At 38.0% G+C, this 72089-nt stretch overlaps 1 long non-coding RNA gene across 1 annotated transcript; it reads right to left on the reverse strand.

Annotated features, from left to right (window-relative positions):
- Positions 1-34460: 34460 nt before the first annotated feature.
- On the reverse strand, positions 34461-37338 carry LOC125617790. Its single transcript, XR_007348906.1, has 2 exons — positions 36054-37338; positions 34461-35550 (listed from the first exon to the last, which is right to left on the reverse strand). It is a non-coding gene; the product is annotated as an uncharacterized LOC125617790 (long non-coding RNA).
- Between the last annotated feature and the right edge of the window lie 34751 nt (positions 37339-72089).

The following is a 72089-nucleotide window of genomic DNA, read 5'->3' on the forward strand; positions in this document are numbered from 1 at the left end:
TTTGGCACTGTGTTTATGAGAACAAGTTACTGACCACACCCTCCCCACCAATTGTCTTATCAAGTTCTTCTCCTAAACACTTATTGACCAGCAAAGTAATGAATAGAAATGCTTCCATCACAAGTGCCTCCTTTGTGTATAATATTTGCAATTTTTCAAATCAATTCAAAACTTGCTTCCAGGACAGATGAGGGACTGAGAATCCATAGAACTCAGAAATGTGGCTATGCTCTTCCTGAATAGATCAGCCACGTGATGATGAAATAAATATATTTTCTTACACTGCTTTATCACCCAGGCAGAAACAGGCATGTAATCATTTCCTTTTTGTTTGCTTGTTTGTTTGTTTTTCTTTTGTTTGCAGCCTGGTAAAATATGAAACCAAATATTTGAGCCCAACAAGTTCACTTTTTCAGGAAAGAAGGGAGATAAGATCTCCTACATTTTACTCTGATTTTAGGCTGGGTCCTTTCATGACAGAATCTCCATGGCACAATTCGGTTATGTACCTCATGTTCATCAGTCCAAATCCAGAAGCCCTGCATGCATGGGTGTCTCCTGTTCTCTGCAATGTCCCTTGTGACCATGGCCTCCTGTCATATGCACAAACTATCTGCAGTTTTCCAACACGGCATCTCCCCCCAGCCAGTTAATCAGCACCTCGTCCCTCTGCTAGAGCCTGGATAGACTAAGTAGACAGTGTCACTATTAAGCCTCTGAGAATAAGATGCCATGTCACACATGCAGTTTCACAAGAGTGGCTATAAGAGGGACAGCAACCTCCCCGCCTGGTGACACTGTGATGGCTGGCCCAGTGGACAAGCAGACCAGAATCTCATTAGCCTCTTTCCTGATGGCAGTATTGCATGTTAAGCATCCGTCTGTTTTGATTTCAGTTCTCAGCCTGGGGCCTTCAGGGAGTATCCCTCCAATCTAAGAGCCTTGTCACCACCCTAGTTTTTAATGTGGCTGAATCTTTTCAAAATCTTCTTGCCTCTCTGGCCCAGCTCTAATATCACCGATCCTCATCTCCCCACATACATTCAAGCTTTATCATCGCCTAATGTAATTTCTTTTGTGTTTCTGTTACCTTTCCATCTCAGAACCCTCAAGGTATTTTATTTATCTTGGACAAGCCTGGGTGCCAGTCTTTTCACAGGTTTATTTCATAATGCTTAACCAAACTGCTGCCTGACCCAGGGGTCTCATTTATACTGAGTTTCCATGAAATATCTGACGTTGCTTCTAAATGTCTTGTGTGTATCAACTGACCAACAGTCCATGCTTGGTCAGTTGTTAAAATTACATGCTGTCTCTGGACCTACCTGTATCTGATTAATAATCCTTAGGAGAATCTAAGGTATCCACTTTTTTTCTACCTATAAACTCTTACCACATCAACATGAACATTGAAGTAAAGAGCACAACCTCCCCTATTCCTCAACGACTCCACATTTTTATAGATGTTTTGCAGAGCATCGACAATGTTTCTGTATCGCATTCAAATATGCTCTTGGTGGTGATTGCAGTTGGCCGTACCCCTGTTCCTCAAAGTTTATTCCTTTCCATTAAGTCATGGCAGCATTTATTCTATTTCAAGCATTGGAGTTTAAAAGGGCAGGACACAGATCTCAGCCCTCAAGAACTTTTAGTCTGTGAGGAAAAGGTCCATCTTGACTTTGGCAATTTGCACAAGCTTATAGTTGCAAAGCACAGGGATTAGTGGTTCAACAAAGGCAGTTGGTGAACCTTACTTAAGACTGCTTTATGTGCCAGAAATGGTAGAGTGGGACTTAATGGGCATAGAAAGTACAGAAGGAAGGCCTTTGGTCTGGAAGAGTTTAATAGGCAACTGAGATGACATGTCAAATGCTTTAATTTTATGTTTGGAAGAAGAGAAACTAGCGAAAGAAATTGAAATGATTTTGAATGTCAGAATCTGGTAGGTGACGAATAATCAATGTGTCAAGTACAGTGACTCACCTCTAATGTTCAATTCATTAAAATGTATACATTTTTGGGTTGATTGTTCTATGAATGATTTAGTTCGAAAACAGCAAGGTAACAGGGAAGGAGTCCACCCTTTAATTTCTGGAAGATTACAGTGGTCTGTTTGTTGTAAGTGCTCCACTAAATGTATTTCTTTTGAAGACAAAAAAAGAAAAAAAATATTTAGACTAAGAATGATAACATCTTCTTTATCATCTACCATGCGAGGCACCATACTGGGCTTTCTGCTTTCATGATCTGAATCGCAGCAGCCCTATGAATCATTCATTTCCATTGTCCTTTACTAAGTCAGGTTCTGAGGCCCAGAGGCGTCAAGCAGCTTGTACTTGTGAAACAACTAGTAGAAGATGCAGCTGGGATTCAAACCCTGCATCTTCTGGTTTTGAGGGGTAGGTTTTACATGATCTGCTCTAGAAACTTACCTAGGCTGGACTCTGTTCTTGGCCTTTGATCTAATGCAAGAGGGGAATGGATTCTAGATATTAGAAGGAGTCCTCTTGAACTTCTTAGTATCCTTTAAAGGAGCTTATGAATCAGTCTGGGACTCAGCTCCTTCTCTGGACTCCCTTGCAGGTGGAACAGGCTGCATTACTGTCAGGTTAAAGCATACTGTTCTCACCTTTTGCAGACAGGCGTCCACAATTGTAGGACCACGCCTCATCCACCTTATGGTACTCAGCTCCTGGCTTTGTAGGGGTCCAGTGCTGTTTGTTGAGTTATATTGAATCTTACTAGGATTTGTGCTGGGTATAAGTATCATACAGTATCTAGGTCACAGACCTGGAACTAGGCTCCAGGCCTCAGGATGTCTGATATTGGTGGTGTAACTGCGGGATCCTTACTCTCTTTGCATCTCAGTTTCTTCTTCCGTTACTCCCTTCCTCAGGATTATTGTGAAGATGAGATGAAGGTAAGAAGATGAAAGAAGCACCCAGCATAGTGTCCAACTCACAATTACAGAATCGGATCAGGATTCCTTTCCCTCCCCTCTTCGCCTTTGATGCTAATTTTGAAGGTGACTTTGGTAGATGAGCATCCTTTGAAACCTAGACATTCCAGAATTCAGAGTATTCTTGTGTTTCAACTGTTCTTAGATGTATGCTAAGTGGCCTGAAGCCATTAATGATTCACTCATTGGTCTTAACAAGCTAATATGCCCCCAAAGGTGCCTTCGTAACACAAGCAAAGGGAAGCAAAGGGTTGAACCATTTATTCTGTGAATTTGATTGATGTCGACAGGCAATCTGGACAGCTGAGGCCCAAATGCACATTTTTTTCCCCTTCTCCTTCATGGCAGGATTGATTTGGGCCTGAATCATCTAAATAATTGCCTTCACTCCCCTAAGACATGTCTTTTACTTTGTGGGTGTAGATAGATATAGAAAACAAGTATTATTTTAACCTCCTCAAAACATGGAAACTCTCAAACACAGAGAGGTTAATTGATTTGACAAATGTCACACAGCTCCTCAGTCACGAAGCTGAGAGACAGCCTCCAGGTCTCCAAGCTACCCCCTCATCTCAACACATTAAAGAAACTGTTACAGCTGCTTAAATGCATCTGTGCTTTAAATAGAAATAATAACCTTTATAAGCACACATTTCTTCCCTTTTGGGCACAGAAAAACTTAGTTTGAAGCTGGTATAATAATGAAGTAATCACAGATGAAGAATTTTTATTATTCCCATTATTTAAATGTCTTCTGTTTTAAACTCATACTTTGTACTCAGGTAAAGCTGACAGTAGATATTTGTGGGAAAAACAGATTAAAGCCCTTTATCAAATTGTAAATAATGCAATTGAGAGACATAAATTCATTGAATCAAGTGATTTTAAAGATCCTTCTGAACAAGGTGCTTTGTGTTAGAAAGTCAGACTCCAGATAGGGATGAATGAGATACTGCCCAGGGAGACATCCGTGCTCATGGTGGGAAGGAGTAGGGCTCTCTCTAGGATCTGCACTAACTGTCCACAACACTGCCGAGTGGAGGCTATAGGTTCTAGCTAGACTAACACTAATGAGTTTTATTTACAACCCCGTGAGATAATCTAGAAGAACAAATGTAAAAAAAAATAGCAGAGGACTATATGAATAAATTACAATAAAGGAGGAAGTTTAAATGATGATCAGTACCAGGCTGTACACAAGTGCTGAATCCATAAAGCAAATACTATGCACCCAGAGAATTTCTAGAAGAAAGAGTCCCTATCTGCGTTGACAGTTGGGAAATGTCCCCTATTGAAGCTGAGTGGCAGGGAGGAGCATTCACTTACATAGTGCTTTAACTGTGTTCATGGGTATTATGCAGAGATTCTCATTATCACTCCCATTATTCCCTGAGATGTCCATGCGAAGTCCATGTAGGTAAATTCATTGTCTTGCTCAAAATCACACAGCACGCTTCTCTGTAAGGATAGGATTTGTAACTCAGGGCAGTTGGATTGGAGTTTTGCTCAGGAGGCATAAATGTAAGATCAGAGAGAAGAGAAAGGAAAACATCATATAGAGTCACTCACCTCTGTTTTGCAGATGAGGTGCTAAACCTAGTGGAAGTCTTAGAAATACCTACCTGCTCCAATCCCAGTCTCTCCCTCTCTCCCCCTCCCAATTAATCACTACTTTGTGTGCTAGCTCAAGTGCTCACTGTACTTGCTCTAAGATGCTTTCATAATACTTAAACCTAAAGAAGGTGAAGGGACTAAGCATAAGATAAGGCCCAGGAAACTGCACGTTTACTCTTAGTTTGGGGACTGACTTGCTCTGTAACTTTGAGCCAATTCCTGAATTTCCTTTAGCTCTCTTATGTTTAATTCTTGCTTCCCTTTAAAATGAAGAAATTATACTAACAATGGGCTATGATAATTTATGTTACTATAAAGGTTAAAATGCTATGCAAATACAAGATGTTTTATTAAGACAGTTGCTATTATAGAAAATGATAGTATATATGATAATCAGTCAATCAAAATATCCTGAATACTGCATAGGTACTGTAGAGAGAACAAAAAAAAACTTTTTTTGGCAAGATCATAAGAATTTAAGGGGGATCATCAAGCTAAATAGATGTGATTAGTATGCCCAGGTAGCTTCACACTCAAAGGAAGCATTGCTTGCTAAAGACTAAACAGGTGGTTCACATCTTAGAAAATTTGAAATTTCAGAAGAAAAATAAAATTATATTTCACAGAGAATGTGGAACTTTATCACGTTCTGATAATTGATTGATAGGACAGGGAGGAGCAGAAAGGAAGAGATATAACTGTGGAGGAGAATATAATCTTCATCAGGACAGGGCTTTCAATCTTAATTGGTTGATGCACCTCAGAGCCATCTACCTGGTTAAGGTACCATAAAGTACATAGGATTTATCAATGAATGACAGCATGAGCGAGATAGGCAAATGAAAATGAGCCAGCGTTCTGGAGCAACTGTGGTTGTCTTTGAGACAGGAGAAGGTTCCTGATGGAGGTCAGTGGAAGTTATGTTTGAAGAGTGAGATGCAGTCAAAGCTGAGAATGATAATAAAAGAATCAAATTTCCTAGCAGTAGTAGGTGCCACAAAGAACCTTAGCAGAGTGATATTTCTAGTTGGACAGACTCCCAGGAAGAAGAAGCTTCTACATATGTCCTGAGGAATCCTTAACACCCTCCTCCAACATGGTTCACACATGAGTGCACTTTTCATGGCTGAGCTTAGCTTTCTGTCTCACCCCTAAAGTAGTATACACCATACAGCAGAGTCAGAGTGTCTGACTGAGGTCCTAATAGACCTTTATTTGTAATGGTTTTGTTATAAGAGGAATTTTTTTAACCACTCATTATTGCATCTGAAGAATTTTCATCATTGAATAATTGCACCTAACTCAGTATCCTATGTTGCCTATATTCCCAGCGTATGTGTTTATCACCTTGTAGGAAAGTGGGATGTGTCTCTGCCTTCAATACATGGCCCAGCCCCAATCAGATTGTAGGGGCTCAAGAGTGCCTTTGTGAATAAGAACGTGTCTTAATCCACAAAGTAATATAGCTCAGTGTTATAATTTATTTCGTATTATGAAAATACAACACTTATTATTTCAAAGAGATGGTCTTTTCTGCTATGTGTCTGAGCATCTTTGGTATTCAAATACATCTTCAAGTGGTTTTGAGACATTGTCTATACCGGATTCAATTTCAATAAGCTCTTCTTGAGGACATTTCCAAATAGTCAAAGCTTCTAAGATCGCATCTTAGAAAATATCTCTACACCTGCTTTTATGACTAGGCAGAACTATAAGAATCATGCCTTGAATATTGGAATCGGGCATTCCTTCACTGAAATCAGAAATTGTAAAAATAAAATGTTCAATATGAATTTTTCAGGTAAGAAGACATACATTTCCTTTAAAATTAAATGAAGTAGTGAGAATATAGTGTGGCAGTGTCCTCTGAGAGCTTTAGGTAGTAGTCTCCCAGTGAGGAAGAAATGAAAGTCCATCAAGCATAACAAAATCATGGTCACAAACACCTCTGCCTATGAAAATTAACTCAGAAATAAAGGCTAGAAACTTGTTTGGAAATGTAGTAGGTTCTAATTCTAGTAATTACAAAAATGCCTTCAGATAAATACTTCTCAGCAAGCTGCGACCAGCAATCTTAGAGATGTCTGATGAACTTTTAACTCAGTCTGAGAGTTGAGGCACATCCCTTCCCCAACAATTTTACCTGCAGAGTTTACTAACAGGTGTCCCAATGAGTGAAAATACAAAAGAGTCTTCTTTTCACAACAGGAAGTTTGGTCTTCCTAGAACCCTGGCTGTGGTCAACATGTTTTGCTGTAGAATGCAGCTCTCTATAGCATAAGAATCACATAAGTACTGCCAATTACAGTGGTGGGAACACACACACACACACACACACAAAGTGTGAGTTGGGAGATATTCCATTTGGTGTCCACTTGCAGACCCTTGCATTACTTCTGGGTATGATTTAAAAAATATTAATAAAAGCATAAAAACACCCGAAGGAAAGGCAATCATCAGTATGATAATATATTAGAACTCACCCAGACATCAAATTTTACAATACTCACACTATCTCTTTAAAGTAGACAAAATTAGGCTTAAATTATCCTTGCTTTAGAAGAGACACTCAACTCAACATCCCTGGCCCTGGCCTTGGGACTCTCTGAACACTGAGTGTTTTCCTTTGGGATGTCTTTCCTAGTCTTCTGAATGGTCCTCTAACAACTGACCCCTCCTTGATTGGTCTTAGAGTACCTGGTCAAATCATTCACTCCCTTTTACATTCTAAATCCTTCCAGAACACATCTGGTGCACTCCAACTCCTCATCTCATTCCCTTGAACCATTATAGCTTTCTCCTAGTCACACTCTCTCCATATTAACCCTCCACCCCTAGTCCTGGCAATAAATCAGATTCTAGGCTGAAAGAGTGTCACTACAGAGACCCATTCTCAGGGTGAGAGAAAGGGGGAAAGAAGACCAAAAGAGCAGAATGGAGGACCCCAAGAAGCAACAGCAGGAAGCCACCACTGCCCCTGAATAATAGCTGGAGCCAGACAAAAAGGGCTGCATGAGACATGCTCTGGCCATGGATGGACAGCCACCAATAAAATCATGGACAGACAGTGAACCTGAGGAATAATCTTCCATAGCTGTCACCCTGAGGAAATGGTGCCTGTGTGTGACAGCAGAGCCAAAATGAGTCACCCCATATGCTGTAGTTGATCTGAGCACCCCAGTAATTAGAACTTTCCCTCACCCCCCCTTTGCTCTACAGAATAAAGCCCAACCCTAGCATGCAAGGCCCTCCTTATTTTTGTCTTACTGACATCTCTGTATCATTCCACTTACTCTTTGCCTCTTGGAATTATTTTACACAATTGTAGTGGGATTTTTTTGGTAGTTTTCCTCAAACACCATGTAGCTTCTTAAGAGTTTATGACTCTTCTTCTGGAACACCCTTCCGTCTGCCCTTACCAGTGGAACCCAAATGCCATCTCATTTAGGAAGCCTGGGATGACAATCTGTATAATCCTATGAATATTTCTTATCTAGAACTTTCTGCCAAATTAGTTTGGATTGTATGATGCTTCTCTGGTACTCTGCCTTTTTGACTGACAAAAAAGGAATTTCTTGTGTATAATCCTGTCTGTCTTGCCTACAAGGGAGGTCTTCTGAATGTAGGACAATGTCTTATTTTGTTTTATTCCTCAACAGGCTGCACAGTAGACAAAAATATGGCTTACATATACCGGCTTATGGATCTGACTTGCACTAAGGTACCAATTTTTATTTGTCTAGACCATGAGAAGCAATAAACATATCAATCATGATTTCTCTGTAAATATTTGTTGTTTGGAATATAAAACATAATTCAAACCCTTGTTTGTCAGTTCTCATCAACAAGGGAAATGGATGAAAATTATCTTTTTTTTTTTTCATTCTTGGTCTGGACTTGACCAAGAATGTACCTCAACTTGCAGAACAATCAGTTTGTAAACATACTTTTAAGAATGATAAAAGTTAACTTAATAAAACAGGCTAATCAATACAATTAATCAAATGCACTCATTAGGAAAACACCAGGGGTAAAACAGTAGGTTTTATAAAATACATATTAATACATATGAATGAACCAGGTAGAGGTTGAGGTACCTTGTCATTTGCTAAAAATCCCTTCTGGCCACAAACTGCATCTGATTATGTTTGATGTCACTCAAAGTACAAGGGCCTCGGATTCTGAGACCTAAATGGGGCTGACAATCAGAAGCAGCATTTGAGCCTTCTAGATTTATAGTCTATTTCCAAGTCACTTTTCCTTCTTTACTCATAAAAAATAAAGGAAAGAGAAATGCCACCTGACCAACAATGACCAATGAGTATTCATAAATCTCTCTCAAGTCCTATCCAAACTAAGGTTTCCCTGGTAATTCTCCTATAAAAGGAAATGTCAAATTTATTCCAAAACACGGGGGAGGGAGGGGACATGGCTGAGTGCATTCAGGAAGCCGGGGCTTTTGAGCAAAATTAGCTCCTGCTTCTTCTGACAGGAGTCACATTTTGGGTTCTCATTTCATGAGAAAACCATTTGTTGTGAAATGTAAGGATTCAGCCTGCGTGTGCGTGTGTGCGCGCATGCGCGCGCAGATCCCCACCCCTCATCCCGAGTGGCACAGTGCACAGGGACGTGGGTCCCCATCCCTTCACGCCTCGTTAGGGCCAGGCTGGGCCAGCTGGCCAGGCTGTCCCTGTCCTGAGGCCTGGGCACCATTGTCCCGGAGCTCAACCGCATCCCTTTGAAGCTTTTCCAAAGAAACTTTATCCCTCTGTTCCAGCTGGCGTTTCATTAAGCCCCAGCTTCACAGGATTTTCCACTCCCATTGACACATCAGAGCAAAGATGTAGCCATTAAAATAATGAAGAAAAAGGAAGCAGCAGAGGAAAAGCGGTCCTGAGGGGAAATTGAAAAGGAATACAAGGTTATTTAAAAAATAAAGGCCAACTGCAGAAATAAAATAAAATGTACCCACTTTCTCGTCGCCCTCTATCTTTCTTTTCCTCTTTTTTTTTTTTTCTCTATCCTACATGTGTGTGTCCTAAGCTATCCAAATGTTTCACAAAGCCTCACGAGGAGCCGCTTCAGAGAGTCACCAGGTCTGTGAAAAAGCCGACAGTCACAGGTCTAAATTAAAGCAGTTGATAAGATTTCCAAAGTCATTCTGAACATACATGAGGGCTCGGCAACTCTGCACTAAAGATGCAGTGAATATTAAATTTAACCTTCTTTCTTGCTCTGAAAAGAAATCATGGCATCTCCTGCTGTTTCAACATTAAGCCCACCTAAGTTATTAGCCTCCCTGGGTGTGACCTGCTTCCCCTCTGCCCAGTCTTGCCCCTCCAATGCCCAGCCTCTAAGGCCTATTCCACACTGTTCCTTCCACTTCTTTAAGGGAACATTGGCTCCATGCTTATCTGGCCATAAAATGTTTTTGATGTTTACTTATCCATGGGCCATGCATCTCTGATGTGTGTTTTTTTTTTTTTTCTCCAAAACTAGACTTTGAATTAAAGAATCAAAAGAATGGCACTGTTTTGTTGGTCTTTCTAAACAAAGACTTTACTCAAGATTCTAGACAGAAGTTTTACTTCCTATATTATCTGCCCATAGTATCAGCAGACTTCAGTCACCTCCACCAAAGACACAGACAAGGAGGATGTTGATAAAGGCCTCTAGTCTCCCAAACCAGCTATGACAAAGTCTGAGCACTAAAACTACATATTTTACTCCCCTGAGCTCTAATTCAGGCATTGTGATTTCATTAACATGCTTGTCTATTGTCTCTTCCCACAGAATTAGAAGCAATAACCTAGAATTGGGTTCTTAGATATATGCCTGATGACACAAGGTAAGTGACAGCTGACATGTAGTTGAAGGAAAAAACAAATAACAACAAAATCAATGAACAAACAAATTGCTTCACAAAGACAATTTGTTATCTGTGAAAATGAATTTTGAAATTTATTCCAAAACTGCTGTCAAAATAAAAAGGCACATATTCTTAAAAGATGTGATACAAAAATGGCTAAAATTTGTAGTAAGAGGCCCAAAGTATCAGGTGTTTAAAACATTTGCTTCCCTCTTATTTCAAGTATTTTAGATAGAACTTGGGGTCATCCACACATGTTATGAAATCAGTTCTTATTTATGTTCTTATATTAAAGGGCATGGAAAGAAACACTTGTTTATGAAACTAAACAACTTTCATAGTTAAGAAAGAATCATGAGCCTCAATATAAACCCAGGGAATAGTGAGCCAAAGGAAATATATCCTGTACATATATAGAGTAATACAGGAAGAGAATTGGAGTCCAGAGAATGATAATCACATGTTCCAATCTTAACATTTCCTTTTCTGCATCGTCATTGAGTGATTCTGATCATGTCCTTTAGTATCTCTGATTGACACTACACAATATGTTGTGGGAATTAAGTGAGATATATGCTTTCCAGGATTTTGTGTTGGTGAAAGGCATTCAGTAAGACATTTGACATGCCCATGGGATAGTACAGTCCTGAATGTCATCTTCAGAAAAAAAATAATTAACCAATAAATTATTATTTGTGAGATAAGTTCTTGTGAGAAAAATAGAAAAGAAAAGTATTTCTTTCACTAAAGAAATAGAAGTTTCCTTAGGAAAAAAAATGATTTAATTCATTCAGGATACCATAACAAAATACCATAGACTGGGTGTCTGGATAAATAGACATTTATTCCTGGAAGTTCTGCAGGCTGAGAAGTTCAAAATCAATGTGCCAGCAGATTCTCTGTATGTTGAGGACCCATTTGCTGATTCATAGAAGACTTTCTTCTTAACTTGTGCTCATGAAAAGAGGAACAAGTGGGTTTTCTGAGGTCTCTTTTATAAGGACATTAATCCCCCTCAGGAGGACTCTACTCAATCACCTCCCACAGGTTCCCTTCCAAATGTTATCACATTGGGGAACAGGTTTCCACTTAGGAATATAGGGTGGAGCAGGCACCTCACACATTCAGTTCACTTCATAAGATCAGATGCATGAATTAACCAGTAATTTCCCAGTAATGCAGGGAGTTGGCCAGGTACTGATTGGAAGATTGCAATTGCTATAATCAGAAGAACTGAGTCACTGAGGATTGGACATGTCATGGGAGATACTATGGTGATAATAGGACTGGATAATTGGGGAAGGGCAAAGAAGAACACCACAGATGTAAGTAATGAAAGACAATTCATGATGAGGGGAGGGGCCGAGTTAGCATGGTGTGCTAGCTGGCCAATCAGAAGCCTTGGTCAGGTCCCATGTGGCACTCCACAGTTGCACAGAATCCACACATCACAGTCACAGGGGGTTTGGAATCTCACCTCTGCCTCTTGCCAGTCCTGGCACACTGGGGAAACTGGTATAACAGCAGTGCCTAGATTTCCTCAAGTGTAAAATCAGCTTAACCTCTGTCTTAAAAAGCTGTGGGGAAGATTACAATGGCAATGTCCTCAGTGCTGAGACTAAGCAGGCTTATGCAATCTTTTCTAGCAGCCCATGATTATCTGTTGACATCAGGCCTTCTGTCCTCTCTCCCTACTTTTGCATTGTGTCCCTTGTTTTGTTTATATTCCTTGCACTGCCTTGATTCTGATCTTTACCTAACCAAACCATTGAAATTACTCCATGTCTTCAATTCTCCCTTTCTCTTCCCTAGATTGTATCTATTAACTTGTTATCTTCCATCTCATCCTCCAAGGTCTCCATCAAATCACACCTCTTTTATAAACCCTTCCAAGTTGCCAGGGTCATTTTTATTATGCATTTTAACCTTTGTTACAGCCATGACCATAAACTGCATTATTTTATCATAATATCTAATGCAAATGACAACCTCTTGCTGAGTCCTTATTAGGCAAAAATACTTTTTGTTAAGTTTAATTTTCTCCAGGGTAACTTTATAAAAGTTTGAAGAGATAGGCCCAAATCACCTGATCTCTTTTTCTTCTTCCCAAGGATAGATTCTAAGTTACTACTTGTGTTTTTTTTTTTCTTTTAATATTATTTTATATTTTTTAAAATATATTTTTCATTGCATGAGAAGTATTCAAGGAAAATGAAGAATCAACATAAATGATCTGACAATTAATTTTGAGTCCACAGATCATCTTGACCAATACATTTTTTTCTTATGACCTAACCCCAACGGGAAGAGAATTCTGATTATAATAATCATAATAATTTCTGATTATAATAATTTTTGGATTGTAGATGCCATGGTTGTCTGTGTGTGTGTGTGTGTGTGTGTGTGTGTGTTTAAATGCAATGGGACTCTGTATTGTCTGGCTCCATGCATGTTTTTCAAGGTTTCAAAATCCATTAACTAGAGCTTATTTAGCCTCAGCTGATATGATAGCTTTTATTGTGTGAGTATGTGTGGGGATTTTTTTTTTTTAACAGAAGCCAAGTGTGCCCTTTGGATGAATTGATTTCCTCAATCTCATGGTGAAATATTGCATTTCAGTTGTCACTTTTGATTTATTGTTTCTTTAAACATTAAATCTTCCTTTGCATTTTTATTGGTTTCATTAAAAATGTTCTGCTCATCTTTTTCATGGCCACCTCCATAAAGGCAAGGAAGGTCTCGGACAGGAGCCTTGGGGGATCTGCAGACTCCCCTCCTCTCCAGAGTCCTCCCGGATGCTGCCCTGCTATTGGCTATATGTTCCAAAGGATTGGCAAACAAACCAACAAAAAACCCTGCCTGCTTTTGTTATGGAGTTTGTAAAAAACATGTATTAAATCTAATAACTTTGGTGTGTAATGAGGCACAGAGCATATGTCAGAAGTATGGTGTCCAAACAGCAGTGGGCTTGAATGGCTTATCTTGCTGGCAAATGTGTTACATGAGATTTGACCCTTAAATTGAGCACTGGGAGAGATAAATAGGGTAATCAAAAGGACTCCCGTACAGTCACAGGAACCTGGAGCCATCTGGTCAAGACAAAAATAAATCAGTAATGCAACTGGAAATGGTCTCCAGAGACCTTTGGGGATTGGTTTAGAATCACTGTCTCTCAAATTGTGGAGCAGAAGACAGTGACAGCAGAGATCATGAAACCAACTCTAATTAACACACACACACAAACACACATTCACACACACACACACACAGCAAAAGACTCAGAAGTCCTTTCAGACTGAAATGCCTAGTACCTGAGGGACTAAAACCCTGACGATAATTTGAAAGTCCCCCCGGCTTGGTAAAGTCAAAAATAAAAGCATGTATTGATTGTGAGATAAGCTTGTGAAGGTCTGATACAGAAAAACAAACACAACAAAACAAGAACAGAAGTCCCATTTAATCAGAATTTAACAAACTAGGGCTTTCAGCTTTACAGCACTGTTTTTCTACCTTCAGTTAAGAAAGCCAGGATCTGACCTATCTCTCTAAGAGATCTCTTTACTCATCTCTTTGTATCTGTGACAATTTGGGTGATTAAAATTACTTGAAACATCACAGTAAATTATTCTTTTTTCAATATTTTTTCTGTCTTAAAATTTTAATCAAGCCATCTTACCTACCATACTGTTTTTTTTTTAATACATGACAATGGTGGAATGCATTACACTCATTATTTCCCATATACAGCACAATTTTTCGTAACTCTGTATATAAAGTATGTTCACGCCAAATTATGCCATTATACTTGTACTCTTTTTATAAAAAGCCATCCTGAGTTACAGGGATTCAAATTCTGCAAAGTTAAACTATCAGTTATGTAAATTAACACAAAAAACATCTGTAATATTGTAGAGTTTTAATTTGTGAAAATATTTTAATTTGAAAAAATGTCAAATAGCACTTGCATGCTTTGATGGTTACTCAAGATCATTAAGTGGTAACTATAGTGGAGCTGTGATGATCCCCAACTCCCACAAACCCCTCAGTCTATGACATTGGAGCTTGCACAGCAGGCTTTCACATGCATCACAGAAAGCCCAGCTCAAACACAAATGTTGAGTGTTCTCTCTGTGTAAGGTACTCTGCTTAGGAATGCGTGAGTCCCGCTTGCCTGCTTGGAATGCATGAGACATTTGCCTGTCCTCAATGAATATATCCTAAAAGAGGATCAGACATTGACATTAAGAGCATTCTGGAAGGTGTCACCAGTGAAGTTCAAGACATGAAGTTTTCAGTGACAAGCAGAAGTCTCACTAGACTCTTTCCCATGGAGCCTAAATGTACCTCACCTGTATCCTTACCTGCAAAATGGGAATTCTGACAGTATACAAATATTCATTTTCATTAAAGTTTAAATGCATGAAGGCATACAAAGCACTTAGAGTAGAACATGACATATTTTTAGTACTCTAAAAACAATACATTTTAATATAGCACATTATTTTTGCAACTATCTTGTTTGTAGTGATTATTATTTGGTTATTTTTTATATTGACTCTAGTCTGACTGTGACTTCTTTCTTGTCCCTCTTACCTAAGTGTTAGTAATTTCAAGGTTTGCTCACTACCTTGCAATTTTCCTGAGATTTTGACCCACTTCTGAGCCCAAGCAAAAGAGAATGCATTTTCCCCAAGGAACCTCTGGAATAGGTGGAAAAGCAAGAGATATACATGTATGCGTGCACACACACAAACACACACACAAACATACACACACATACACACACACTTGTAGCATTTAATGACAGAGCACAGTACACACAAAGTGATTGGATAGAGTGTTTTCTATCCTACCTGGCACAAATATAGAAATCCTAACAAACACCATGTCTGCTTCCCATCTACAGAAAGCATGGGTAACTTTAGGACTCTTCATGACCTTTCTTAAATCGTCTAACATGTGTCCAGTATGCAAATGAAATGTCTGACCAGGTTAATAATATTGGGAAAAGAGTATGAGACAAGGAAGTAAAACAAACAACAATAAAGTGTATTTCTTATCCCTGCTTGGCCACTACTTTAAGAAAAACATCTGAGCATATGGGGTTTCTATTGTCTACAAAAAGCAGATTGTACTGCCGTAGTCTGGCTGGGCACAATATCACGAGCCACTTAAGCAGGAACAAACTTTATTTTTGAAACTGCCGCCAATGCCCCCTACGCTCCCGAGAAGATTGCTGACCTATGCACACAGTGTTCTCCCGGATCCCAAGAGGAAGTTCCTCCTCCGGAATTCCCTCCTACCTCACTTGCACTTCCCCAACCAATGGGAACTCTCCAGGAGTCCTGTAGCAGGAAGAGGTGAACAGCAGGAGTCCAATATCCATATGAATGCAAATCTTAACATAATCATATCATCTCAATGGCTTGCTGGCATCACCTTTCAACCAAAAATGCCATGCATCATATTACTTGGCTGTGGCTCTTAGCATTGTACAAAAGGGTATATAAGTTCTCTTTTCCTTATAAAAAGACTATGGTTCCATCCAGGGCCATGATCCTCCATTGTGTCTGTTGTAAGTTATGTTGCACACACACCTACATATGTGCAAACACAGCTTCTCCCATCACACCCTTAACACACTTCCCTTTCCACTTTTTGGCCAATTTGGGGGTTAAGTTAAAATTTACTGTTGACATAATAATGGAGTATTTAAATATCAATTACAGTTGATTTCTCTTTACTATCGTTCTGAAAATCCCATTGTTATTTTCTTTTGTTGGATCCCATGTCTCCATCTTTCCAGTTTAAATAGAAACATTTAGTAGCAATCAGAGAAAAATATGGAATGTGGATAGTTTTAGGTCATGGACATAAGTGACCATGTCCTTATTTTCCTCTCATAGCTAATTGAGTGTCACGTGGATATTAAATTCCAAGTCAAATATTATCTTCCCTATGAATTTGAAGTCTTTTCTTCATTCATTTTATCATGCATTATCTCCATTTCAGAAATTAAATGTGATTGTAATTAGATGCCTTCTGCCCTGCTCTTCTTTCTCTTTATGAAAACTTAGGATCCTCTCTTTTGACCCATAATTCTGGTATTTCAAAATGGAAGTTTTTTTGTGTGTGGGGGGTCCATTCTCACACATTGTACATGGTATTTATTTTGAAAATTTTTGCAAGCTTGACATTTAGATCTGAGATGTTTTCTTGCATTATTTATTTTATAATAACTTAAGTCCTGTTTCAAGTGCTCTCCTTTTCTCTCTGTGTTCTGTCACTTTCATGCTATAACCCTAACAGATGTTCTCGTTTCTTTTCTCTCTTTTTTTTAATATTTCTTTATCTTTCTTTTCTGCTTTCTAGATTTATTTATCTTCTAACCATTGGGTTGCACTTTTACATTTTGGCTTTATTTTTTTTTTCTATTTCCAGTAGCACTTTCTTTTTCTCTGGATGCTCCATTTGCAAGGCATCTGATTTTCATTTTATAAATGTTGTATCTTCACTTCATTATATGTATGATTTCTCAAATCATAATACATGTGATTGAGCCCAGGGTTTTTAGATAAATATCCATTGTTGCAATTAAATATTCATTTGCCTGGGGATTGTAAAACTCAATATTTATTAACATATTTCAAGAGTCATTGCAAAGACAATAGTAGCTATGATGTTTGCTTCCTAGTCTCTGGAGTGGAATTTTCATAGCAAAGGGATTTATTTACTAGCTTCCTGTGATACTTCATTTTTCTGAATAAGATTACAACCTTAGGATTAATTATACCAAGTACAACTGGAAACTCTGATGAAAAACATGGTCATCAGAGACATCTTGAAATTATTTACACTGACAGATCCAGTACACTGTAAATACCTATCATGTTAACATCAGCTATTTTTAAAAGAGTAGTATGAATGTGTGTGCTTGGGAATATGTGTGTTCAGAGAAGGCATAGATTTCTTGGAGGCTGCAGAGCTGGTTCTGTGTGTAAGAGCCTTTTATTAAGATATGTCCCTTACATCGGATGGTAGAAGAATAGAATCATGAAGTGAAAAAGAGGCCCAGGAAATCCGTGCTTCTCTTATCTAACTGTAGATATTCAAAAGGATCCCTATCTATAGCATCCTTGCTGTCACCAATGTGAGAGGTACAACTCCCCTTATTGAATAGCTGAAATAATTTAAAAAGTCCTCCTTGCTTTCAACCAGAGATCTATATTATTGATAAATGTTGGATTTTTAAAATTCTTTCTTTTTCCCTTTTATTTCTTTTAATGTTAACATTTAAAAAGTCTCTGATGTGGCTATAAACAAACAATCACAACAAATAGAGCCACAATGGCATTTTCACTAAAAATCTGGAGAATTAGCAAGTAAGGTTCTACAGACTTAGTATCTAAATTCAAGGATACTCCTAATTCATTGAAGTTTCCTTCCACTGTTGCAGTGGAGACCATAAAGTTTGGTGTATGTGCTCAGATGTATGGGCACTATGTGTGTGCAGGTGTGTATAATTGTGTATGTACATGTATGCATGTATTAATCTTACTTTGTTACAGGAGCAACTCAGATAAACCAAGGTATAAGTAGGACCCCTGGATACAGATATTAGAAAAATATGCAAAAGCAGTTCTAATATTGTTTCCAGATTTGTAAAGAAATCTATTTACTTCTTCAATGTCATCTATAAAAAGGCCCATGCCTCTTTTCTAATTTAGGTTTTCTTGACTTCCTCAAATTTTCATTATTCTAAAATCCTCATACACCTTCCAAATGGAAACCTTATATTGTGTCTTCATTTGAGGATGTCAGGCTTTTAAGGTGTCACTTCTTTCAGAGGATTTCACTTTAAAAGAGAAGATTTATAAGGATCAGTCCCAGCCTAAAGGATCAATCATGATTAACTCTCACACATCAATGATGGATACATCCCTTAACAGTATACTTCTTGGAACCCATCAAATGATACCTCCACACTGTGGTGATTGTTAGTCTTTCTTGATCGGCATACATTGGTCCACCTTCATGAGTTACTTGAGTCTCTATCCTTTTTGTAAAATTAAAGTGATAATAATGATAATGATGAAGATGAGGATGCATAGAGTTGAGGGTGACTGTATGGCAAACTTGCCCAACTTAGAAATACTTGGAGCCAACTATCAAGACACCAGAACTTTATTACTCTGGAGGAAAGGATATAAAGTGGTTAGAAATCTCAGTCCACAACTCAGATATGCAAGACAGATTTTGGATTTCAAATTCTCAATCTTCAGAACATTGCTCTTAATCAAATCAGTTTCCCTTGCTGTTTCTTACAAGAGTTTGGGAGGGCATAAATAGTGTCAAGGTGTTAGAATGAAGGGAACATCTGGACCTTGACCATTAGTCCAGATAGGTTACCACTGAAATGACCTTTACCTCCATTGGCCTCTCTCTCTCTTTTGTTCAGTGATTGACTCTGTTGCATACATGCTATAAATAGGCAATATTCGTATCATAATTTTGGGTCAGGAAAAATTGTCCTTGGTCTCTATGTCTCAGTAATACTGCTATGGCTATTCTTATCCAGTTTTTTCTTCCTTTGCACTTTCTGAAAGTCTACCAGAGACATGAGGCATGCATCTTTTCTTATATTCTAAAAATTTATCTGGCATTTTCTAACTCTCCATGTTTTTCCCTAGAGTGCAGATTCCATGTTCCTTTCCTTGTAGCTATGATATCTCTTCTTTCACCATTCCCCTCTGTTTCTAGAAGGTCACAATTATTGCTGTATTTTAGAGTATTGTTCCACCAAATTCTATCTATGCCCAGTGTTTTTTTCTTTATCCCTAAAGACTGACTAGTGGCGCCAGGACACACAAATAAATATTGTGTTGAGGTTTGGGATTGGAAGACATCAAAGGTGACACTAGTGTACTTTGCCCCCCAAAATTATATAACGTTTTAAAGCTACTCCTCTGTTGACTTGGTATAAACATTTGTGAAGCTTTGGAGATTACTCACATCAAATCTTTTCCCCTACTTATACTGTTATATCATCTTAATTTTCCTCATTATTTTTCTAACATATAATTTTCACTGTCAGTTTATGATTCAGTTATTTACTCCTCTATCTAACTATCCTCTTAAATATCTAGTCTAAAAATATTTTTAAAAGTTTTATGCATTACCTTGCTACATTCATGCTATGCCTCTATATGTTTATATATTCACATAAAGACAGGAGGCCACCTATGACTGTATGTGTTATTGACCAGAGGCAAGTGGTAAAGTGGCCAGGAGACAGGACTGCGTGTCTATATAATTTTTCCCTATTTGTGTACTTATCAGGTAGAGCACTGGTGTAGAAGTGAAAGATGATCCCAAGGACAAATATTGGAGTTGATGTTTGGGATAGCACCTTCTAAGTGAGAGTTTGAATGTTGGTTTCATCATTTGAGCTAAATGCTTTTCAAACTTCAGAGTATCCGGGACAATATTTCAAACAAACACATGAATTTTACAAGCCCACAAAGAACTAGTACCACTGGGGAGGAGAGCAAAGGAATCACTTATTTTAGAATATGAATAAGGAGTGATTGATGCAATTAAAACTAGTGAAATCAGTTATTTCAGTGCATCTTCACTTCACTGAGAATTGCATTTATCTGCCAACAATCGACAATAGAAAAAAACAATGGCTTAAATAAGATAGAGTTGTATTTCTCATTTGAATATATATATATATATATATATATATATATATATATACACATAAGTAGAGAAATCAAGTCTAGCATGGCAGCTGCCTGGAAGTTTCAATACTCAAGACCTTCTCAATATTTTTACTTTCTGCAATATTGCTAATAAGCTTGAGCCAACACAAATTAGGATGGAGTGGGTGGAATGAAAGGAGGTGCCCCATTTAATGAACTTGGAATGCCCATTGCTGAAAAATGAGAATCAAGGAAGACAGATGAGGTGATGGCAGGTGATATGAAGCCATAAAATAAGCCATCGGCATCAGGGAGACTGAAGCCTCTTGACAACTGGAAGACAATGTAGTAATGCAACTGGTGTTTTAAGATGATGGGTACAACACTGAAGTGAAGAGTGCTCTAAAAAAAGATGAAACAGCAGTGAGAAAAGTTCAAGGAAGTAGTCACAAGGGAGGAGTGGCATTTGGAATAGAAAAGCAACTAGAACAACTCAGAGACATTGTGATTTTATTTCATCTTAAATACAATAATGATCCAAGAGCTACAGGAAGGATAAATAGGAAAACTAACCAGGGAAGTAAGCATGATGATTTATCTACTTTTCTTACCATTCCAGCCACTGAATTTAGTTCATTTCTGCCCACATCTGGAGACAGGCTCACACTGAGCTCAGGCAGGACAAATCAGCCATCCCCCACCATAGAGAGCCATCTGCCATCCTCACCAGAAAACAGGGCTTGCTTCTTGCCTAATACATTATTATGGCTCTCTTGTGTGTGTGACCTACAGGATTTTCTATCTTAAGGGTTTATTCTTGAATTCAAATCCACCTGTGAGGAAAAGTGCTATGAGCAATAGTTTTTTCCATTTTATCTGATAATTTTCAGACAATTTCAAAGCTCAGCTGATTCCTGGGACCCAAACCAATAGTCTGGGTCTTCTGAGGAGAAAGCTAGGAAGGTGCGCTAAGAACAGACCAATGTGCTACCTGCAAACATCTCCTAAGACAAGGAAGAAGGAATTGAATGTGTTAATTCATCACAGCCAACCTCACCTCCATGTCTCTTTCAGAGCCAAGTGGAAAGTGGGATTGGGACTACAGTTCACTGTTTTGCTATCCCTACATTTGTATCTTGTGTGCAGCTATGGGCCCAACAAGAAACTCTCTGTACTAGCTTGCCCTTAGGAAGAACAAGAGACATGGGCTAAATGGGCTGTGGAAGAATAAAGAGTGAGTGATTACAGCAGCTTGAGATTTCCGTGAGATTTAGGGTCTTAGCTATTGACAGAATGGCATCTGAATTGGAGATCAGTGATAATCTTGAATTCTATTGTCAGAGAAGCTGTCCATATTCCTCGGCATCCACAGGATGTTTCTGTCACTCTGGATTCTCATTCCTAAGGAATGAGGCTTTAGGAGCCACTGAGAGTCTGTTGCATGTGGCAGATGATACAGAACAGCAAACATGTAATGGGGAGTGTCACTCCTCTGTAGCATGTGTGGAAAATACCCTGTACAGGTGTGGCTTTGCTCCCTCCCAGAGAGAAGCATTCTACTTCTCACAATAGCTTGCTGTTCATTTGTAGATAGAGCTTTGTGACAGCCTGATGTCAAAGGTGGGGGGAAATGTTAGCTTAATTGTTTACATCCACAGCCATCTCATTGGCTAGAATCTGAGACTAGAGCCCTTGGAGTAGGCACATCCCTATGGGTGGAGACCCTGGGTGAAGGGAAGCCAGGAGGGAGAGGGGCACGTTATGAATAGGAAGGACGTTCTGGGGAGCGATATTTCTTGGCGTCTAATTGCTCTATGTTTTATAGAACCTGATCATTAGGGGATCCTGGGCATGATTCCGCAGAGATGTTCTTGCGAAATAAAGCAAGAGGCTATTAAACAGAAAGTTTAAATATAGCTACAGGGAGACATACTTCCTGACAACTTGACAGATGTCTTGGAGTGACGACTCCTTCCTTCATTGCTAATTACAAAATCATTTGTCTTAAGGAAAGGACAAAAGAGAAGTAATTATGAAAAACATGATTCTTAAGGGATAAAAAGATAACATCAGTTTAAAACACGGAAGCAATCATAACCACTTAGAATCATTATTAGTTTGGTAGAACCAATGACAGGTTGCTTTTTAGAAACCAGAGGGAATGGGGCTCCTGAAGAACAGGGAAAGAAAACATCCAGTTTCTTGTTATGCTAAACTTATCCCCAGACTCCTGAGACTTCTTTGATGAACAGTTCATTAAAATTTCCAACCGCAGATGAATTTGAGCTAAAATACACAAATGTTTTAATTATACATTCCTTTTTAATTACACTAATGACTTGTAATGTGTTTATGTTGGTTTAGAGTTTAATTTCTTCCCTTAGATTAGGTGGTTGACTTAAGGACTGTGCTTTTCAGTAAAATAGCATGATTCATCAATGTTTGATTATGAATTAATGCCCAAATGTAAAAGAGCTGCTGCCCTTGGCAGGATAGCTCTGCCCATGAACAATTGCCTTTCCTTTGGGGCCAGGGACACAGTAGATCTTTCCATCTTTGTAGACAGAAACAACAGAAATTTTCAGGAAAAAGTTGTGAATAGCTTCCACAAGGGATAGGAGTGTATGAATTGGGAAGAGAAGACCCTATGCATGAAATGGGTCCATTTATATGTCGACACGAATAAGACTCAAAGCTGGCCCAGAATCTGTCTGTGAGAGATTACATGCCCACCTTATGTTTTTGACTATTCTTTTATATGCTTTTTTGGGACCTCTCCTTTTGAGATCCTCTAATTCTTCCCCCCAGAGAATCCATTGTATTATCTCAGCCAATGCTAGCGTAAAGAATGAGACTTTGAGGGACACTTTCACACTGACATTATGAAACATGAGTATTTATTCTCACCCTAGCTTCAATATTTATATTTTAAAAGAGAGCTCTTAAATGAAAAATGCTTAACTAATGATACAGGATAGGTAGGTAGGCAAATAAATCCATTTATCTACTTTCCTGAACAATAGATATTGGTGGTTGTCTTCTTTTGCCCTATTCTGCTAAAAAAAAAAAAAAAAAAAAAAAAAAAAAAAAAAAAAAATCCAAAAAAAAAAAAAAAAAAAAAAAACTCTTTTTTCCCCCTGCATTGTATAATTAGAGCAAGAACTTTCATTTCTTGCAAACTTACCACTGGGTTTGGTCTCATGTGACACACACTAGCCAATATGAGCATGCAGTCCTCCTGAGTACTGTTGAAGAGATTGGTTGAAGGTAAACCTATTACAAAAGCCAGACCACTCAATGTTCACCCAAGGACTTTTTTGCCTAACCTGTTATGGTAAACCGAATAAAGGTCCCCCAAAATTTGTCTGCAACTTAATCCCCAGAATCATCTGTGAATATGTTATCTTGTGTAGCAAAAGGGACTTTTTAGATATCATTTAGTTAAAAATATTGAGGTTACTCCAGATTATAAGAGTGGATATTTTTTTTTTTCAGTGAAAAATGTAAGCAAGAAAGTTAAAGAAAGAGATATGATAATAAAATTGTGGTCTAAATAATGCAATTGCTTTGAAAAAAAGAGTGAAGAGACACAAGCCAAAAAATGCAGGCAGCCTCTTGAAGCAGAAAAAAAAAAATCTCAAAATGACTTCTCCCCTAGAGTCTGCAGAAAGAAATGCATTCTTGAAGACACACTGATTTAGCCCCATTTAGACTTGCCTGATATTCTGGAGGCCAGATCCAGCATATCAGGTAATATGTTTATATTGCTTTAAGTCACCACATTCATGGTAACTAGTTACAGCATCAGTAGGAAGACATCAAGTGAGTTGCTGTCTCCCAGATGGGATTTTGATGTTCTGAAAATGATCACGTTCATTACATGGAAAGAAACTCTCCAAGAACTGAAGGAGGAGACATGGATCTCTAATGTTGCTAATTATTTCTTTGTCTACTGGGCCTAAAAATAACACTGTTTTGTCCTTCTGTTATGCCCTTCCTAAAGCCCTTTGGTTTATGCTATATTAGTTTGAGTTAGATTTCTGTCACTGGCCATTAAAGGTGTTCTGATTAGTATAGTCCTTTATTATTATGTAGAACATGAAATAGAATAGGTAAATAGATATTTTCTATTGGATTAAAAATGTCCATACCATGTATATATTGATACTGTTAAATGAAATTAGCAGATAATATCTGCATTTTTTTTTGTAATTTTTGCATTCTTGCTGTCTTCTCTCCAAAACTGCTCTGAGTATTTCAGAATGAAAGATGAAGACTGAGTACCCTACTCCAGTGAATGTAGTGAGAGAACAGTATCATTAGTGCAGGTATATGTTTGGGTATGAGCAAAGATATCCAAATTCCATATGCTGAAAATTGCACTATTATGCATCTACCACTTTGAGTAACTACGTGGTCACCTCCATCAGTGATGTTCCTTCTGTCTAAGCTGTAGGCACTAGGCCTGTAACTGGGGAAGCCAAGTTGGAAACCATGAACAAAGGACACAGCAACTCTTTTACAAGTGTGAAAGAAGAGGATTTAAAATCAGCTGTGATTTCATTCAACAGAGTGAAGGTGTTCAACTATAGAAGGACATCCATGTGAAAAGGTAAGTGAGTTACTTTTTTTTCTTGCTTGGTTGTTTCAATGAGAAAGGCCAAGTAATCAGTACACTGCACAAAGAGCCTCCTGAGACTCTCAAGGGAATGGCGGCATATGCCTTTTTTTCACAATCTGAAAAAATTGGGATTATCTACAGGGTCTGACTCAGGAGCTCTCTATAGGCTATTTTCTTGTCATATGCTTGTATAAAACAAAGTGAGTTTAGTAAAAGACACTTGCACTTGAAAAAACAAAGGCCTAGAGGCTCAGCTTTCAGATGGGAATCAAGGGCCCCAGATGCGGAAAATGAAGGAAGTAGTCAATTGGGAACTCAGCTGTGCAAACCACTGTTGCCCTCTGAAATACTCCACATCTTCCATGTGGGTTGCAATTAAATTTGAACTTACATGGCTATGGACTCTTCCATATCCATATCTAATAACAGAAATTCATTTTAGCCTACAGATAACCATTTATTCTTTAGCATGAATTTAGTTACATATTTTCCTCCAGAGCAGAGGCTTTGATGGAGTTTGAGAAATCATTCATTCAAGAAATATTTAGTGAGTGGTTGTTATGAGCCAGGCTCTCTGCTATGTGCTGGGAATACTAACAGGAATCAAAGTAAATATACTTCCTTCCAGAAGGATTTCGTGGTCTGATATGAAGGTGGCAGGGAGATATGAGGTGCAATATTAGGTTGAAAAAGTTAAAGACAAATATTTCTTCATTTCCCAATTTTACAAAACACAGAGTTCCACTATATTTCATGTGTTCCCCAGAATGCCACAGCCAATTTTTCTTACCATTTTTCCAAAGCCCACTCATCAGTTTGCATATAACATTAGCACTTCATAGTTCATACATACATTTAGAAATATAAAAGATAAATGATCATTTTATTCTTATTTCTTTGTTTTATTGATAATCCAGAAAGATGAAGCAAAGGTAAGGACAACAGAAATTTGAATTCATGAATTTTATAACTCTCAGCTCAAATTTGTCCCATTACATCATGCCTGTGCAAAAATACATTCAGCTAATAATAAGGCATATGGACTTCAAAAAAACATTGGCTTTTCTCCAACACTTTCTGAATGTAGTTCACACACATTGGCCTGATATTCCAGGCCATCTACAAACTTGGCTTAGCTCATTTTCCAAGTTTATTCTATCATTCACCTTGTAAAATTACATAGTCATAACTTCCAGAACAGAATTTGTTCTTTTTCTACTCCCATGATCCTGAAAATGCTTTGCCCTTCCACCTCAATATCCTGCCCATACTGACTTCTGGTAGTGACTTTTTCCTAATTGTTCAGTGTTTTCTGAAGAATTTCCCAATCTTACCAGCCAGAAATTTTCCATAACTACTTTGTTAAGCTTTACTGTACTACTCAAATGGCCCTTGTCACACTCCACCTTCTATCACCGCCATTTTGTCACTGCCTTATCTCTTCTAATGGAAGGCAGAGATTCTCACATATATTTGTGATCCTGCAGTTTCCAGCACATTGAATGCTAGGCATCATAAATATCTGATCAATGACTGAATGAATTGCATTGAATTCAAGTCATTGAGAGAAAGGGGAGACCAAATCTAAGCACTGTAATTATAAAACTTGGCCTATCTAAGGTAGACTAGGGAGGGCAGAGTGTGGAGAATCTGAAAGAAGCAGGTAGAGGAACCAGGTAAGGGACTTGCACAGTTGGCCTGGTGTAAGGAGATAAAAGTGTACTCTTTCTGGGAGAACTGGGACAGGAAGGGAGACAGCAAATTGAAAAAGCATTTTTATCCAACATATGGTGCTTGCAGGAGATAAAGAATAATGTTCTTGCTTAGGAGAACGAACCTAGTAACACATATACACAAAATATGCAGACAGCAACCATCAGCCTGTTAGGTGCTTCCTTCCTTGTTGCTATAAGGTCTGAGGATTTTTGATAATTGTATATTTTTGTCACTTTCCTGAAAGTTTTGGGGATTCTAGGAAGCACAGATAACCAGATATCTGAGCCATGTTCCCAAGAGCTCTTGTGCCATTGTCTCAAGGCTACCTGGGACTACAGAGAGAAAGCAAAGTTTCTAAGGTCCTGGGACCTCACTGAATGACCCAACCACCACCACTTGTGTGGATCTTCATTATTATGGATTATCATCAAATCTCTTTTTAACAGAAATTTTCTGTTGTTTAAAGGTATTTTAAAACCTGTGTTCTACAGATGAGGTAGGCAAACTATGGCCCATGAGAAAAAAAAAAATGGCTTGTATCTTTTCAAATGGGTTTCTTAAAAAGTAAGAGAATAAATAAAGAAAGAAGTATAGGCGATAAAGGCTAGAACTGGCCTACACACTCTATTACTTTACAATCTACTCCTTTAAAGGAATGAGAAGATAAAGATTAATTTTCCAGGGCTAGGGATGTAGCTGAGTGGTAAACTACTTGCCTAGCATGCATGAGGCCCTGAGTTCAACACCCTGCACCTCGCAAAATAACAACAACAACAATTTCACCTAATACCCTGGCCAGAATCTGTTATTATTATGAATAGTCGATAACTTTGCTCCTTAGGGTCTGATAGCCTAGTATATATTCCTATTCTTAGTCTTCTTTCCGACAGTGGCCAGCTAAAATCCTTGAGCCCTGTGTTAATAGCAGTGACCAACTTCTCCTTTCTCAGTGTTTATAAAACATGTCAGGATCCCAGCCAAGCCAGAGCTCTTGAAAATATTTATGCAATAAACAACTAATTTTTTGAAATAGTTATAGTTATACATATTGGTCAGGGAATATCCTAAAAATCGAAATAAAATACCTTATTTTAGTTATACGGTATGACTTTCCAATCACAGCAGTCACCTTTTCATAGAGGTACATCAAGATAAATAGAGCAATATCCATATTTTACAGTCTATAAAATTCAAATCTTTGCTAAAAAAAAAGAGCGCTTACATGCAATGCATACACCAGCTACCAAGTTTATTTATCAACATATATTCATGCAATATGTGCATTGTAAACTTAGGACATCAGTTTTAGGGTCTGAACCAATATTTATAGCCAAGATCCAAACAGGGGTGAGAGCCTATCAAAATATTTTGTGACAGGTAATTGCAGTTCATGGAGAAAGCGACATACAGGGTCAGTTCACCCCGACATTGGAAAGGTATAAGCTGTATCTCCAGAAGCTAAAGCTTCATTTCATGAATCTGAGGGGCTTTTCTTCCCCTTCAACTTTAACCTGGAGATTCTAATTCTTATTCTTTTACCCTACCTCTAACTTCGAATCATAATTTAAACACAAAATTTCATTTTTATGGAGGTATATATGATTGTCGATATATAAAATTTACCTTCTCCAGAAATGTCTGGATTTTGCAATCAATTAGAACATTCAGGTAAAGTCCAGGAAATATAAAAACAAATTTTTAAAAATATGATGGGTAACAAGCTTGATGTTTGAGATGGAGTTATATTGTTACCTTAAAATTATTCAAACATTCCTGTTTGAGACATAGTCAAACTGAGCTTCCAAGAGTCTGGCTAGTATGAGAGTTATGGCCAGGGAATGTAGTACTGATAGCAGTCTGTGTGACAGCACATGAAGGTGATAATTATGACTGACCCTTATCAAGACTTCCAGAGGAGGGCTGGGGATATAGCTCAGTTGGAAGAGTGCTTGCCTTGCATGCACAAGGCCCTGAGTTCAATCCCCAGCACCAAAAAAAAAAAAAAAAAAAAAAAGATTTCCAGAAAAAAAAAAGTCAATGCAAGACTTCAGGCAATGAGGTAGAAATCCAGGTATGAAGATCATGGATGGAGATTGAGAAAGTCACAGGAAGACAGGAGAGTTAAGAACTCCAAGCAATAGAATGATGTGAATGGAAAGAGCTTGTCTCAGATGCCTCTGGTTTATTGGTGCGGGAAGTATTACTAGGGGCAAGATGCTGACTTCTGGAATCTCATCCCATGTGAGGCAGACTGGGGTTCCCCACATTAGCCTAAAAATCTGAGGTATACTCTGAAGAGGCAAATCACTTCTAGACACATTGCCACTAGCTGTTGATTTGAGATGGGAGAAGGGAGTTTGAGGCCAGCTTGGTCTACTTAGGAAGACCTTGTCTTAAATGCGTACACCTACCTGCAAAAAGTCACATTCTGAGGTCCTAGGAGTAAGGATTTTAACATAGGGATTTAGGGAGGCATACAATGCAGCCCATGACACTGATTATAGTGAGGAATTGAAGTTTATTTTGAATTTTTTCTCATTTTTATTGAAAGACATGTTAGGCTTCTTGCTGTTAGTTTAAAAATCGGGTTACTTGGGGATGGGGATATAGCTCAGCTGGTAGAGTGCTTGCCTTGCAAGCACAAGGCATTGGGTTCAATCCCAAGCAGAAAAATAAAAGCACTGACATGTCTCATTCTTGAAAACAAAACCCACATTTAACTGGGCTTCCAAGTGCAGCCCCTGCCTGGCTTGGCCACGTGGCTTCCTCTGGCCAGTGGAGCCCAATCCCCCTTCCAAGGCAGGCAAGGAGGGCCAGAGAGTGAATGATCATCTTTCCAGCTGCTCACTACAGCTGCTTCCCACAAGCCCCCAGGGCTCCCCAGGGCTCCCCAGAGGGCAGGAGCCTCAGTCTCCCACAACCACCTCCTGCTCCATCACACAGCCCTGTCAGCCATCTTTATTGTCGTTTCTTCTCTTGTTGGTGCTTCCTGGTTTTATTTTCCAAATTAACCACTTGTGTTATAGAACCCAGGGCCGGAGGCTCTTCCCACAGAAAAAACAATTCAAAAACAATGTCTGAGATGAATGCTGGGGTAAAAGAAAGGCTTTTTTCAGAGACCAAAGAACAGAGAAGAGGGAGGTGTGCTTCCAAATCAGCCTCTAAATTAAGCATCCTAAGTAGGGGATTCTCCTCCATTACCCAGTGGAATAGTAGACCTTCACTGGGACCAATTTGGGGTTCATTTTTCCCAGACATGATAACTACCAGATACTGATGGAAGCCCAGTTTTGGCACACTAGGCTAGGATTCCATGTAAGGATCTATTTTGGGAAAAGTTATGTAGGTCTCTGAGGTTCAAACAAACTCACTATGATTTTTATTTATATACTTATTTATTCATTGCAGTTATGTTGTTTTATTCAGAAGAAATGTTATTGGGAGGATGAAAGTGAAATATTGAAACATGGTAATCACCACAGAAACCAGAAGAAACCAGAAATAATTAACCTCTGCCCGCCCCCCCCCCCAATTATGGGATAATTTGACAGATAATTTTTTTGTTTGTTTTTTTGTTTGTTTGTTTTTAAGTATAGAATAGCTATACTACATTCATTCAGCATTATGTGGAATTAATTGCCACCTCCCTGCTTTAATCATGCATTTCCCAGAGTTGGTCAAGGGAGGCTAAAGTTTCCACAAGTTGTTAAAAATATTTCAGGTTAGGGGACTGTGAGAGGTTAGTGCAAAGGTAACAGAGATGGCATGTAGATTAAGACTACCTAGTTCAGTGATCACTATGGAAAGAAGTATGGAGAGTCCTTAGAAAACTTGGACTAGAAGCATTATTTGACACATTCATCCCACTCCCCAATCTAAAGCCAAAGAACTTAAAAATAGCATACTACAGTGACACAACCACATCAATATTTATAACAGCTCTACTCACAATAGCCAAGCTATGGAACTATGTGGGTGTCTGTCAACTAATGAATGGATAAAGAAAATGTGTTATATATACACAGTGGAATATTACTTTGACATAAAGAGGAATGAAATAATAGCATTTGACAGTAAACGCATGGAACTGGAGAATATCATGCTAAGTGAAATAAGCCCCCCACCAAAAAAAAAAAAAAAGCCAAATGTCCTCTCTGACTTGTGGATGTTAATCCAAAACAAGGGAGGTTGGGGAACGGAATAATAGAAATCCATTTGATTAGACAAAGAGAAATAAAGGGAAGGGGTAAGGGGAATTGAAAAGACAGTAGAATTAATCCGACTTAACTTTCCTGGCCTTGTATTTGAATACATGACCAGGGTAACGCTGCATCAGTACAACCACAAGAGTAGAATCCTAAATAGAATAAATTATACTTTATGTATGTATAATTTCTTTTTTTTTTAAAGAGAGAGTGGGAGAGAGAGAGAGAGAGAGAATTTTTTTAATATTTATTTATTTTTTTTTTAGTTCTCGGTGGACACAACATCTTTGTTTGTATGTGGTGCTGAGGATCCAACCCGGGCCGCACGCATGCCAGGCGAGCGCGCTACCACTTGAGCCACATCCCCAGCCCCAATTTCTTAAAATACATTCTACTATCATGTATAACTAAAAAAAAAAAAGAAAGAAAGAAAAACCACTTAGTTCAGTGATCAATGAATTGCTAAATGATGGTGTCACCAGCCACTCATAGTGCCCAAGATTATCTGGGAGGCTGAAGCTTACTCTCTGATACCACAGGGGAAGGGAAGACTCTGGGAGTTTTATAATTGAGCTTTATGAATGTCCCATATATTTGGTTCAGAAGGTGAGGGATGGTAGGCACAGTTAGAAACAGGTAAGTCTGGGATGGTACCCGCATTGAGCACACAGAAGTTTTAACAAACACAGTTTTCTACTACAGAGAATCATGGATTCTTCAATATGAAGCATATTGTCTCAAATTCCTTAGGCTGAAGGCAGAACCACTCTGACCAATTCTAGGATTTGAGGCAGGATGTAAAACTCTAAGATCTCAACCATTTTAACTTTCAGGATGCGCAGAAACCTTCCTGTGACTATTTCCAAAGAGCTATGTGTATTTCCAATTTTGATCATCTAAGAGCTAGTCTCCACAAGGTAGCAGAAGTTCCTGACTGACAGCATCGGTGTGATAGTTGAGGCAGTGTTTCTTTCCAGGCCAGGCAGGTGGGCATAATGTTCCCACTGTGACTTCCTGGGCTGAGCCTGAGATAGAGATTTCTTGGCATTGCTGGTCAAGGGGATAGGGAGTGTGGAATTCTTGCACTTGGGTGTAAAAAAGAGTTGTACTATAAAGGATGCCTGTATTTTTTTTTTTTTGGATGAATGTGTATTTGTAATGAATACTTAAAATTGAACTGAACACTTATAATTTAGATAAATGCATTTCATTGCATCCAATGATTTTTTTATTCCACTTATTCTTCACCATCATCAATGAGGTAGAAAGTGTTAATACTATTTTTAATTGGGATAATTGAGACTCAGAGTTATTCAATATTTTGTCCTTGACCACACAGTTGAAAATAAAAACCAAGTCATTAAGGAAACTCACATAGATACCTCAGCATTAGTGACCCAAAATGCAGATGCTTTTACTTGGTTTCCATCTCATAATAAAAATGATAGCAGTTGCAATACTGGGTGCTTATTATTCATCAAGAATATGATATGGTCTTTCCTTTAAATTGAGAAAAGTAACTTATTATCTCATTTACCTTATAGCACTACACACGGAAAATAGCTTTTTGAAGTCTTGTTCTCAGAGCATTTTCTACTTTGAAAGAGACATATGAAAAAACTAATGTGTAACCTGAAGGAATCAATGATTAATTATGGAATGTTAAACCTTGTAACAGGCAGTACAAGGAAGGTTTTGGAGTCAAAGATGATCTTAAAGATCATTCTTTCTTCCCCTTTGCATAGAATCTTGCCACAGTTCATTTTCCAACCCCCATTTTAGCTTACGTGACCCTAAAGCAAAGGGAATTATAATGAAGAAATTTGATAAATATAGCTTCTTCAAAAGGCACAACATGGATAGAGTCAAACTGTCTCAATCCAGCTTTGTGTCTAAAATTGTGTCTAAAATCCCATTAGAAATTAATTTCTTCCTATTAATTTTATCTCAAAATCCAAATATTATGAAAGGTCATACAATTTTTAGGTATTGTTTCACTTGGTATAAATAAGCTCATTGTTTATCAGTTCTGAGAGTTCAAAAGCTTGCTCGACTGAGCATTAGAAAGCAAGAGGGAAGTAGTTGGTTAGGATCTTTAACAGAGCTCCTAGAGGGTTGGCTTCTAGGACTGGTGTGGCCTATGTGATGAATTTTGGAAGTGGTGGCATGGTAACAAATGACAGGAGGAAAGTTTTAGGAGATCAGACCCAACTCAGGGCCCACAGGCTGGCATACAGAACAGAGCAGAGAGTTCACTGCCAGGAAGGCCGGGTTTAAGTTCAGTTGTGCTGTAGCTTCCTGTCTGGGTCACTTCTTACGTCTCTGAATCTGTCTCCTCAACTCTAAAGTCAAAAACCAAAAGTGTAATGATTTGGGAGGAAGTCTGTTGTTTTGAAGAAATCAGGCCCTCTGCATGGAAGTCATGTGAGGGGTGTAAATTATGATACAGATGTTGGTAGGAATTGTTAAATGATAAGAACCAAGAAGAAGGCCCAGATGCTGATAAGGTTGAGAGACTTCAGCAAGGTCTTAGTTTTGGCTAGATAAGCAGAAGCTCCTTAAACTGAAATCTTGAGGAATCTAACCTGGACAGTTTGTAGATTAACTTTCCAACTGGTACAAACTCACACAAATCACAGCTGTCTCACATGCAGAAAAACAGCACAGGCTGGTGGAAACATCACCTCCAATATCTGAGGGTGGCACATCCAAGGGCCTGTGTATAAGGTGTTTATAAAAAAAGAACCTTAATCTCTAAACCACAGCTTCAAATGATGCTGTTTGGAGTAAATGACTTGAAATAATGATTAGAGAACCCAGCATGAAAACTCTGTTTCTGCTACAACAAAGGGTCAATGTCGCTGGACTGTAGGAAATGACAGAAAATGCTCCCACAGATATTCTGTATGCTGATCTCAAGTTAAGATCTGTGCCAATGGCGGAGTCTATGCAGAAAAAGATTCAGCTGAAAAATTAGCTCTTTATGATTCAGAGTTCAGAGCACCTCATCCATGAGATGGATTTGCAACCAGCCTCTTATATGACTTAATGATGGACAATGTTAATTCATGCTTTTGAACTCGTTTTCAGAATTAAAGGCAGCACCACTTTACATCTTTCTGTTATAGATTCTCCTCTGTTTCCTGGTGACAGGACCTGCTGCTATGGGTTGTCAGGTTTACTTGTGTGGTCAGAGAATGAGCTGACCTCTTGACTGTTTCCCCAGTCCCACAGGCATCACCACCAAGGAGGACATGTCACTCATCCCGGCTTGATCTGTGGCCTCTGTTGCCTTCCAGTAAATACCTAGGATTCACAAATCTCAGATTTGCATCCTCCGTCCAAATTCTAATGCTATTTACAGCAATTGCAGCCTGGGGAGGTGGGAGGTGGGGGATTTTAGGTTTAACTGTGTGCAGATGAATGTGCTGAGTGGCATATTCCAGCACATAAAGAAGGATATCCAAGTGACTGTGCAGCTCAAAAATGCAATTTAAATTAAACTTTACTTCTCCCCATGCCCACCCCACCATTCCTGTACTCATGTTCCTAGGCCAGAAGGCAATCACTCTTGAAATAGTAGCAAATAAAATCAGAGACACAATCAAAGCTTCAGGTATTGAGAAGAGTCAGCCTTATAGGACCACAGTCTGGAAGATGTTATAACTGACTTGCTGCTTGGGAATCCAGGACATGCCCTATGCCCATTTCCTACCTGCATCCAAGCTCAGGTCCCAGAATGGGTTGCCCAAAACATGCCTTTGAAAAGGAATAGTGTTTATAGATTTATTTATTTGTTTTTCCTTCCATAACAAAGACTAGGCATCATATAAAGAAAACAGGCTTAAATCACAACTTCTGGGATTAAATAAAATGAAGTCAAATCCTGACCTGGCCTTCCACAAGCTCTATGACAATGTATCAGTCACAGGGTCTGAATGCCCACTTCCCCACCTGTTGAATGGAGTTAGGAACATACACTTGTACTGTTGCACAGGACAGGATTAGAGCCAGGGTTGGATAAGCACTTTGTGACTACAGCACACTAATGTACCTGTTCAGCAAATCAAAGCTCTAACAGTACATTTTTGAAGATATAATGACCCAGGAGGTAAAGGGTGTTGCCCTAAACATTCAACATACTATTTACAATGCACAGCCTTTAAGCCAGATCCCCTGTCCAGGCCAAGGCATGTGGAGGAGAAGGAATCACAGCAGATAAGCCCCACTCAGAGCTGCCTTCACACTGAGACCAAGCCAGGGGTACTGGTCAGCAGGACTCCCTTCTGCAGTTCTCACGTTTTGCACGTTGACAGCCTTTCTTGATGTCCCTGTATCCGCTGCAGATCTGAGGATGTGGCTGCACTGAGGGGAACATGCCTCCATTTTCCAGTAGGACAGGTGTAGCCCGGTAGGTTGTAGTTCCTTAGAATGAGTTCAGGCCAGGAGGAGTGATACAGCCGCCAGGAGAAGCCTTGTTTTTTTCCACCTGTCCTAATGAAGATTCTCTCTCCTTTCCTAGCAGATTCCCTTTCCCAGTGTCTCTGTCACTGTCTGCCAGTTGCCACAACAGCCCACGTCCTGTCGCCTCTCCTTTCTTCTCACCCTGTCCTCTGTGTCCTCACTCTTCTCACTGCTGAGTCGTCTGGCCAATTCTTTAAAGGGGAATCATTTAAGCTAATTACAGTTGGGGTTTTAGCCCATGTATTTCTTCTTTCACCCTGACCTTTAAGAAGTTTCAAGTCCAAAGATTAGACATTCAAGACCTTGACTGGGCTCTGTAGAGAAGTTTTCAGGCTGATGGGACATTTATAGCTCTCTGATCATTCTCTATACGTACTCCTCAGTCAAGACAGCTGTTTCTGGTAAAAAAAAAATAAGAACAAGTAATCAGAGAAGTGTTGAAAAACTACCAGGTTTTAAATGGCAGCATCGTCTTCACACTATAAAACAACACTGTGGGATAGGATGGATGGTAGGTGCATGGAGGATATTTTGAATAATGCAAAGCAAGAGAGGCATTAGGCGGTAGCACTTATAAACTCAGCTGTGAAACCAACTTCCAGGATTGGAACTTCTGTGGTGCTACTCCACAGCTCTGTGACCTTCAGGTAAGTTGCTTGATATCTGCTTCTGTTACTTTATATGTAGAATGGGCAATAACTGTGCTTACCTGATGGCGTTGCTGCAAGGGTTAAATGGCTATACTTGCACAGTGCTCGGATCAATCACCTGACTATCATAATGCTCAGTTACACTTAACCTTTATTGTCAATGAAAGGTTGGGTTCAGTGGCATTGGAATCTGATAGACTATGGTTAAAGTTTTTGTTCCTTCACTGTTGGGCCATGAAAAGGTTATTTACCTCCCTATGCTTTAGTTTCCTCACCTGCAAAAAGAAAAAAAAAAAGAATATCATTAATGATGATATGCACCACCACTTCCACAGCATTTAGAACAGAATATATGGACCAGTAAAGTGACTGTGAATTATTAAAGAACTAGGCCAATGCTCCATGACCAACCCAGTACCTGTCTCTGAGACAATCAGAATTATTCCACTTATGTGTTTACTCTCATAAATAAACCTTGGCAATGACACATTTCAAAGTCAGGTTCAAATGCATCCTTCTCTGTAATCTGACCAAACAACCCTGGCCTCCCATCATCCAGGTTGTGAATCTTCCAAACTGACTTATGGTACACTAGTTTGCATGTAGTTTATCTTTCTTGGAATGAAGAGACCATCACAAATTCATCTTTTTCACCCCACAATTTGGCAGAATACACTCCAGTGTTGTATATAGATTCTGACCCTTTAAATTCTGCTTTAGATGCTATCAATTTTCTTCCTTTAGAGCTGTTTATTCTGCTACTGTTTCGTTGGCATGCTCTAAACATGATTAACAGTCCTTTTCTTTAGTTACAAGCACAGTAACTTCATGGTGCTTCATGGAAAAGGTACATGGGAAAGATAGGCTCCTTAGCACAGAGCTTGATATATATAAAAAAAAATTTTTTTAAATGTTCAAGGTTTCAAATATCTCTTTTTAAAAGACTTTTTGTTTGTATGTTTGCTTCATATCAAATAACTAGAATCAAAAGTCCTAAAGCTGACTTAGTCTTAGGACAGGGCCCAATTCTCAGATTCTTTGCTTGTACCAACAAAGCTCTCCATGAATATGATCAGTCTCAGCATTCAGCTTTTCTCCCCAACTCCAATTAGCTAATTTCTTTGGGAAATGGTTCTCTGCAGAAGTTCAGACAAAATATCTGAAATCCACATATTGCTGAGGAATTTTTTTTTTTATTTCCTTAGTTGTTTAAAATAACATAAGACTGGTGATTGCTTAAAATATTTATCCCTTATACTGTGGGGTTTTTTCCCCTAAATCTGGAATTCAATGATCATCCTAGTCTGAAATTCTTTGCAGTTCATCCAAGCTGACACAGTCCATCAACAGTGATGGCTTATGTTGGATCAACTTGAACTTCTTGATATACAGGTACAATAGATCTAGGTACTCAGGGTTAAAATGCACTGCTGGCACTGGTCTGGAAAGATGATTCTACTGAGAAAGAGTTGGAGTATGCACTTACTATGTCCCTATGGGAATCATCCAACAAGCCCATGTATGACCTTGTTCTAGTCTTAGGGGTGCGTTGATTTTAATGAAACACAACCCATCAGTCAAGAGTGATGGAAATAGAATTCTTGTTTTAGTGATATTTTGAAAAGATCTTAAAAGGGCTTCTCATTAATAACTTATAGCAACATTTCACAAAATTCTTCTTTTTTCCTTTCAGTACAAATAAAACTGGCATCAAGGATACAAGTGGTAGTTAGAGGGTACAAATATGGAATGCTTATTAAGGTGAAGATAAAAATGTTCTGAGCAGGTAGGGCCACAGATGGATAGTACAGGTAAGCCTGAAAATTTTCTCCAACTAACTTGGATTTTATTATTATTATTATTATTATTATATTATTATTATTATAAAGATTGAAACCAGTGTACTTAACCACTGAGCTATATCCCCAGCTTTTTATATGTTTTGATTTTGAGAGGTTCTTGCTAAGTTGCTTAGGGTCTCAATAAATTGCTGACATTGCCTTTGAACTTGTAATCCTCCTGCCTCAACCTCCTGAGTCTCTGGAATTACAGCATGCACCACCGTGACCAGCCTAGATTTATCATTATCTTACATTAGTAATAGTACTATAGAATATTCTTTGAACAAGTGAATGGATTTTCTCTCTCTCTCATATTCACACACACACACACACACACACACACACAATACACACACATATACATGCAAAAACTAGGCATATACCAATTGATTCACTTAATAAGTGGAAAACATGCACGTTTCTTTTGCTTTTGTTTTAATCAAATGTGACCATACAGCTCCTGGATAGATATAGCTTGGAGAAAAATTGAAATAGCTATTCATTCATCATTTCATTCATTCATTCAAGAAATTCTTTGGGACACCTACCAGAAACTTGACACTTTTCTGGGCACTATAGTTGGACACAGAAGCAGAGATACTGTACCCAAGGAACTTAGATTTGTTGGGGATAGTAAACGAATGCGATGTGATGAAATTATGCAAATAACAGGGTAAAAGGACAGAAAGGGATTGTGGAGTTGTTTTACAAGGGGTGTCAGGTAAGTACTCACTAAATTGGTATCCGAGCAAAGACCGGAATAAAAAGAGAAATGAGATTGGAAGTAAGATAAACGGGTACTGGGAGGCACTGACAAGCTAGCATTGTTCTTTAATACCTTCATTCCATTTATGAATGGAATGCTTTTTTGCTCTTTTTCTTACTTTTATTTTTTTTTTCCTTAAGAAATCCTGTGCTTCTTGAAATGTGAAATAGGTGAAGGAAAATACAGTTCGGGACCATTAATTGTGCTTTCTTATTGAGTATATAAATTTGATGTCAAACGGGCCTGGCTGAATGGTATATATTTATTTCAAAAATATCATTTCTGTGAGGCATTGCTGCATCATCCTATTGATTTAGGGATTGGTGTGATTGTGCCTGATGCTTTTATGAAAGGCAGGCTATTAACAAACTAAATTGAAAAACTAGTGAGTCTGCCTTTCCGGGCCCAATCCAGCATGCTGCCCATGTGAGGCTTAAATGGTGAAATACTGTAAAAAGACTTATTTTAATGCGACAGACTCCTCATTGCAATCCATAAACCTTATTTGCTGTGAAGAAAAAAAAATTCCTACAAGATAGAATTCTCATGCTCGGGCAGCAATCTCCCTCTGGTTTCTCTCCCATCCATGGCAACATTAATCTTTCCATTTCAGAAGCTGACTCTCTTTGACCTTGTTGGACATTAGGATTAAAATCTGTGTAAGACAAAGTAGCTTTAAGAGAGTCAGAGGAACTCTGGGTGCTAATGCAAAAGGCCCTGGAAGTATTAGGGATTGAAGTTTCCCTGAATTCTTGGTGTAAAGCTGGAAGATTAAAAATAGGGTATGGAGGCTAGACGTCATGAGATTTTGATTAGTTCATACTCCTTGTTTTACAGATAGAAACAAAGGCACAGATAAGGGGTGACAGTTTGACATCTGTCCTCTACCACACAGTCAAACTAGTGGCAGAGCTGAGGGTCCCAGAGCGGTTTCCAATCAGCCTCACTAACTCCTTTAAACCTTGCCTTCCTGTGACCCATGCCCCATGGAGGATGATCCAGGTCAGTATTTGAAAAGAATTTGGAATCTTTAATTGAATGAAATAGCTGTATTAAATAGCACTCACAGGAAAGGTACCTCAGTTTTGATCAAAAGTGAAGGGGTTCTGATGGTGGCTTCTTCTGCCTGCAGTGCTGTGTAAGTTAATATCCCAGTTCTGCTCCTCCGATAACAAATACCCAAGATACTATCAGTGGCCTTGGAGTACCTAAGAGGTAGGTGTCTGCATAAGGGACCCAATGGCACCGGACATTCTTTAATCATGACGTAGATGATGCAGAGGGACACTTATTGGATGATAGATCAAAAACTTACACATTGTATGGAGTTTTCTTTTCTATTACTGTATTAGTAGAGGGCGCGTATTAACACAGAGATGTGAATTGAGAACCTGAAATACCCTTAGGCCTGCATGATGTTACCCAGGAAGTGTAGACAAGAAATGTAACACAGCCTTGCTTTCTGCTTGAAGGGCTTCAACTCAAATGGAGGAGGGCCCAAGGACTGAGGAGCAGAGAAATCCCGCTGTGAGCTTCACAGACTGGAAGCTTGGAGATCAGAGAGAAAGAAATGATGAAAGGAAGATGCAAAGCCTATTCTATGGGTGAGTTGGTGCAACTTTCTCTGCAGGCCCCTGCTTGGGGTGGTCTGGACTGAAGGTAAGAGTTGAAATAAAATTGCCAGGAGCAAAGTCGGCTATACCACTAGCATATGGCATATGATTTACTTGGCTGACATCTTTCTTCTCTCCTTTTCTTTCCCTCCCTCCCTCCCTCCCTTCTTTCTTTCTCTTCCATTTCTCTTCTTCTCTCCCTTCCTCACTTCTTTATTTGCACATACCTGATAACAGTGTCTGCAAAGTCACTCCTGGAGAGAGATGCCTCTGAGAGAAAGGTATTCCAGTTCAAGTTCAAGTTCAAGGCTGCATGGAGGCCTTTTGTATTACATTAGGAGAGCTATGTCTTTTTCTGGAAAGGAGGAGAGGCGCACAGCAAGCAGCAGACTCTTCCCTAAGGGAACACACTCGGAAGATGTGCCCGTGCTCCATTTCTCATTCTTCAGAAGGTGGGCGACCTTGGGCTTCCCTGCTGTGTGCAAAGCTGGCCCCTGGATATTTTTTGGAATGCTGCAATGAGAAATACATACTGGCCTACCCTGCATTTTGTTTAAGTTATACTTCATTAAAGCAGAAAGCTCTCTGAATTTCTCATATTTTCTCTCACAAAATCTGTATTTTACCCACTTCCTTTCTTCCGCCTCTCTATGTCCTCCTCCTCCTTCCCTCCCGCTCATAACACTCACACTCCTTTCTACTGGTTGGAATTTCAAATGACTGTTCCAACTAGACAAAAAGAAATCCTGTTTCTATGCTCAGACAGCCTTCAGACTGATGGCCCATTACATTAGCATACAATAAAAGCCAGCAGGGGGTGCATTGCCACGCTGTTATCCTGGGTCTCTGTGCCCCAGGGGGCTGAGAAGGTTCCTAGCATGCAGCTCCTCTCTCTGGTAATGAGGCAATTGTACACTTTGGTGACAGCTCCTTGGCCTGGATGGGAGCCGCAGTCTTAGTGGAAGGAGAAAGGAGTGAAGGTCGACACCAAGCATCCTGCAAGCTGACGTGGGCTTGTTGCTTTCCCTGGCCTCTTCATTTTATCCTGCACCGGCCTCAGAACTGCTTCAAATTCCTAGGTTTCCTGTCCATAATAAATCAGACAGTTTTTAACATGGGGAGGACTAATTCTAAACCTCACCCATTAAAATACAAAGAGCAGGCAATCATATATTTTCAGCATCCCACCTGTTTGCTCATCCTGTAGGAAAGACAGGGGAACCGGGGCTGTTGGGGAAAAGATGCAGGCAACCCTCCCTCCTCTTACTGTGTATATGATACAATCAACTCCCTAGTAGCATTGCTGGCTGAAGCTAGGACTTCAGCACCCAGAGTTCAGAGCCATCCTGAAGCCATTCAGGGACACAAACAATAATCCTGCCTCCCCAGTGGAGTCACCTAAGCTCCTTCCAGCAACACTGGGGTCTTTAACTGAATCCCTGCACCTATCTTTATTTTTTTATTGGTTGTTCAAAACATTACATAGCTCTTGACATATCGTATTTCTGTCTTGGGTCCTTCTCTCCAGCCTTCTCTGGCATGGAGTCACCATAGCCATTCTGCTGGGCTAGCTCTTTGTTTAAATCTCTGATGAAAGGGAGGGAGAACTGAGCTGTGTGCATTTATGAACATGCACACGCGTGCGCACACACACACCAGAAAGCCTGGGCACATCACCTCTGTTGCTTCTCCATTGCAGGAAACCAGAGAAAACATAGCATAGACAAGTTCCAGTTCCCTTTTTTGTGATAATGCCCTTGCTTTCTCTCCAGGGATGGGATAGACAGAAATAAGCAGATTAGCAGCCCCTGAAAAGGGCTGTAAACCCCAGATAGAAATAGAACAATTGATATACAGGTTCCTTTGTGATAGAGTGACATAGCCTAGCCCACCCAAGTTCCACATCTATACTCTACTCTCCCTCCTACAGCCAATTCAGTTCCACATGGGCCTGCTCCAGGCACAAGCAGATTTCTTGAGTCTTAGAGCCTCTCCTTCCTGAGATGTTACTGAATGCTGGATTACAGATCACTAACTAATAGGATATTGAAGCTTCCAGACCTCAAACCTTTTAACTTGAGGAAAAGAATGTGTAAATGAATGCTGGGAAGATTATTTTGGATAAGGACAAATGTCCCTGACCATAGGCAGGCATCAGGTCCTGAGAAGGAGGATGGATGGAGTGTCAGGGTCTCTGCTCTCACATATCCTCAAGAAGAAAACCCACCCTTGATGTGTTCAGGCTAGTTTGTTCCCTTAAAGGGACCAAATCAAGTGTCTTGAGACTCTCAGGGTCTTGACCCCATAATCTTGTACCACCACTGGTGCGAGATGATGATTCCTGAAAATGACAGTATTCTCTGGAGTATTCTTTTAAAATTATTCTCATGTCCTTGTCCTCTCACCCAGGGTGCTTGGATGTTGGCCAGCACTCCCTATGCTTGAACTATGACCTACCTCCTTAGCTACTATATATGCTGCAACTAGGTCAATACTCCTACCTGACCATTCTGGAGACCTTCTTCCTTAAAACCTTTTGATGACCCCTATGGGGAAACTGGAGTTCAAATCCCTAAATTACTCAAGGTTGTGCAACCTCAACTCCATCTGTGTCCTTATTGATTCTCTTCTGTGTCCCCAGTGGGCATGTCCCTGACCACACTTCATACTGTGCACCTTAAATTTCATTTCTTTTTCTTTTTACTTTCATGCAGAATTGCAGAGTAGGAGAGAGAAGATAGGATATGGGGAATAAGCACCAGATAGGTATTTGACACATGAGTTTGAATAGTATATCTACTACTTAGTAACCTTTACTTGATCATTTAATATTTTTCTGAGTCTGCATTATGAACTTTCAGCTGGGGATAATAATAATCCCTTTTTGTTAGATTCAGAAGTTAACGTATGTAGCATATCTTATGCATGGTAGGGGCTTCTTACTATGAAGTGAAGGCACTTATTATTATGCCTTCACTCTTTTATACTCCTATTTCTAGTAGAGATAACCCTCACATGAGGGCGGTGTTTACATTTTACTTACTCCATGAAGCTTCCTAATACCAACAACTCTTATTTCTTCTCAAATTTTAAAATTTTTTTTCTAATAATAGTTATACATGACAGTAGAATGCATTTTAACATGTAATACATAAATGGTCTTCTCAAATCTTTTATTTGATTGTAAAAAAATATTTCCTGGGCAATTACTTTACATCGCTAATTGTATATTCATGAATATACAGTCTGCATATTCAGCAGGACTAAGAGTGGCAATCGCCATCTCTGACTATTCTCCTCCAACCCCATTCCCGTCTAAGTAAGGGTGGCCACCACATTGGTTCTTGAGCCAGTTCACAGTCATTTAGGAAATGCCTGAGATGCTCAGATCCTATATGCAATAATCATCTGTCCTGTTGCATGGACCCAGAAGATGTCCCTGGTATTTTCAGGTAAGCTTTTGTAGGCAGGACCCCAACCTGGGAAGCTGGGATGTTGCTCAGTGGTAGAGTACTTGCCTGAACAAGGTCCAGGGTTCAATCCCTGGAACCTCAAAAACAGAAAAAAGAAAAAAAAACTATCCTGTAAAAGCAGAATTTGAACCAGATACTCTCTAATTTGTTTCCTTTATTTCCACGGGGCCCCTTTTTCAAATTCTTGAATTTGAAGTTTAAAATTCAGTATCTCCCAGTTTCTATAAGCATTTTCCTGTTAAAACTCATATATATGTTCCATGGGCACTTACCTGAAAGTCCATATGTTATATAGGTCTGAGGTCAAGTCTGGGCCCCCCAGTTTTGTAATCTAGACTCTGCTGCTTCAGAACTCCTTCCTCTCAGGTGCTATCCCAGTGTTCAAAGATCAACAGCTATTCAAAGTCCCTTCTGCACAGGATTTAGTCCCTGATGCTGGCTATTATAAAATGTGCAGCTAGCCACCTTTGGGTGCTGATCCTTACTCTTAGCTGCCCTGTCCCAGTGCTCTTTCCTTGGCAGACTTAGTTACAGTTACTTTTCCTGCTGTTATAGGGTTACAGGTAACAACCAAATCCAAGATACAAGGTGGACATTATACACAGCTGTATTTTCCAGCCATCTCTGTCCCCTTCCAAGAATTTTTACTTTTCCTGATATGAATGGGGTATTTCTAAACAGAGATGTCTGACTACCGAACTGATGAAACAAAAGGATTTGCATGGAAGACCAGGTGTGCAATTATAAACTCATGGTAGCTCTGTGAGTCTGGGTTATGTCAGAGGAGGCTTTGTGGAGGGCAGACAGGTAGACAGCCTCGGGAGCTTTGATAAGAGTGGGGAACTCAAGACTCTTGCCTGCCCTGACATTCACTGTTCTGTGACCTTGGGAAAGTCACTTATCCTTGTGAGGATTAATGAGTTAATCTCAGGAAAAGTACTTTGAGATCATTGGATGACAGGTGCTGTATAAGTACAAAGTATTATTATTAAAATGTCACTGTGCTGGCTGCTTTTGCTCTTGAGGGTGCAGAGGCAGGAATGACAGCCCCGGGTGATTGGATAAGGATTACGTAAGACAAGGAAATAGAGAGTTCTTTCAGGAGAAGTTCTTTCCTGCAACACTACACCTCTCCACCACCACTCTGGTTAGCAGTCTTGTGACTTGTCTCCAAGACACAGGTGAGCTGCGTTTTCTTAAAATCAGTAGGTTTATGTCCAAAGAGCTTCCTGTTCCTTAGCATAGCCTTGAAAGTAGAGACAAGAAAAACTTATTTTAACTTCCCCCAAATACTATTTTTGCCCCCAACAAACTCAAAAACTTCCCACATGTTAATAGAAGGGAAAATACAGAGAATTTATAAGATAGAGATCTCAGACCATCATAGTACAAACTTTCTCTGTTAGCAAAATCTTCCATCTTTTTGTGTCTAGCTTTTAGCTTATTTTTGTTCGTGAATCAAAGAACTTTGGGGAAATAAGTTACTATTATATTTGTGTGTGTGTGTGTGTGTGAAAACACCCAGCACAAAATAGACACCCAGTTTAAAAAAAAAAAAAAAAAAAAAAAACGAATGAGTTCCTTATTTCCAAGTCTTGATATCAAAATTCCAAGGCATATTAAAATATCAAAAAGTCAACAAATAGCCATTGAGTATTGGTTCGTTTAAAAGAAAATCAAAATGTGAAGGACCCAGTTGTTCCCCTCAAGGGTTGTTAGGTGGTTTGTGGTGGCTAAGGAAACAAAGCACCAGGCAATGCTGGCGTGAAAGAACAACAAATCAGGCACCCACAGACAAGCAGTGAACCACCTATCAATCAGGTGGGGTCTCCTGACCAATCCTTGAAGGACACGGATCTCAGCAAAATTCTCATACCAACCCCAGGAGGACAAGGGACTCTAAAAACCTCCCTTTCCTGTCCCAAGCCCTCTCTTTCTGCTGTAAACCTGATCAAATTATAATTTGGCTGAGCCTGGGTGCGACTCCCCGCCCCATCCACCCACTCTGTTGGACTAGAGGGTCTTCCCTGAAACAAATCTCAATAAAGCCTTTTTCAGCAGCTTTTAATGTGCCTCCTTTTGGTCACTGGTGCCTGATCTTACAAGGATCGTCTTGTGTTTGAGGAAAAATATGATTTAAGGAGATGGAAATTGGGCACTGTTGCAGTCTGAGGGAACATTTGTACACAGGAAGAGGCATAGCATTTTTAGAAGGTATTTGAGTGGTAAATATAATCAGTAAGAGAGACAGCAGAACCTACACAGGTGACAAAAGATGAAAAAAATATGAAATAAGACTTTGAGCAAGTGAAGATCTAGGAAGACTTTCTGTGTATTAGTAACCATGTGAGGTTTTCAAGAGAATCAAAGAAGGACCAGGCTGTACCCAAGTGCCTACAGGTTAGTAGGAGGTTTGCTTACAACTGGTGTAGCCTCTGTTGTGGATCTACGAGTTAAAGAAGGGTTTAGTTTAGATTGTGTAGTTTGGGGTGTTTTGTTTGTTTGTTTGTTTGTTTACAGTTGTTTCTTAAAATAAGTGCACTGTGGATTCTCTTAAGGAGGCAGACACCTCCAGAGGAATTGCTATGCAGTCTGCCTATTCCTGTCTTCAAGACCTCTGGGGAAAAAAAATTCCTAGCTGGAAAGGAAGTTCATTTCCAAGAAGGAGAATGAAGCCCACTGCTTATCCACAAGCTGTATTTCCACAGCAGGCTCACCTTGTGCAAGATCAAACCTGTCCTGGACAGAGGGAAAGGGCTTGCTGCTCAGCTCTGAGGAGCCAGGAGACTGGCCTCCAAGATTTTATATGCAGAACCTAGGTTTTTCCAGTACAAGCTCAGGTAAGGCAGAGAAATAGTTCCCTATTAACAGCTGTATGTAGTCAATTGCTCTTTTTTATTTTTTAAAAATTATTACCTTAGCACCATTGCCATTCTGTATGTAACTTTTCTCGGAAACATTTTGAGACTTTTTCATAGAGAGAGGCAACAGTGTGAATGAACAGAAAGATGGAAAAAAAGTCCTTGTGCTGTGAAGTCACCTCTTCTCTGTTCTGCAACTTCTCTGCAGCCTTCTGCTACTCTATCAACCCTGTGAACTCACACTTTTGACCTGGATCCCCTGCAATCCCCCAAGGGGGGCAAAAAGTAACTGCTTCTCAAACCCACCTATACCTCAACACGGAACTATGTGATTAATGAATTTGATGATCAACCATTCTTTGCTAGGGTATTAATAACCATTAATATCTAACCTCCCTCATAGCAATTTTATTTTAAAAGTTGGATTGAACTTGTTTCTCTGAAGTGCAATTCAGCATGGAAATCTTAGAAGTCTATGGAGGGCCAGTTTAGCAGGTATTTGGAGCAGAGATACCAATAATCATGGCTTCTAAGCAAACACTATTCATATAGAAAAGCAACATGCACTGATGACTTTTTTTGACAAACTCCCTTAATTTATAGACCTTAGCCTGAACACTGCTTTAAATGACACCTGGGGCGGGGGGCGGGGGCACAAAGCTAACTCAGCAAAAACAGAACACAAGCCCAGGTGCTCTGTCTCAGACTGGAGCAGAACCCACACACAGCACCATGTTGTTTTGTAAACCCAATCCTGTCCCCGCCTTTCTCTGTGACCTTACACAGAAAACTCAGTTTCTGGGTTTCTCTTTTTATTCTGTAAAACAGGAGTTAGATTAATGGGTCTTTAAAGAAAGGACTCTTTCAGCTTTTCAAGTATTTTGATTCTGTGCATGTGGAATCACACATATGCATTTTACATTCATCTACATATATAGAGCCTTGGGAATTTGACTTTATCATTTCTTCAAGTTTCCACATGCCATGATGCCTCACTCCTGGTAATGGTCTTTAGCATGTCAATGATTCAAATACAAGGCCATTTTCTTGGGCCTTCATTGTTTCAGAGTGAAATTGAAAGAGGGAATCCAGCTGTTTATATGCAATATGCAGCAATTATGAAGTTCATTTCCAGAAGCCACTGTAACCATGGCAACCTGTAATTCTGGAAGAATAGAGACAGGCTGTAGACTGACTTCCAATGGGGCCAAATTGTAACCAGAGCCCCGATCAGGAAATGCTGATGTGGAGTCAGAGCTATTTACTTTAAGTTAGGAGCAGTTTCTGAAACTCAGACTCCCTTAATCCATAACTTCAGTCCTTCTTTAAAGTTCAGTAATCGGTGAAACTCAAAATTTCTAGATTTGCCGGAGGAGTCTGCCCTAGAGGGCTAAATAGTTCAAATGAAACAAGAGCCAGCATTGTATTGATGTTTATTTCATAGCACCTTAAACGCCAAACTCCAAGTCATCACATCAAACTGACTGAACTTTAAGTCAGTGTTGCGGGAACCTCAGAAAGTTCAAATGAGGACCAGAGAACCCAGTCTCTTGATATGCAGTGTTTCTGAGAGCACACTGACTTCTTTGATATTTCAAAAAAAAAAAAAAAAAAGAATAAGAGTTATGGATGATTTTGTGATATTTTGACCTCATCAGGCCAGGACTGAAGCAGGATTTGCAGAAGGGACAGGCAAGAATGGGGGACATCAAAAGGACAGAGATAGGGTAGTTTTGAATCAGAAATCATTTGAAACAATTTGTCCAGGTTACTGAGTTGCTTGTCTTCTTATCTGTCACCTCACATGTGTCCCTTTGACTAATAGTGTGAATTTCTGGATGCTCTAAAAGGGAATGGGACAATGGGCAGCTAAGGGTCAAATCTTAAATGCACACAACTCCTGTGTGCACTCTGGGAAATTCATGGAGATGAAATGCTAAATGACTGCCAGCTGCAAAGGCATCGGAATTGGATTTTTGCTATTTCTGCCTCCTTTGACTTTGTCTTTGATCCCTGCTGGCAGCACGCTGGGCATGTGTGAATACCACAGCTCATAGATACTGTACCTATTGGGAAAGTGAAAGAAAAGCTGAGCCTATCAACCTCAGGGCTTCCTCTCTGAAATTCCCAGGGGAGTTAAAATCAGGGGCACACTCCAAAAAGGTTGAGATGTACCCCGTCTGAATGGGGCATCGTTCTATGCTTACTGCCTGAGGATGAGCAGACAGTCTTGCACAGACCTGAAGCAACACACAGTCCTGAGCTAATAAACAGTCCCCAAGATGGGTTGACTGTCACTCCTAGAAACAAGTAGACTAGTTAAGCAACTGGATAGGGAAGTTCCAAAAAGCCACTGAGGGTTTGATTGTGTCCAGATTTAGGCCTAAAGGGAGGTTAGAGAAGGAACCTAAATATACACAAGGTAAACACACACAAGGATTTTCATGGAAGCCTGGAGCTTATTGCAGAAGACACAAATCATGAAGTGATTCCCAGGTTTCTGGATCCCATCCTTGACTTTGTGTGGATTCCTGCCAGCTGTGACTGTTCTTTCTAAAAGTCCTGAATTTTTCTGCTCAGAAGTGACACTTCCTTCCATGCTAGCCTGATACTATATTCTGGGTCATGTACACTGGGGCCTGACTCTGAGACAGAAGTTAGCTTTCTCCTGCAGAGGGTCATAGAAGGGAACACAAGTTTTGGAAGCTGATAGTTTCACCTATCTGTGTATGTATGGACTGCTATTACAAATTACCAGCAATTGGAAAGTTTACAAAGAACGAAAATTGATTTCTCTCAGTTATGGAGGCTAGAAGTCTGACATCAGGATGCCAGCACGATTGGTTCTGACAAAGGCCTCCATACTACATGCTGCCAACTTCTCCTTGTATTCTAACATGACACATAAGGAAAGCTAGCTTATAGCACTCAGACTTTTTCTTATAAGGCCACTAACTCCATTCTTAAGAATTCCACCATCATGATCTTCAAAATTACCTTCCATTGATGCCTCTTTTAAATGACATTGGGTAAGATTAGGTTTTAACATATGAAGCTTGAGGTGACACAAAAATTCAGTTCATTGTAGCTGCTCACTACACCTGACCCAGAGCAATTTGCCTGACCTTCCAACCCACCTGTAAAAGGCTGATCATGAAACATTGCTTATATGGTATGCTCAGCATAGGGCCTAGCAGGGGGCAGGCTTTCACTAATGGTAACAACATATACCTAACCCCTGTCTAGATTAGAATTCACAGAAGCTGTACCAATTGCCTCCACAACATAACTGAAAAAATAAAAGGTCAGGAACCCAAGAAATCAGACAGAAAATAAGGTCTATAGTCAGGGTAACACCAGTCTCAGAGAGGCAGGGAAGCAGATGGCATTCTATATACAAATGAAAAAATATATATATAGCAAACATGGTTTAACATCATTTGGACTCAGAATATTGGAAGAACAGGGCTTATGCTCCCATGCATCACTCACTGGTACATCCCCAAGCAAATGGATTAGGCCCCATAGTCAATGGAATGCTCTGTACAACAAACTGGTGGGGTGACCAAGCAGATGCTGAGAATTGATCTACACTATTATAGAGAAAATACTAAAGAAGAAGAACAGAGTGAAGAGGATGTTGAAAGAATTCCTTAAAGGAATAACTGAAAGAAAAGGAAAATATTACCTGGGTAAGCTCAGAGGTTAAGCGTAGGGTAGGGATAGGAGGAAATCTAAGATCAATGGAGTGGTCAATGAAAAGATAAGGTTGAATGGAAGAAAATAGACTGAAGTCAAATAGTAAAACCTAAATATTTATTTTTATTTTATAAGAAATGAAGAACCATTAAAATTGCAGCCTGGGACACAAAACTAAAGTGTTTCATTTGCTCTCATCCTTATCAATTTATAGGAGATTCCGCACCCACATGGTAACTCTATGTGATCAGTTTTATACAGTCTACCTCTTTGTATAGTTTATATTCATGAAAATGTGTATGCTTGTATATACGTATTTTTTATAGGTACAAATACTCAAATAAGTTAGGTCACTAGTAGAAAATAGTATCAAATGTATACATTTCTGTAACTTTTCCCACATATGGAAATAAATCAGCCCCTATACTGTGAACATGCTGACCTACACTTTTAATGTGTGTGTAGTATTTTATGGTGATTATTTGATGACTTCTTTTTTCCTGTTAACAATTTATTTCTTCACAAAGGATTTTTGTTTGTTTGTTTCTTGGCTTGTTTACTATTTCAAATTCCTCTGCCACAAAGACCCTCACCTATCATTTAAGTACTAGTAGATTCATTATTATAAAATAGATTCTCATGTGTGATATTGTTCCAATGTGTCAAAATACGTGTGCATTTTTTAAAAAATTTGGATTGCTTTTAAAAACTATCAATTCACATTTCTACATGTTACATATAAGACTATCTTTTTTTGTAGCACCTTGTCAGCATTAGCTGTTATTGTTCTTTTCATTTCTTTTTCAGTATCCTGGTCATAAAGCAATATCTCATTATTAGGTTAATTTGAGTTTCCCTGGACCATTAGTGATTTTGAAATGTTTCTTGGTTGTTTGTAATTTCTCTCTTGCCTATTGATTGCAGATAAATGTTGTTCATTTTTTCTGTTGGGCTATTTCTCTTTCTCTTGTCAGAAAATCTTGTATTTTAGAGACATTAACCTGGGCATGAGCTTGGCAGAATTGCCTGGAGGAGGGAGAGATGGAGCCATCAGGAAACAATCACATTGGTCTGAAAATGAGGTGAGGTGAGCCTCCTCTAGACATGGGTATTTGGCAATGTAAAGAATGGGCTGAGGAAATGTTTTAGAAAAAGGAATAACAGTACCAAAGAATTGATGTATCTATAATAAAAAGGGTGGGGAGAGATTGCAGTCATTTTGTGGTTTGGCAGGTCTGATGGTTGGGAAATTGGTTATTGCATTTTAAAAATAGGGAAGTCAGAGGAGGAAGGAACAAGAGTTGTAGGAAAGATGAGTTTGTTTTACAAATGAGGTGATTTTGCAGGGACAGTGAGTCTTGAAAATGAGACTTGCAGGATTAGAATTTAGGAGAAGGAGACCAATGGAAGAGCTTCATGAGGAAGAGAGAGACAGGAGACGGGGCTAGATTTTTCCCTGTCTTGGAGAGTGGAAGGTGGTATGACATCTCTGAGAATCAAATGCCAACATGTCTGAAAACATTCACGGCTACGTCAAGTTATGGAAGGAGACTTAACAGAAATGTTGTGTAGAAGAGAAATTTGGTTTTGATTAGGGTCACTAGGTTTAGCAATAAAAATACAAAATGCTCATTTGAATTTGAATTTCAAATAAATGATGAATAATATTTTAGGATAAATAGGTCCCATTCAATATTTGGGATGTACTGAAAATATTCAATTTTCTCTACATACTTATCTTTAAAAATTTTTTCAGAATTTGATGCATACTCATCAAATAAAATGTTCATTCTTTATCTGTGATTTAAATTTAACTGGGCTCCTTATTTTATCTGACAACCCTACTTTGTACCTTAACACAATTAGGCATGAATCTTTGTCCTGCTATCCTTTAGCTGGATGATACCAACCAATCACTTCACTATCTCTAAAAAAAAAAAAAAAAGACATTCTTTTGGATCAAAAAGCTTTTTGTGGCAATACTCTAGGCAGTGAAATATCTGTCATTCTCTTTAATAGCACTTTATCCATCTAAAATAATATAGTGATTATTGAAGTCCATTCACATCTATCCATTCTACCAGCAAACACTTATTGAGCATATGTCATGTGTAAAAGAAGATGGTTGGTGAAAATGTTCACAATAGTAACCCTGAAGTGACTTGGGCACCATGTAGTGATTGCCAAGCTATAGAAGGTTTAAATAATACCTAGGAGGTTTTGATTATTTACATTTATTTTATCACTTTCCATGTAAAAAAAAAATCACTAATACAGGGCTTCTATTAAGCAGAATGTTAACTCCAGTCTCAATAAGTAGAAATTGAGAAAGTACAATTTGGAAGCTTTTCTATTTAACAAATAATGTGCCATTTATTATTCCTTAACCAATTCATATTCCTCAAGGACCATGCAAGTACTTTCTGCTGTTAGCATTGAGCAAAGTAGCCTTTCTTTCTACTTGAACAGGCTTGTTACTAACATGTATAGGTCCCCTACATGTGTCAGATGTTTTTATCCAGCCTCACAACACTCTTACAAGGTTAGTATTGTGAAATGAAGAAACAAAGAACTGAGTCCTAGAGTAACTCCCCAAGGTCTCACAGGAGGAAATAGCCAAACATGGTTCAAAATCCCAGTTGACAGAGCTCTAGCGAACTTTTCCACGACTAATACACTTCATTCTGTAACCTACTACAAGGCAAGAGCGCTAGATGGAATTGGGTGACACTAAGAAGAAAACAGCCTTCAGACTTCAGCTTAGGCTCAGAGAAGGACTTTCATCTGGGTAGAGAAACAGCAGAGGTGAGATCCTACCAGAGTTCTAATGAAACTTACTATTTCTAAGACCCAGCAGCTGAGTCTGATAAGCACACAGGTGACTTAAAGTAGGCGTTAATGGGAGCTGAGTCATATAGAACTAGCTTTAAGGTCTTAGACCCAATGCCTGAACAGCTGTCAAGGATCAGAAACCCCCGGGGGAGCAGTGCATGCCAGAGTGTACCCCAAGCTGCTGGAGCTGGGGTATCTCTCTGACTTGCTCCACCCACGAAATGGGCAAGAGTTTGATGCTGTCCTTCCTACCCTATCAGTATTACCAAACTGGACAAGTCAGAGAGGCCAAGTACTTGAAAAGTTTGATACATGATCAGGTTCTAAAAGCAATGAATGCAGGTTATTATAAACCACACTCATAAGAGAAGTCTTAAGATTTAACTTAGGATGAAAATATATAGTTAAAGTATGCCTAAATATCATTAATAAAATCCAGTACACTTCTGAAAAACAATACCAAAAGTTAAAATACTAATCTAAAACACTGGGTAGTTTTTGTAGAGAAGGAACAACTTATACTCGCCCCTATCCCACACTCTCAACAGCACCTGACCAATTCAAAGAGGTGGAGCTCTTCAACTTTAGTCATGTGATTGAGCTCCCAATATTTTACATGACTTCCCTGTTTTTCTGAGGGAAGTCACTATGCTCTTAGGAAGAGTTATAAAGTAATATAGAAATAACTCTCATTTGCCCCAACTTTCCCCATGACGTGCCAAACGTAATTCCATTTCTTTCTGACTCCATGTCAGTTTGATGGTTTGTAATAGTCAACTATCCATCAACCTAATGTTTCCACAAGCTGCTAATCCATTTTAAAGGGCACCTCAGCTAAGCAGACACCTGGTGATGGAGGAAATCTCTGCTCTATCAGCAGTAATAGACAGGAAATTATTCAGCAAAAGAAGAGAACACAGCACAACAGCCCATCACCCAGGAAGTAGATGGACAGGAGACAAACATCAGGGACTGGAGAGCGGAGTGGACCATGATTGAAGGTTTTAGGGGAGGTTACTTTAGGGAAGTCTCAACCTGACAAATTCTTGAGCTGAAAGAAGAATATTGAATCCAGCCCAGGTAGCCTGCCCCTCTCTAGCCATGTACCTCTCTCTGCCTTCTGCTCTCTAGACTCAGATAAACTGTAAGTATCATTTTACAATATTCATGGAACTCATTCTAGGTGCCAGGCAATGTTGTAGTCTGAGGACATAATTATCAACTAAACAGCAAGTAATCCCTCTCTGTATGGACTATTCATTATAATAAATTTGAAATTAAATTCATAACACCTCACAATTATCTCTTAAAACAATGGAATAAAATAAAAATCCTTTGTACAAAGTGCTTTTCCTTAAAAATCTGAGATTGACAGGTAGTTATTTCTATCTTATTAGTGTTGTCATATTAGATACCACAGAAAGTATATAGCTCCTATTGCCAAAGGACTTAATGCTACAGTTAGAAATATATTATACCCAAAATGGCCACTTGCACAAGAGAAAGCCTTTCTTTGAACTATAAGCTATGTCCACTTATGTCTACATAATATGGGAAAAAAGTCAGAAAATTATATATACATACATATATATACACACACACACACATATATATATACATACACTCATATATAATTATAGTTATATATAATGCTATATATAATTATTTACATAATTATATATAGTGTTGTGTGTATATGTATATATATACACGCACACGCACATACACACTAAACACACAGGAACACATTTTTTGTCCCTCAGCATATATGTCTTTAAAAATATCCCATTTATTTTTAGAAAATATCTGAGAGTTAAGGAGTGAGAATGATTCTTGATCTTTTCTTCTGTCTTTGAACACATAAGAAATAACAGCTTGAGGATGAGGTATAGTGAATATTCAGAGGAGCCATCAATGGAAGAATGAAAATCAGAGCTCATAGGTGACTTACACATTTATCCAACCCCTTCACTTTGCAGATAAGGAAACCGAAGCTATGGAGAGTTACCCTAACTGACTTAACTGCTGCAAGGCTAACAGGCAGCGGGATTGGGAGAAAATTGACCTCCTCTGAACCACAGTCCAGGGTCCTATCAATTATATCACATTCTCCCACCTATTAAAGAGAGATCACCTATAAATCATGCTCGTGTTAGGAGTAATGTTTTCAAGCCAAGGCAGGAAGCCAAGACAGGCACAGTGAAAATTACTAACTGCAGAAGATGATTAAGGAGTCAGCCATCAGGCCCTTTGCCCCAGGTGCCTGACTACATGGGCCCTAAATCACCAGTAGAGTTGTAACCAATGAAGAAATTTATATTTACCTGGGAAAAGACCAAATGTGATGCCAGAACACATTTTGATACACAACCTTAAGAATAAACAGACACAAAGGGAGAACCTAGTGGAGTCTGCTCGAGTAGGGATAGCATATAGAACTTTGTATTCATAAGAATTAAACAAATATTATTTGTAGTATACCTCCAGGGAAAATTCCAGCTGTTTATCAAGTATTCACCTGACCTCTTTTCCATTACTCATGGCTCCCTTCTTTTTCCTCCCAAAGATGAATGAGACTGTATCTAGGGTGGGATAAATCCTATCCCTCACTCCAAACTGAGCACTTTGATATAAGTCAATTCCCCCCCTTGCCACAATGAATGGCTCAGCAATGGATGCTTGAGCTAAGATAATTCAATTGGAGAGAAGGCTTAGATAGGTAAGGAAAATAGCAGTCCCTTCCCCTATGACACGAAAAATAAAGAACATTGTTGTGTTTTCTGGAGGAAGTTCTGATACAGTCACAGGAGGGACAGTTATGAGCTGAAACCAGTACCTTGGACTCAGAGTCGACAGATTGAAAACAAGAAATGTTTCTTGAGTACATCATCATTAGCTGTTATATCCACCTTTTTTTTGAAACCTTAAAAACATGAACTTCTTGATATACCTGTCAGTACTTTTTCCAGTTTCCTTAAGTCAGTTTAATGTTTTAATATCTCCATTCCTTGTAAGCATGGAACTTTAAAGAATACCTGACACACGTGCTTCATTCTGTATCAGAATCTTAAGAGAATTTAATGATGGTAAGTGCTTTTCATCCAGGACCCAATTTCCTAAATCTATTTTCTTCCTTTTCTCTTATTTTCTATGTAAAATGAACTTTCAAAGTTCATTTCTCAAATGCTAATAACATACATTGGCCAATAACAAAATGTTCTTCTTCCTTCCAAACTGGGTACTTTGCTTTGGCTGGAATAACCTCAATCTTCTCTATGTCAAATTGCCAAGCTCTTGCCTCTCTTATTTTTCTTCTGTAGCTGCATTCTTAGTGACCCCTGCTCCCATGACACGATGATGAGTTTGGGATCATTCACGGTGTTTAAACCTTTCAGGAACATTTTCCACTTGAAGAATTCTCTTAAAGTGAATATACATTATTGAGCATGATTATCCAGGCTTAGAAGAACAATACACAGAACAATATGGTCTCTGTGGAATTTGCTGACAATCCTGCCATGACTCCCTACTCACATTTTCAATTCAGTTTTAGATTCATTGTTGATTGAATGCTTTGTCTTTCTCCTCCATTTCTTGGAATCAAAATCTCAGGGTTGAAGGAACTTGAAAAGTGATGTAAGCCAGTGATTCTCAAACTTTGCTCTGCATCACTATCCCCTAAACAAGTGGTTGAAACAAATATTATTTGGGCCTCGTCCCCAGAGATTTTGATTCAGTAATGTAGGATGTTATTAATAAATTGCATTTCTAGCAACTTGGTACCAATTTAAAAAGAAAGTGAGTTTTTAAAATTAATTTATTAATTTTAATTAGGTATGTACGACAGCAGAAGACATTTTGAATAGTTGTACACAATTGCAGCACAACTTTTCATTTCTCTGGTTGTACACAATGTAGCATCACACCATATGTGTAGTCATACATGTACCTAGGGTAATCATGTCCATCTCATTCCACTATCTTTTCTGCCCCCCTATACCCTCCCCACCTTTCCCTCCCCTCTTTCCAAAGTTCCTCCATATTTCCAATTCCTCCCTACGCTTATGGATCAGCATTCACTTATCAGAGAGAACATTCAGCCTTTGGTATTTTGGGATTGGCTTACTTCACTTAGCCTGATATTCTCCAACTCCACCATTTATCTGCAAATGCCATAATTTTATTCTCTTTTGATTCTGAGTAGTATTCCATTGTGTACATGTACCACAGATTCTTTATCCATTCAAAAATATTGGAGGGCATCTAGGTTACTTCCACAGTTTATCTATTGTGAATTGAGGTGCTATGAACATTGATGTGGCTGTGTTACTATAGTATTATAGTATTGGTGATTTTAAGTCCTTTGGGTATAGACTAAGGAGTGGGATATCTGGCTCTAATGGTGGTACCATTCCAAGTTTTCTAAGGAATCTCCATACTGCTCTTCAGATTGGTTGCACCAATTTGCATTCTCACCAGCAATGTATGTGTGTTCATTTTCCCCCACATCCTAGCCAACATTTCTTGTTGCCTGCATTCTTGATAACAGCCATTTTGACTAACATGAGATGAAAACTTAGAGTAGTTTTGATTTGCATTTCTCTAATTACTAGATATGTTGAACATTTTTTTCATATATTTGGTGATAGAATGAATATCTTCTTCTGGGAAGTGTCTGTTCAGCTCCTTAGCCCATTTACTGATTGGGTTGGGTTTTTTGTTTTGTTTTGTTGGTGGTAAGTTTTTTTGAGTTCTTTATATATCCTAAAGATTAGTGCTCTGATATGCATATGGCAAAAGTTTGCTCCCAAAATGTAGGCTTTCTGTTCACCTGATTGTGTCTTTTGCTAAGAAGAAGCTTTTGAGTTTGAGTTCATCCCATTTATTAATTCTTGATTTATTTCTTGTGCTATAACAGTCTTATTAAGGAAGTCAGGGCCTAATCTGACATGATGAAGATTTGAACCTACTTTTTCCTATTAGGCTCAGCATCTTTGGTCTAATTCCTAAGTCATTGATCCACTTTGAGTTAAGTTTTGTGCATGGTGAGAGATAGGGGTTTATTTTCATTTGGCTGCATATGGGTTTCCAGTTCTCCCAGAACAATTTGTTGAAGAGGCTATTTTTTCTCCAATATGTGTTTTGGTGCCTTTGTATGAAATAACTGTATTTATGTGAGTTTGTCACTCTGTCTTCTATTCTGTACCATTGGTCTACATGTCTATTTTGGTGCCAATACTATGCCGTTTTTGTTATTATAGCTTCTTAGTATAGTTTAAGGTCTGGTATTGTGATGCCTACTGCTTCACTCTTCTTGCTAAGGATTGCTTTGGCTATTCTGGGTCTCTTATTTTTCCAACTGAATCTCATGATTGCTTTTTCTATTTCTATAAGGAAATATTCTAATTGGAATCACATTGAATCTTTATAATGCTTTCAATAATATGGTCATTTTGACAATATTAATTCTACATATCCAAGAGCATGGGAGATCTTTCCATTTTCTAAGGTCTTCTTCAATTTATTTATTTAGTATTCTGTAGTCTTCATTATACAGATCTTTCACCTCTTCTCTTAAGTTAATTCCCAAGTATTTTATTATTTTTTGAGTCTATTATGAATTGGGTAGTTTTCCTAAATTCCTGAAAGAGTTCAGAGAATTCATCACTGATATATAAAAATGCATTTGATTTATGAGTATTGATTTTATATCCTGCTGCTTTGCTGAATTCATTAATTAATTCTGGAAGTTTTCTGGTGGAGTTTTTAGATCCTCTAAGTATAGAATCATGTTTTGAGTTCTTCTTTTCCTATTTGCATTCCTTTAATTTCTTTTATCTGTTAATTGCTCTATATAGAGTTTCAAGGACTATGTTGGAGAGAAGTGGTGAAAAAAGGGCATCCCTGTCTTATCTTATTCCAGTTTTTAGAGGGAATGCTTTCAATTTTTCAACATTTAGAATGATGTTTCCCTTGGGTTTAACATAGATAGCTTTTACAATGTTGAGGTATGTTCCTACTATCCCTAGTTTTTCTAGTGTTTTGAACATGAAAAGGTACTAAATTTTGTCAAAAAATAATTGATATAATCATACGATTCCTATCTTTAAGTCTATTGATGTGATGAATTACATTTATTGATTTCCATATGTCAAAACAAACTTGCATTACTGGGATGAATATCACTTGATCATGGTGCACTATTTTTTAAATATTTTTTTATGGATTTGCCAGAATTTTATTGAGAATTTTTGCACCAATGTTCATCAGGGACATTGGTCTGAAATGTTCTTTCCTTGTTGTGTCTCTGCCTGGTTTTGATATCAGGATGATACTAGCTGTTTAGCATGAGTTTGGAAGGTTCCTTCCTTTTCTGTTTCATGGAATAATTTGAGAAGTATTGGTATTAATTCTTCTTTGTAGGTCTTATAGAACTCAGTTGTGAATTCATCTGGTCCTGGGCTTTACTTGGTTGGAAGCTTTTGATGGCATCTTCTATTTTCTTGCTTGAAATTGATCTGTTTAAGTTGAATATGTCCTCTTGACTCAGTTTGGGTTGATCATATGCCTCTAGAAATTTGTTGGTTTCTTTGAGGTTTTATATTTTACTTGAGTATAAATTTTCAAAATAGTTTTTAATTGTCTTCTGTATTTCAATAGTTTTGTCATGATATTTCCTTTTTCACCATAAATTTTAGTAATTTGATTTCTCTCCTTCTTTTCATTAGAGTGGCTAAGGATTTGAAATTTTATTTATTTTCCAAAGAACCAGCTTTTGGTTTTGTCAATTTTTTGGATTGTTTCTTTAGTTTCAATTTCATTGATTTCTGCCCTGATTTTAATTATTTCCTGTCTTCTGCTACTTTTGGTGTTGTTTTGTTCTTCTTTTTCTAGGGCTATGAACTGTAATGTCAGGTTTATTTGTTGACTTTTTTCTTCTTTTAATGAGTGAACTCCATGAAATGAACTTTCCTCTTAGCACATAGTGTCCCAGATATTTTATAAGTTGTATTGGAGTTTTCACTGACCCCTAGGAATTGAAAATAGAATTACTACATGATCCAACCACCCAACTACTCCACCACTGATGATACATTCAAAGTAGGGAAAAGAAGTGTGTTGAGATATCTATAGTCTCATGTTTATTGAAGTATTATTCATAATAATCAAGATATAGAATCAAACTGTCTATCAACAAATAAATGGATAAGGAAAATGTGGTATACATGCACTTAAACATAAATGAATATATGCGTGCATATACACAAGTATGCAAATGGACATATGTATATACACATGTGTATGTGTATACATATGTATATGTATATAACAATGTGTGTGTTTATGTATATATGGATACATGTGAATATGTAAATATATACATATGTATGTATACATATTATGTAATACTATTAAACCATAAAAAATGAAATCCTGTCATCGGTGACAACATGAAACCCTGAAGGACCTTGTGTCCAGATACAGAGAGATAAATATCACATGGTCTCACTTATATATGGAATTTAAAGAAGCAAATCTCAGAGAAGAATAGAAGAGTGGCTACCCGAAACTAGGCAAGGAAGTGATAGGAAGACATTGTTCAAGGAGTTCAAAATTGTAGTTAAATAGAATAAGTTACAGAGTTCTATTGTACAGTAGGGGACTATGATCCATAATATTTTATTGAATATTTTAAAAAGCAGGAGATGGTTTTGAATATTCTTACCACAAAGAAATGGAAAATGCATGAAGAGGTGGATATGCTGAATATATTGATTTGATCATTATGCAATTTAGACACCTATTGAAGCATCACACAGCACCCCACAAGTGTGTACAATTATTATGTGTCAATTAAAAACAAAGTCTGGAGGGGATGGCAAGGGGAGGTACTGGGATTGAAATTGATGCGTCATTATTATGCATCGATACAAACCAATTTAAAATATTTCTCAAAGAAAATCAATAGGGATTAGTAATGTCTTCTGATTTTTTGTATTCTAAAAGTTTTAGATATTTACCCTATTCTAGTCTTCTTAGAAATGTGGTAAGAAATTATCATAAATTTGATAGTTTAAAAAGCCAGTTTTGAGCTGGGGATATACCTCAGTGGTAGAGTACCTGCCTTGCATACATGAGACCCTGGGTTCAATCCCCTTTACTACAAAAAAATAAAATAAAATGGCAGTTTAAGTGGCAGCTGTCATGTTTCCAGGGGAGACTCTGTTCTCGGGTATTTTCCAGCTCCTGGTGTCTCCAGGCTATCCTCGGCTTGTTGCTACCCCACCCCAGTTTCCACTTTCATCTTCTCATGACCTTCTCTTTTTACATCTCTTATGGGGACACCTGTCATTGGATTTAGGGCTCACCCGGACAACCCTGGATATGCTCATTGTAGGATCCTTAACTTACTTTTGTCTATAAAGACCCTTTTTCCAAATAAGGTAAGATTCACAGGTCCTGGGACTTACGGTGTGGACGCATCTTGTTAGGTATATCATTGGACTCTCTATAAGGCCGTAAGTTATCAATTCATATTTGAGATTTATTCCTCTTTATTTTCTCACTACCATCCAACAAGTGTGGCTTATGCAAAAAATAAAAATAAAAAACTTAGAAGATGAAGAGAAGATTAAGGATGAGGATACTTGAAACCATAACATAAATGGAGTTGATTCCATCTCGTGGAGAAGAAATGGAGTTGATTCCATCTCCTGGAGAAGAAATGGAGTTGATTCCATCTCCTGGAGAAGAAAACACACAAAAAGATCATAACAGCTCTTTTTATGTATTTTAAAGAATCACAGGTTAATGACAGAATTGTCTTCTATGTAAATCCTGAAAGATAAATTTAAAACCAATGGTCAATGGCTACCAGAATGTATGCTGTAAACTTAAGGATCAATTTCCCTAATATAACCATCCACAGCTGGGCTGGATTGTCTCAAAATGCAGCAAACTGTTTATTACGGAAGATATTCAAACATAGTTTGTATGGTGGCTGTAAAGCAAACTAATTAAAACTTCTACATGTTTTTTCTAAACGATTTATAAAAGACTTAAAATCAGTCATTTGGAGATCTTTGTAAGCTGTCACATGATCTCGAGTTAGAGGTAGGTCTGAGTACGAATGGTCAATAAGCTATTCTGTTGATTCTCCTTGGTACTTGCAGGTTGAGATTGGTAGTTCACAAGGTGTGATCAGAGACCAGCAGAATCAACATTACCTGGGAACTTGCTAGAAAGGCAAATTCTTGATTCCCACCCCAGACCTTCTTCTAAATCAGAATTTCTGTGTTGGGACCTAGAAAATCATTGTTTCAACTGAAACAAGGTGATTGTAATGCACAGTAAAGTTTGAGAATAACTGGTTTATGTAACCTTTCAAACTCCTTCAACCCTGAGATTTGTTTCCAAGAGATGGAGAAGAAGCACAAAGCATTCAATCAATAACAAATCTAAAATTGAACTGAAATGTGCAGAATTCTACTCAAACTCTTTCAAAGAGTTGAAGCAGAGGGAATATTCCCAAATTTATTTTCACAGCCAGCATTACCTTGATACCAAAACCAGGCATAAATACCTAAAAAACAAAGGCAAAAAAATCTACAGGTGAATATGTCTTTTAAATATAGATACAGCTGGACACATTGGCACAAGCCTGTAATCCCAGTGGCTCAGGAGGCTGAAGCAGGAGGATCTCAAGTTCAAAGCCAGCCTCAGCAAAAGAAGGCACTAAGCAATTCAGTGAGTCCCTGTCTCTAAATAAAATACAAAATATGACTGGGGGTGTGGCTCAGTGGTTGAGTGCCCTTGAGATTAATCCAGGGTCCCCTCTAAAAAAAAAGCCAGTCGTGTTGGTACACACCTGTAATCCCAGTAGCTTGGGAGGCTGAGGCAGGAGGATTGCAAGTTCAAAGCCAGCCTCAGCCACAGCAAGGCACTAAACAATTTGCTGAGACTTTCTCTAAATAAAATACAAAATAGGACTGGGAATGTTGCTCAGTGGTCGAGTGCCCCTGAGTTCAATTTCTGGTTACCCCCCCTCCCAATAGATGCAAACAAAATACTAGCAGACCAAATTCAACAACACATTAACTGAATCATTCACTTGATCATGTGGCATTCATTATGGGGATCCAAGAATGGATCCATGTACATAAATTAAAAAGTGTGATATATCATATTAACAGAATGAAAGACAGAATCAAAATGTTCATTTTAATAGATTCAAGAAAGCATTTCACAAATTCCAATACCCCTTTATGATGAAAACATTCAACACATTTTGTATAGAAACATCATAAGGGCTGTATATGACAAAACCCACATTTGATATCACAGGAGTGGGGAAAAGCTGAAAACTTTCCTCTAAGATCTGGAACAAGACAAGGATGTATACTCACACTACTTCTAGTAGTGCTGGAAGTGGGGTCCAGAGCAATCACAGAGTAGAGAGAAATAAAAGTCATCCAAATTGGAAAGGAAGAAATTAATTTAGTCTTGTTAATAAACAGCATGAACTTATACATAGGAAAAGCCTAAAACACTGTTAGAACTAATTTAAAAATTCAGTAAAATTGGAGGACATAGAATCAGAACACAAAAATAAGTAGAATTTTTATACTCTAAAAACAAAACTATTTAAAACAGAAGTTAATCACATTTGTAATAACTACAAAATAAATAAAATTCTCTAAAAAGTCTTGATGATTAGATCAAACATCATTTGAATCCAAGTGCCAATCAGAATACAAAGGTCCTTATTTTCAGAATACAAACCTAATCTTTACCAAAGAGTTTACTAGAAAGATTCCTAGTGCAGACAAAAGAATGGACTTGTAGGAGCCAATATAAATGCCCATAAGAAGCTCATATGCTTGACTTCTTTTCTTCAGAGAATTACTAGCCATTTTGTTCAGAGATGTGCTATAGATAGGATTATATCTTGACTTCAGACAAGCACTTGGCAAAGTCATGGTAATATATGAAGATAAATGTAGGAATATGAGCTTGATGATAGAAATATTATGTCATTCACAAAAAATGAGAATGTTAGTGAATGGATCAATGACAATTAAGGAAGTCAGTTTCAGGGATGCCACTGTTCTATACTTTAAATTCATCCATTTCCATCATAATGTGGTGATTAAACTTATGTTCTTTCTTTTTATGAAGAATAGAAAAATTACCAAATACATGGGAAAACATTTAAGGACAAAAATGTATCAATAGATTAGACCAAACATATCTCCATTATTTTTTCAGTACCCAACATCTCCAGAGATTCTTTCTTGCCTGCTATGTGTGTACAAGTTGACATTAACTCCAGTTACATGCGGGGAAGTTCTGGGCCATTTTCCCAGCCACGTGCCCTCTCCTCCTCCTCCTCCTCCTCCTCCTTCTCTTCCTCCTCCTAGTTCTCCTCCTCCTCTTTTTTAAATATATCTACAGTACTGCATGATATCTCTTCCAACAAAAAGCCTCACTATGCTAAATAGGAAAAATAAAGCCTAGAACAAGTGGCCCAAAGCAAAGTGATAAAATTTAATATAAAGTCTTTGACTCAGTCATTTATTTAATGAACACTTACTATATTCTTTATTGTTCTAAGCACTTTACAAATATTAACTTGCCTAATCTCCATGGCCATCTTACGAGTCAGGGAGTCAGGTATTATAACTCCACTCCTCCCACCGACGAGGAAAATGTCACAGAGAGGACCTTTGTGATCACATCACTAATACAAGGACTTGCATGCGTCCTCTGGCTATGGCATCCCTGTGGTTCATCAGCATCCTTTGCTGACTCTTGGATGTATTTTAGAAAAACAGGAAAGACTTGGCTTTTTAGCTCCTGAAAAGCAGATCTGTGCTCCTGGTGATACCACTGGCACCCTGGAATGTATTGCCAAGTTTGGAAATGTTCATAAACCGAAGCTCTTTCTAAAGAAAGCACTGCAAACAATAGCTGGTAGGTAAATTGTGTGGCATCTCGGATTCTTGAGAGGGAGAGGAAAGTTGAATATGAATCACAGAAGACATAGGAGGGCAAAAATAATCAACACATACAAATATGTGAGGGACTACAGGTGGGAGAGTGATTAGATGCATCCTATGCTGTGAGGAGACAAATTAATCTAATAGTCAAAATTTTAAGGAGACTATGACAAGTAGAGCTCTCCCGAAATTATTGCAGGGCAGTGAATTCTGAGATATATATTGTGTTAGTAAAAAATTGGTGACCTTCTGACGGCACTGTGGTAGGAAAATTTTCTGCATTATGTAGGAAGCTGGATTAGATAATTTGTGGGTTTCCTTCCAAATATTAGATTCTATATTTCTGTGTTTATTTTTCTGCAGGCATGCTGAGAAATTGACATGGCAGTCAATGAGAGTTTTTGCTTGAATAAATATTTCAAAGTCAAGCCCATGTTTCTCAGGAATTCTATTGTATCTCCCTTCTCTACCACTTTCCAAATGCCTGTTTCAAAATTGAATGAAACCCACAAGAGCAATTTCTTTCTAATTACATAATTGCTACATTTTGGTGTAACACCAGTGAGAAAAATAAAATGGCTTGACACCCTGAGATTTCAGCAAAGAATTACTTAATAAAGAATCTAGACTCAAATAATTGTTTACTTAAAACTGGAATTTACTGAAAAACCACCACCACTGTTTCCTCCTTACTACTGCCACATAATTAAATAATTTCACAATTAATTACTTTCAGGAGAGATAATTTGTTTTCATTAAAATATGTAAATATGCATCCCTTGCTGGGCTTCCCTTTTCTTCTTAAAGCTTCCTCACCCACTGTTGTGCTGATACTCCATCATAAAGGGCTCCACCAGGGTCCTCCTTTGTCCCTCAGCCTGGGACACCACTTTTCCTTCACTACAGGGCCTCCACGGCCCCAGCCACCCACAGTCATTTTTCAGAACAACCTCAAAGGTTACTGCTTTGCATTCTCTTCCTGCCTCTGTTTCCCACAGCCTTTAGTTTTGAAGACCCAGTGTGTCCAGTGACATCACAGATAAAAGAAAATGTTGGGTTCAAAGAAATTCGATAAAAAACAATCCAGAGCGTGAATGGCAAGGGGTGGAGTGCATTTTGGGTTATTTAAATATAATTGGATTTTTAAAAGGATCTAATGCAAACAAACCAACAGACACAGTGTCCTCTATATGCAAGGCACTGTGTATTAAGCCCTGAGACATGAAACAACCAGGAAAAATCCCTTCAGAGGAACTTTTTCTTATCGGAATCAAATATAGAAGCTGCTGTGTTTGCATAAGAAAGGGAATGTTCATACAGGCAAAGGAAATAGATGAAGCAGTTTTCATTCTGTGTCCAAGGATCTTCTGCCATCTTCACTGCCATCATCAAACCAAATTATGGAAGGAAGAGTCAAATGTCAAATTTTTCTTGGCTCATGCTAGCCTAATGAGATACTATGACATTCAAAAAGAATACCAACAACTAAACAATATCATAAAGGAAATAAACATGGTAAGTACATGGGTCTATATCCAGAGGTTCAGGTGAGGAATTCATATCCTACAGTAGAGGTCACTCCTGATGCTGTAGGTCCTGTTCATTATGAATGCTGCCTAAGGATGTTCATTCTCCCTGAGATACTACGCACCAGGCCATCTCTTGAGGCTGGTGACTGATTTAGATCTCAACTGATTGAACACCAGTGATAGGTGAGAGGTATATGTGGAATTCCACAAAAGACACATTAGGAATATGTAGTAGCTATGAGCTATCCCTTTCACAAATGTGTTAGTCAGATTTTCACTGCTGTGACCAAAGGCCCTGACAAGAACAATTAGATGAAAAGTGTATTACTTGGTTTACGGTTTCAGAGGTCTCAGTCCATAGCTGGTTGACTCTATTCCTCTGGGCCCAAGATGAGGCAGGACATTGTCACAGAAGAGTGTGATAGAAGAAAGTGGCTCAGAATTTCTCACCAGGAAGCAGAAAGAGCTTAGCTCACCACAGAAAACGTCAACCCCAAAGGCACACCCCCAATGACCTACCTTTGCCAGCCACATCCTACCTGCCTACAGTTACTACACAGTTAAATCCTATCAGGGAATTAATGTGCTGTTGAGGTTAAGGGTCTCATAACCCAAGCATTTTACCTCTAAACTTTCTACGTTGTCTTAGACATGAACTTTTGATGGAAACCTTATAGCTAAACCATAAGAGCTAGCTAGCTATGTTTAATAGGAGACTTGCTATTCTTTTCTAGGATGCTCTTTCATCTGGTGTTTATCTTGAAGACAGAAATGTTGGGTTATTGGTGGGTTTTTATTTCCTCTTTTTAGGTACCTTAATGGAAGAGTCATTTGTCTGGGAATCTCTGCTTTTTGTAAGACTTTCTTCTTTCTTGACCAATTCCCCTCCAGAAGAAAGTTACTTTGCCATTGAATGTTCCATGCTAGGATAATGTTTTCTGTGTCTTTAGTTTCTATTGTACCCACTATAATAATTTTCTAAAATTTCAAGGGAAAGATAAATTGTATTGCCAATGTCAAAAAGTTCTATAAAGATTATAAAGCAATTTTGATAGGAATTAAAAATCATTCATACAAAAAAGTTTATTGTCAGGTATTAAAATGACTACATATTACTGAAACTAATTTGCTTAATAGATTTTATTTTTAACAGGAGGCTGAGGCAGGAGGATCACAAGTTCAAAGCCAGGCTCAGCAACTTGGCAAGACCCTGTCAGAAAGTAAAAAAATAAATTAAAAAGGCTGGTGATGGAGCTCAGTGGTACAGTATGCCTGAGTTCAAAGTCTGGTACTGCAAAAATAAAAAGAAAATTTATTAAAGATTTTATTGTTGAAAGCTGACCCTATTAAAAAGAGGAAGTTCTCATAACACCATAATATTGGAAGAAAAATGCCATATTTTTAAGTGCATACAACATAAATTAAGACCTTTAGCTTTTCTTGTGTTTTTTTTTTTTTTTTTTTTTTGCTTTACACAGAACTATTTTTAAGGAACCTAATCATTTGGTGGTTTCTAATTTGTTTTCCAAGGCCCCTTTCCTGGGTTAAGCCCTCTATCCCCAGGCCTTTAAAATGAAATGCTAACAGACCATTAACTGCAGTGGCACTCGGAGGCCTCTCCATTAGAGCCTCTGCTTTGTTAATTAAAGAGATGCCATCAAGGCAGCAAGGGTCTGAATCATGACCTACCTTTTGAGATCAGTTTGCAAATGTCTCTTGGCTACTTTATGTGCAACTTAACTTTCAAATAAAACCCAGGAAAGAATGAAAAGCTTCCTCTTTCCCCAACATCTATAAGAATATATAGAACATCTGAAAATGGAATAAAGAGAAGCCTCATTTATCTCTTGTCATTAGGGAAGACAATGCTACAAGATAAGCAGTTTCAGCAAAAGGAAGCAGTCTTTTTCAGTTAATTATTTGAAAGGGAATATTTCAGACTATGGCACGCTATATGTTTTCTTTATTTTCATTAATTTGGGGTTATGAAATAAAACACATAGAATGTGTGAAATACACATGTAGAGTTTAATAAAATACTATAAATATATTCTTCTCTAACATGCCCGCTCCCCTACTAAGTCAGGATATAGAACAATGTATGCAAAACTCCAAAAGTAATCACTATCTTATTGTTTTTTTTTATCACTGCCTTTATTGTTTTTTCTTCTCTTTCTTTATTTTTTATTTTTTAATTTTATCACCTAGTTAGGGCTTTCAAAATGAAAAAAAAGTGGTACTAGTTTGCCAATTTCTTTGATATTTCATAAAAGGAATAAGACATTAGGTGTTCCTTTTCATCTAATATTTTATAATGTCAATAACATAATTTTAGGATTTTTTTTGTTCCATATAACTACTTCATTGCCATATAGTATCTCATTATTTGAATATATAACAATTTATTTATGCCTGATATTACTGATGAACATTTTGATCAACTCCAAGTTCTGACTGTTATAAACAGGGTTCTTATAAACATGCTTGTTTTGTACCCTAGTATGCATGTTTGTTTGTGTGTGTGTGTGTGTGTGTGTGTGCGTGTGTATATATATATGGAGAGAGAGAGAGAGAGAGAGAGAGAGAGAGAGAGAGAGAGAGAAGGGAGATACATATCCATGGGAGTGCTGGCTCATACACTAAATATTGACAATGGTTTTCCAAAGAGTTTATAGAAATTTATACTGCTACAAATAAAATATGATTTTCTTACTACAATATATACTACTCAGACTTTTGTATTTCATGCGTGTTCATTTGAGCCAATCTGAAGTGTGGATAGCATTATCTCCTGATACAAATGGCATTCCCTTGATTATCATTAATTTACAATGGCCTTTAATATATTTACTAGTCAATGGATCTTTTATTGAGAATTTAAATCTTTTGCCTATTTTAAATTGGTTTGCTAAAAATTTTAATATTAATCTATATGAGTCTTCATTTATGTTTGGGCAAACTTTTGTAAGTTATATGTACTACAAATGTTCATTCACATTTACATAACTTGAGTTTTCACTTTCTTAATGGTGTCTCTTGTAAGCAAAAGTTCTTCATTTTAATGTATACAGATTTGTTGACATTTTTCTATTTAGTGCCTTACATACCTTATTTAAGAAATTTTTGCATACTGAAATCATGAAACCCACCTGTTATTTGTGAAAGATTCTTTATTTTATTTTCTTATGTTATTTCTTATGCTAGTTCCCAAAACTTTCATTGTTTTTATCTTATAAATTTAGGTCTGTAATATATAAGAAATATTTTTTAATTATGTGAATACATATAGAATTTCTGGTATTTTTGTCATATGAAATTATTCAACCTTCTTAGATTTATATGAAATGTATTCCTCCTTGTTATATCATGTCATATGGGCCTTAGTCTTTTCTAAGCATGTTGCATTGTCTTTCTACACCAGTTGTGTGTGTCTTAATTTCTATTGATCAAATCTTCCCACATTGTTCTCCCAGTATGGCTCATTCTTTGCATTTTCTATATGCATGTCAAAATCAATCTTTCAAGTTTCAAAAGTAAATAATGATGTTAAAACTTTGGGAATTGCAATGAACTTGAATAAAATTAGCTCCTATATAGCAATAAATTTTTTAAATGTCTCCCATTTTATAGTATTCACTTTAATGAACTTCAGGATATTTTGTTAGATTTATTCCTAAGTAACTGACATTTTTTGATCCATAGAAATGACTTACATATGCATAAATAGATAATAGAGCTATTTAGTCTTATTGAAAAATTTAATTGATATTTGGAGATAAAATTGATCTTGAATTTGTGATTGCAACCTACTATGTTTTCACACTGATTTTACTACTTAAAATGTTTTTTTAGGTTTTCTATAAATTGTGAAATTTCTGTAAATATCACTGGTAAATAAAGACATTTTGAAGAATCTGTGTGACTAGAATTATTTTTTCCTTAAATGTTGTTCATGAGCCACTTATGATCTAGATACACTTTTCTTTCTGAGAATGTTAACCACTGAATCAGTTGTTTTAATGAATATAGCAATATGCATACAACTGTCTTTTGTTCCGATAGTCTACTTATCTTTCCAGAAATATATCCACTTTACGTGATTTTTTAAAATTTTGTTTTATTTTATTTATTTATTTATTTATTTATTTATTTATTTATACCAATATATTGTAATTAGCTCTTTAAGTCAACAACAACTCTGGTGAATTCAGTCCTGTTATCTGTTTTTATGCCCTCTTATTTTCCCCTGGAGTTTTATCAATTATGTCTTATAGAGAACCAACTTTTGTTAGATCAGTCCTTTTATGGTAGATTTCTGTTTCATAAATCTGCTACTAGTTTTATTTTTTTGCTTAGCTCAAATTTAATTTGTTTTGCTGTTCTTTTTCTAACTTCCTGAGATGGATGCTTAGCTCACTAATGTTAAAAAAAAGAATACTTTCCATGAATGGATTTAAAGTTTTGCTCATAGAAGCCAACATACTGGAAACAATTTAAGTGTCCATGAAGGGGAGATTAGATAAGCATATCCTGTGTAGCCACACAATGGATTATACAGCACAAAATAGAATGTACTATTGACACCTACAACAATGCAGATGAAGCTCAAATAAATTATGTTGAATGAAAGAAGCTAGACAAAACATAATAAATATGTGTGATTCCATTCATATGAAGCTCAAGAACAGGCTAAACTAATCTGAGGTGACAGAATCAAACAATGGTTGCCCGTTATGGAAATGTTCTATTATTTTGATTGTTGTAGTGTTTGCATGGATTTATACATTTGTCAAAATTCATTGAATTCCATACCTAAAATCAGTGCCTGGTAGTGTATGTGAAATTTTATCTCAATATAAAATATTATTAAAGAAATACATGAATTACACATTATGCTGTAGTAATGTGATGCACATAGATAAGAATTACACAGATTTATAATGCTGTCTGCTCTCACTTGTAACTTTTTGTTGATATTAATGCACTGTTTTGTATTTTAATTTGTTGTTCTTGATCTGTGATGGGGTGGGAAATAGAAAACTAAGCATGGGAATTTAGGTGAATGAAAGTCTCTAGATGGCTCCCGCATGTAAAATCTGAGGATTTTAGTAAAGGATTTTTTTGGTAAGTGTTTAGTGAACTGCAATTCTTACTTGCTAAAATGTAGATAGTGTATTGTGACCCAGAAAGTAAAAATACTTAAGAAGAGAGATAAGGGAATCACTATACCAGAATGCACATAAGAAGTATTCTATTTGTTTAACAACAATGAATAAAAAAACACAAAGAATGCTGAGTATCTTACCATCTAGTATAATTCAAAGATTCCGTTTTAGCCTGTTTGATACTTTGAACATTTTTATTAGTCCCTTTCAGGTCAAGAATGTTTTTGATTCAAATCCCAACTTTCTAAGGGAGAAAATTATATGTTGCATCCTGATGGTCCCTTTAGGTATGATTAGATTTTTATTCTTTTCTTTGTTATGTACTGAACCAGTTGTATTTGCTACCTAAAAGACCTTACTTACCTTTAAGAAATGTTTGCCCTAGGATCACTGAGGTTAAAGGGAAGACTTTGTTTTATATCTATTTCTTCATTTCCATGTCAAGGTGACATTTTATGTATTCTGGTTTTAAGATGTAGATTATTGCTGTTTGGTTCATTGGTTTACAT

This window comes from Marmota marmota, unplaced genomic scaffold (genome assembly GCF_001458135.2).
Source record: "Marmota marmota marmota unplaced genomic scaffold, marMar, whole genome shotgun sequence".
Taxonomy (NCBI): domain Eukaryota; kingdom Metazoa; phylum Chordata; class Mammalia; order Rodentia; family Sciuridae; genus Marmota; species Marmota marmota.